Source organism: Manihot esculenta, chromosome 14, assembly GCF_001659605.2.
Source record: "Manihot esculenta cultivar AM560-2 chromosome 14, M.esculenta_v8, whole genome shotgun sequence".
NCBI lineage: Eukaryota > Viridiplantae > Streptophyta > Magnoliopsida > Malpighiales > Euphorbiaceae > Manihot > Manihot esculenta.
This window is the reverse complement of record NC_035174.2, coordinates 12,894,053-12,966,141: the sequence shown is the minus strand read 5'-3', so window position 1 is coordinate 12,966,141 and position 72,089 is coordinate 12,894,053. Positions and strand designations below refer to the sequence as shown.

General features: G+C 30.2%; 6 protein-coding genes across 13 annotated transcripts; 3 read left to right on the top strand and 3 right to left on the bottom strand.

Moving 5' to 3' along the window:
• The first annotated feature begins 23,497 nt into the window (after positions 1-23,497).
• On the top strand, positions 23,498-25,312 carry LOC110599829 (CBL-interacting serine/threonine-protein kinase 6). The gene has a single exon (XM_021736408.2). It carries the CDS (start codon positions 23,863-23,865, stop codon positions 25,177-25,179), a length of 1,317 nt encoding a protein of 438 aa, XP_021592100.1. The 5' UTR covers positions 23,498-23,862; the 3' UTR covers positions 25,180-25,312.
• Positions 25,313-31,841: 6,529 nt separating this feature from the next.
• Positions 31,842-36,116, top strand: LOC110630952 (cytochrome c oxidase assembly factor 6). 4 transcript variants are annotated; one of them, XR_006348371.1, is made up of 5 exons: positions 31,874-31,963; positions 32,053-32,190; positions 32,297-32,417; positions 34,007-35,066; positions 35,224-36,116. XR_006348371.1 is itself a non-coding variant. In XM_021778613.2 (4 exons), exons 1-4 carry the CDS (start codon positions 31,913-31,915, stop codon positions 34,090-34,092), a joined length of 396 nt encoding a protein of 131 aa, XP_021634305.2. In that variant the 5' UTR covers positions 31,842-31,912; the 3' UTR covers positions 34,093-36,110. The 4 variants fall into 4 exon arrangements, 3 of the variants coding, with proteins under 3 accessions (XP_021634305.2, XP_043805938.1, XP_043805939.1); XM_021778613.2 differs by having other exon boundaries at positions 31,842-31,963; positions 34,007-36,110; XM_043950003.1 differs by lacking the exons at positions 34,007-35,066; positions 35,224-36,116 and adding an exon at positions 33,060-33,485 and having other exon boundaries at positions 31,876-31,963.
• A 2,606-nt stretch (positions 36,117-38,722) lies between these two features.
• Positions 38,723-41,958, bottom strand: LOC110599874 (bHLH transcription factor RHL1). 2 transcript variants are annotated; one of them, XM_021736467.2, is made up of 6 exons: positions 41,354-41,958; positions 41,020-41,274; positions 40,713-40,778; positions 40,091-40,156; positions 39,942-40,010; positions 38,723-39,628 (listed from the first exon to the last, which is right to left on the bottom strand). In XM_021736467.2, the coding sequence occupies exons 1-6, from the start codon at positions 41,855-41,857 to the stop codon at positions 39,209-39,211; spliced, it is 1,380 nt and encodes a 459-aa protein (XP_021592159.1). In that variant the 5' UTR covers positions 41,858-41,958; the 3' UTR covers positions 38,723-39,208. The 2 variants fall into 2 exon arrangements, with proteins under 2 accessions (XP_021592159.1, XP_021592158.1); XM_021736466.2 differs by having other exon boundaries at positions 41,020-41,277; positions 41,354-41,957.
• An 8,754-nt stretch (positions 41,959-50,712) lies between these two features.
• On the bottom strand, positions 50,713-59,064 carry LOC110631345. Of its 4 annotated transcripts, none has more exons than XM_021779137.2 (12): positions 58,800-59,064; positions 58,282-58,453; positions 57,868-58,071; positions 57,541-57,722; positions 56,093-56,219; positions 55,539-55,739; positions 52,241-52,323; positions 51,847-51,910; positions 51,670-51,753; positions 51,540-51,583; positions 51,361-51,414; positions 50,713-51,254 (listed from the first exon to the last, which is right to left on the bottom strand). In XM_021779137.2, exons 2-12 carry the CDS (start codon positions 58,420-58,422, stop codon positions 51,035-51,037), a joined length of 1,404 nt encoding a protein of 467 aa, XP_021634829.1. In that variant the 5' UTR covers positions 58,423-58,453; positions 58,800-59,064; the 3' UTR covers positions 50,713-51,034. The 4 variants fall into 4 exon arrangements, with proteins under 4 accessions (XP_021634829.1, XP_021634828.1, XP_021634831.1 ...); XM_021779136.2 differs by lacking the exon at positions 58,800-59,064 and adding an exon at positions 58,632-58,761; XM_021779139.2 differs by lacking the exon at positions 58,800-59,064 and having other exon boundaries at positions 58,239-58,301.
• A 1,232-nt stretch (positions 59,065-60,296) lies between these two features.
• LOC110600093 (transmembrane protein 230) lies at positions 60,297-63,531 on the top strand. The gene is made up of 3 exons (XM_021736815.2): positions 60,297-60,557; positions 61,140-61,464; positions 63,230-63,531. The coding sequence occupies exons 2-3, from the start codon at positions 61,191-61,193 to the stop codon at positions 63,307-63,309; spliced, it is 354 nt and encodes a 117-aa protein (XP_021592507.1). The 5' UTR covers positions 60,297-60,557; positions 61,140-61,190; the 3' UTR covers positions 63,310-63,531.
• Positions 63,532-63,941: 410 nt separating this feature from the next.
• LOC110600092 (NADP-dependent glyceraldehyde-3-phosphate dehydrogenase) lies at positions 63,942-67,346 on the bottom strand. Its single transcript, XM_021736814.2, has 8 exons — positions 67,134-67,346; positions 66,851-67,044; positions 66,637-66,765; positions 65,552-65,671; positions 65,346-65,482; positions 64,723-65,257; positions 64,376-64,492; positions 63,942-64,235 (listed from the first exon to the last, which is right to left on the bottom strand). Exons 1-8 carry the CDS (start codon positions 67,279-67,281, stop codon positions 64,122-64,124), a joined length of 1,494 nt encoding a protein of 497 aa, XP_021592506.1. The 5' UTR covers positions 67,282-67,346; the 3' UTR covers positions 63,942-64,121.
• Positions 67,347-72,089: the final 4,743 nt, after the last annotated feature.

Below are 72,089 nucleotides of genomic sequence, written 5' to 3'. Positions count from 1 at the left end.
GTTTCTGATTTTAAAGACAAAAGAGATAATTTCTTTCCAAGATTTCTCTAATCAAACTTTGGAAATGAAGATTTCATTCACCAAAAGTTTTACAAGCAGAAGAGAGCTTTTCAACCTAAAGGAAACACTCTTAGAAAAATTACACCCTTGCTCTGATATCCTCAGAGTCTATTTATAATACAAAAGAGAATCTTTATTTCGTCACTGCATGCGTCATTCCTTTTGTCCTTATTTCTTTTGTGCTGGCAGGAATCTTTTCTTTTCAGTAGTGGTCTTCACTGTTTTGTCGGCAGAATATTTCTTTTGAGTTGTCCTTTGTCCTTTTATGGCCACGTTGCTTCGTCATAGTCATTCGGATCCTGACTATCTTGATAAACTGACAACAAGTCATCGTCCTCATCCTCATCGCTTTCTTTGTGTCGGTCGAACCTGGGCCAGCTACTTTCTCCCATTTCTTTTATTGGGCTTTTGCCTTTTGTTGAGCCGGTAGAGTCTATTTCTTTTAAGGCCTGGGTCAATTGTTTCTTCAGCTCTTCTTGTGGTATGGCTTGGAATAAGCCTCTTAGTAGATCGGCTACTTGACTGGACTGACTCTCTTGTGACGAGACTGGATCTTTATCCAGTTGAATTATTTTCTGCTTCTGATAAACTGATGCTGGCCCAAAGAAGTCAAACTTATCCCACCATTTTATCATGATTCTCCGAGTTAGCCATTGAACATTTTCAATTAAGAATTCCCCAATTTTTTTGGGTTTTTTAGTGGTGATAATATAATCCCATTTTACTATCCAAGGGACTTTATATAGAATAGTAAATAGTAAGCGGTGATTACCGCCTGGTTTATTAAACTCAGAAAACTGTTCATAAACAGTCCTTACCTTATTAGGTAGAGCAATTGGAAAAATTCCCCAGTTAAAGAACCATTCGTGAAACCAGGGTGGAAAATCATCATATTCTTTCTCCAAGTGAAATTGAAGAAACCAGCTAAATTTCTTTTGTCTATTTTCATAGAGCAGAGATCCTGTCCATGCCTGAATGTAATCAAAGTAGCTGTACCATCTAGGCGTACCATATTTAAGCTCTTTTTGTTTAAAGAGAGAATCTCCCCACTCTTCACTCGTTATGATTCTTTTAATCACGAATTTGCTGTAAGCCCATTGATGTCCCGTTCTCTCAGTGGGATAGATTTCTACAGATCCAGTTTCTGAGAGAATGGCTTGATAGTAGTCGTATGCCTTTGGTACATACGGGACTGCAGAATGATTTTCTGTATAGTATTCTGCCACTTTATAAGGCTTTAAGCCTTCATGTCTTTTTTCAATTGGATTCAACACATAGTAACTGATTGGTATGTAGGGGTAATTTACCTCCTTTTCGCTGACTGGCTTGATGCTTATTTTATAAGCATCTTCTCGCACCTGGTCCGATTCTTTAACCGGCGGTGGCGGCGACTCTTCATGATGTCGCTTTGCTGGAGTCCTTGAACTCATTTCCTGTAAGAAACTCTCTTGTTAGAAAGTCAGGCAAAGAATTAGAGGACCCTTTAATAAACTCGATGTCAAATTCAAATACAGATAATATAGCCTGCCATCTAGCAAATATTTGTTTTGAAGCTATATTTTTAACATCTTTGACTAGGATTTCTTTTGCACTTTTACAATCAATCCTAAGAAGAAATTTCTGATTCAATAAATCAGACTCGAACTTTTGAATGCACAAAACAATAGAGAGGATTTCTTTCTTCACCGTAGAGTAATTTACTCTCGGTCCTGTCCATATTCCACTAGTAAATCTCACTAATGCTTCCTTTTCTTTTTCTCTCTGTTTAAGAATACCTCCGTATCCTTTGTCTGAGGCATCTGTCTCTACTATTTTGAAAGCATCTGGCTTTGGTATAGCCAAGCAAGGAAGGGTCTTTACCCTTTCTTTTATTCTTCTGACGGCAAGAGTGCACTCTTTAGTCCACTCTGGAGGTTGCTTTTTTAACCTCTGAAATAAGGGTTTTGCATCCTGAGCTAAGTTCTTATAAAAGTCTGCCACGTAGTTTAAACTACCTAAAAATCTTTGTAGCTGAGTCTTATCTTTGATCTCATCTGGAAACTTACTGGCAAATTCTATAGCTCTGTTTATTGAAATAACAGTACCCTTAGCTATGTTATGACCCAGAAATCTTATTTCCGTTTGAAACAGTTTCATTTTTTTAGTTGACACGACAAGACCGTTTATTTTAACGATCTTCTCAAATATTTTTAAATGTTTGAAGTGCTGATCTATAGTTTTAGAGAAGATAAGAACATCATCAATATAAACTATAGAGAATGCGGTGTAGGCATTAAAAATCTCATTCATGATCCTCTGAAATTCAGAAGGAGCATTTTTGAGACCGAATGGCATTACATTCCATTCGTAGTGCCCAAAAGGAACAGTGAAGGCAGTTTTATACTTATCTCCTTCAGCTATCTGTATCTGCCAGTATCCGGACTTCATGTCAAACTTGGAGAAGACTGTGGCTTCGAATAGCCTGTTCAATAAGTCTCTCTTGTTGGGCAAAGGATACCTGATCCATCTAAGCGCCTTATTTAAGGGCTTATAGTTGATAACCAACCTCGGAATACCTCTGTCTAGTTCTGCAGCATTTTCCACATAAAAAGCCGGGCAGCTCCATGGGCTTTTACTCTTTCTGATTAGCCCTTTTTGTTCTAAGTCCATAATTTCCTTTTTACATATCTCCAAATGTCTTGGCCCCATCGCTATGGGCCTGGCCTTTGTAGGAATGGACTTTTCATCAAATCCAGGTTCGTATGGTAGACTTACCACATGCCTCTTTCTTTCCCAGAATGCGTCCGGGCTTTCTGCACAGATGTTTTTTAACATTTCTTCTTGGACTTCCTTGACTTTCCGTTGAACTTCTAGATCCTTTGTTCGTTCTTCTGTTCTTTTAAACTCAACTTCTTGCTTTAACGAGTTTATAAACTTCGTCTTGTTCTTAACCGTTTTCTTGAGCACATCAATTTCTCTTTCTTTTGGTTGAGAGGTAAAATGGAAAGTAATTACTTTACCATTTATCTCTGTACTTATTCCTTCTTCAGAGACCTGCCGTATTGGGTAGAGCATATGCAGGAATGGGTTTCCTAAGATTACCGGGTGAGATAACCCTTTAACCATTAAGAAAGGGATTCTGAAACAGATTCCTTCGTTGCAGACGACTATGTTATTTAACTTGAATTTGACTATCATCTTGCTTCCATCTGCCGTATTTAGCTCTTCGACAGTCTTTGCAAAGTATCTTGAAGGAACTAGTCCTTCATTTATGCAATTCAAATCTGCTCCTGAGTCTATTAGAGCAACCGTTTCTATCACATACTCCTTGTGGACCACTATAGTTACCTTTGTATGCCACTTATGGGTTATTACCATGTCCACCATATCTATATAGTGAAGATCTTTACTGCTCCTTTTATCTTCTTCAGAATGCTCTTCTTCAGATTCTTCTTCTAGAACCTGTTGTTGTTCTTTCGTAAGTTCCAGGATATTTGTCCTTTCCTTTATTTCTTTAATCTCGGTCTTTACCAGGTTTAGTTCTGACCTTAGTTCTGCTAAAGTGGGTTCTTTAACCCTCTTAGAGGTTTTGACCTTTTCTAATATTTCTTTTAGGTCATATGGAGATTGTCTACTATCGATTTTTTTATCGATAGGATTCTGTGAGGTCGATTCATCCTTCGTCCTATACATATTAATATAGGCTTCTAGCTTCTTCCTCTTCTTTTCTGGATCTTCAATATTGTCGATTAAGTCCAGAATCAGATTGTCTTCTTTTGTAAGGACCATCAATTCATTCATTGCACATAATGACTTATAGTAGTCACAGTTTCCTTCACATTTTGTCTCCTTAACCTCTTCCTCGCCAGTACTTCCTTCTTCTTCTGAAGTGTAGTCTATGGCGTTTAGTTCCATGGCATCTTGCTCTGAGTCTGTTTCGTTTAAAAGCACTTTCATTAATGCTTCTTTAACATCTTCTCCTATGGTTAGTGCTTGAATCTGCTGTTTGACTCTACACTTATTAGCGTAGTGTCCTGTCTTTCCGCATCTATAACAAACTATTAGTGTTTTCTGCTTTATTTTCCTTATGCTTTGATTTCTTTCTGAACTTATAAGGGCGTTCTGACTTGTGAAACTTCTTCTGCCGAGATGACTGCCGATTGTGATGGTGAGAGCTGCTCTTCTGGCGAAAGTTGCTGCTCTCTCTCCTACCCCCCTTAAATTTCGCGTGCGGAAATATATCAATCAGAATTTATGATAAAATATATATTAACCTTTATTTTGGAGCCTTTAATTTATCAAAAATTATTGACCTTCCTATGCTCATATCATATATCCCCTCTTCTCAATACTATTCGTCCTTCAATCGTTAAGCATAATAGCGTAAATAGATTAGATGCAGAATGAGCAATACACTTGAGATAATTAACATGCTTATTTGCTTGATATATGTAACGACCCCAAGAATCCCCTTAAACTCACTCTAACATCCATGCAAAGCATGCAAAAGAAAGCTGGACAGAACACTTTCGGCGGCAGGTTCGGCGGCCGAAAGTCCTCTCCAGAGACGAATCTCAAGCTTCGGCGGCCGAACCCTTTCGGGGGCAAGTTTCGGGGGCCAAAAGGCACTCCAGAGACGAAAGTCTCTAACCTTCGGCGGCACCTTCGGCGGCTGAATCCCCCAAACAGAGCCGAACATTCAAAACTCGCGGGGGCAAGTTGTGGCAGCCTAAGCCACCATGCAAGAGGTTCGGCGGCCGAATGAACCTTCGGCTGCCGAACCTAAGTTCATCCAGAACTCAGCCCCGACGGCAAACAAGCTCCTCCATCCCTTCAATCTCTCAAAACATGCAAACTTCAACTCCTCAACACACATATACTCATGTATATGTACAAAGGGGTCCAAAACTACCTAAAAACCCCAACAAACACATCAAACATAACACATAATCATGCTTACAAGCTAAACCATCAAAAACACCCTTTGTCACCTAAGCATGCATCTCTACCCAAACCTTCATAAAACTTCTGTAAAACATTAAAACATGTTCAAGATCTTCACTTACCTCCTGTAAACAAGAAGATGACCGATCTGAACAAAGAAAATGGATCAACTTCTCTTCAAACTCATAAACACTCAAAACTAAGCTTTTTCACTTCAAAACCTTCAAAAACTTTTGAAAACCAACAAACACTCTGCATGAGCTGCTAAAAGGTAAAGGCTTGCAAATAAATCATGGGAGACGTGGCCAATCTTCTAGACAGGGTTTGGAGCCAACACCTGTCCAAAATGCTGACTAAGGAAGGCTCAATAGTTGGCTAGCCAACTCAGCTTCGGCTGCCGAATCGCATGCAAAACCATGCAACCTTCGGGGGCCGAATCTGAGCTTCGGAAGCCGAACATTGGGCACTTTCGGCGGCCGAACTTACCTTCGGCGGCCGAACTTGGCAAAAGTCTCCATAGACTTTTCTCTTCCAACCTCAAACCAACTCAAATCAAAAAAACCTTAAAACACATCATCACACTGTAATAAAACATAAATCATACCCTTCTATCGAATTCCGACACCCCGGATTCCATCGGACGACAGGAATTCCGATGCCGGATTCTAGCCGGGTATTACATTCTCCCCCTTTTAAAAAAATTCGTCCTCGAATGATCCTAAAATAAATAACACATGAAACGGAGGAAACTAACCTCAAAACAAATATGGATACTGCTGGAGCATAGACTCCCGCGTCTCCCAGGTGCACTCTTCTAGATTATGGTGGTTCCATAGAACTTTCACCATCGGAATCTCCTTGTTTCTTAGCTGTCTGATCTGCGTGTCCAGAATCCGCACTGGCTGCTCTATATAGGTGAGATCTGTATGAATCTCCACCTCAGACTCACTCAGAACCTGATTCGGATCTGACACAAACTGCCGTAGCATAGAAACATGAAATACCGGGTGAATTCTCTCCATAGAAGTAGGTAAATCCAGCTTATACGACACATTTCCGATCCTCTGCAAAATCTCAAAGGGTCCAATGTACCGTGGAGCTAACTTACCCTTCTTCCCAAAACGAACCACTCCTTTCATTGGAGACACTTTCAGCAATACCCAATTACCTTCCTGGAACTCTAACTGTTTTCTGCGAACGTCTGCATAACTTTTCTGTCTGCTCTGTGCTGTTCTGATTCTCTCTCTGATTATGGGCACCACTCTACTGGTAATCTCTACTAACTCTGGCTCTGCAAGAGCCTTCTCTCCTATCTCTTCTCAACAAACAGGGGATCTGCACTTCCTCCCATACAAAGCGTCATAAGGAGCCATTCCTATGCTAGCATGATGGCTGTTATTGTAGGCAAACTCCACCAAAGGTAGATGCTGCCTCCAAGAACCGCCAAAGTCTAACACACACAATCGAAGCATATCCTCGATGGTCTGGATGGTCCTCTCTGACTGTCCATCAGTCTGTGGGTGGAAAGCAGTGCTAAACTCTAATCTCGTGCCCAATGCACTCTGCAGACTTCGCCAAAAGCGGGAGGTAAATTGAGGTCCTCTATCTGAGACTATCGACACTGGAACACCATGTAATCTCACTATTTCATCCAAATAGACCTGTGCCAACTTATCCACAGAATAGTTACTCCGAACGGGAAGAAAATGAGCAAATTTCGTGAGTATGTCCACAATCACCCATATAGAGTCTATCCTGTTGGATGCTGCTGGTAAACCCACTACAAAATCCATGGCTATGTTGCTGCAAATTCAGCTCTCTCTGACTCAAGATGTACTGTAAACTCTTGTGATCAGTGAAGATCTCGCATTTAACCCCGTAGAGGTAATGCCGCCACATCTTAAGTGCAAAGATAACTGCTGCCATCTCTAGGTCATGGGTAGGGTAATTCAACTCGTGCTTCTTCAACTGTCTAGACGTATAAGCTATCACCCTATCACTCTGCATCAATACACAACCCAATCCCACTCGAGATGCATCACAGAACACTGTGAAATCCTCATTACTAACAGGCAGAGCTAACACTGGTGTTGTGGTCAATCTCCTCTTGAGCTCCTCAAAGCTCTTTTCACACTGGTCTGACCAGACAAATTTCTGGTTCTTCTGAGTTAGTTTGGTCATAGGAGCTGCTATCTTGGAGAAATTCTGAACGAACCTCCTGTAGTAACCTGCCAGTCCCAGAAAGCTTTTAATCTCAGTCACTGTCGTGGGTCTGGGCCAGTTAGCTACAGCCTCTATCTTCTTGGGGTCTACCTCAATACCCTCTGCTGATACCACGTGTCCCAAGAAGGCAATGCTCCTCAACCAAAACTCACACTTCGAGAACTTGGCATACAAACCATGCTCTCTCAGTGTCTGCAGAACTATCCTCAGATGCTGGGCATTGTAACGACCCGGAAATCCGGACCGCTACCGGCGCTAGGATCCAGATCGGCATAAGGCCGCCGGGACCCGTAGCAAGCCTACTATGCATCCTGTACAGCTGGTATAATCCCAAACATGATCCAACATAAGCATAAACTTTAAAACATAAAACTGTAAACTTTTTCTTTAACCCGTTTGACCTGTGTATGCACTATGACTGAACTCATAGAACCTCTAAGGTCAGCATACCCTATGTCAAACTCGGTCCATCACATGAAACAACATAAAATAAAACTCATGTACAAGGGGATTACCCAACTCGGGCCAAGCACAATACTATAACTCTGAACATATAACATAAGGTCATATTACAATACAACTCTTTTTACATCAAAACATAAACTTAGATTACATCATGTCCACAACTATTCTATTACATAAGCATGACCATGGACGTATCCAGCTGATCTCCTGACTATCTCTGAACCTGCAAACCTGGGGATAGGGGAGAGGGGTGAGCTAAAAAGCCCAGTGAGCAGAAACTAAAAACATTTGCTTTAATTCCACACTTTTTAGGTATATTATTATTCATTTTATTTTATCCAATCATTTAACTTTTTCTTTCTCATGCTTTCATGAAATGCAACACATCACAGCTAATCACATAAAGGATGAATTTGTCACCACTAGCCCTCTACATATCATAACATGTCCAACTACACCAGGGGCGATTAGGCCTCACCTAGTGCTCGCTTACATAACTCATATCATAACATGTCCAACTACACCAGGGGCGATTAGGCCTCACCTAGTGCTCGCTTGCATAAACATAGTACCAGGGGCGACCTGGTCTTTTCATCTCATATCATAGCATTATCATCATCATCATATACTATCATGGTGAGGGCTAGAGGATCATTCAACATTCATCCACATCAACAACATAATATGCAATGCATCATATTCGTGAATACTAATGCAATACAACCTACTACATATCATGGCATTTCATGATGCATGAACATGCTTAACATTTGATTTATTTACTTTAAAAAAATAAGAGAGTTGTGTTCCACTCACCTGTGACTAGCTCAGGGCCGACTCTGCAACGGCTGACACTACTAAACACCTCGGTTCCTCGGGTCCGATCCTACACAGGTGGACTCCAGTGAGGTGCCAAACATACTCTAAACAACTCATAAAAGACTACCCAAAAACCCCCTAAAACATCATAGAAGCATGCATAGAAAACACCCAAGAAAAGGCTGGGCAGGGCACTTTCGGCGGCACCTTCGGCGGCCGAAAGTCCCAGACAGAGACGAAAGACAGGCAGGTTCGGGGGCACCTTCGGCGGCCGAACCTTCTCTCCAGAGACGAAAGTCAGGCACTTTCGGCGGCCGAACATTACCTTCGGCGGCCGAAAGTCTGCTTTCAAGCCAAAACTCAACTTTCGGGGGCAAGGTTAGGCGGCCAAACCATGCATCCTTAGGCAGGTTCGGCGGCCGAAACCACCTTCGGCGGCCGAACCTGAGTTCATCCAGAACTCAGCCTTTGTGCATTTCAAGCCTCCCAAACCTTCCATACACCCCAAAACAAGCATCCAACTTCTCAAACACATGCATACATCCTCAACCATGCACAAGGGAGCTCAAACAAGCTTAAACTCCCAAAAACAACATCTAAAGCATACATAGATAGTTTATGACCCACATAGGCCAAAACCATCAAAACAACCCAAACCTCACATACTCTCTCCCAATCATGCATACTCTCTCCCAAATGCTCAAGGGGCTTGAAAACTAACTTAAACCCCAACACAAACATCACATGAACTTACATTATCATACATTGGGCATAAAACCCACATAAACCCTAACATGCATATCTACCCATCAAAACCATCTTAAAACTTCATGAAACGTAAAGAAAAACATAGATCCACACTTACCTCTTGAAGATCGAGGGTTGGTGCGACCCAAAACTTGAGATGTGGAGAACCCAAACTCTTAAAGTCTCCAAGCTCTCCAAACCTTGATCCAAGCTTTAAAACTCTTCAAAACAACCATAAAGCTTATAAAACGTGAAGGATTTGAAGAAAAAGCAAGAAAACGACTAGAGGAGGACATGAACACACCTGAGCTCGAGAATGGGGAGAAAACTCGCCCATTTTCGGTCTGAGGGGCTTTTGTAGGTGGCCAGCCAAACCTCCTTCGGCGGCCTAACGTGCATGCAAAACACCCCCATGTTCGGCGGCCGAACTTGAGGTTCGGCGGCCGAACCTGGTTTGTTCAATCAAGACTTTCGAAGGCCAAAGGCGCTCCCGAAACCAACTCATGTTCGGCGGCCGAACTTCACTTTCGGCGGCCGAACCTGGCAAAAACCTCCTTAGTCTTTTCTTTTCAAAACTCAAATCTTTTTCATTTAAAACCATGAAATCAGTAAAATCATTTTAGAAAATCACATTTTACCCCTCTAGAAGACTCTGGCATCATCAAAATTCCATATTCCAACGGAGATTCCGCCGGAAGATAGGGATTCCGATGCCGGAATCTAGCCGGGTATTACAGGCATGCTCCTCTGCATCTCTGGAATACACTAAAATATCATCGATGAAAACAATGACAAAGTGATCCAGAAACTCACTGAAAACTCTGTTCATGAGATCCATGAATGCTGCAGGGGCGTTAGTCAACCCGAACGGCATCACTAAGAACTCATAATGCCCATATCTGGTCCTGAAAGCTGTCTTAGGCACATCTACCTCTCTGACTCTCAACTGATGATACCCGGATCTCAGATCTATTTTCGAGAAACAACCTGCTCCAACTAGCTGGTCAAATAGATCATCAATCCTAGGTAGAGGATACCTATTCTTGATAGTGACCTTGTTCAACTGTCTGTAGTCGATACAAAGTCTGAGGGATCCATCCTTCTTTCTGACAAAGAGCACTGGAGCACCCCAAGGTGAGGTACTAGGGCGGATGAAACCCTTATCTACCAAGTCCTGCAATTGTTCTTTCAACTCTTTTAACTCTGCTGGCGCCATCTTGTAGGGAGGAATAGAGATAGGTCTGGTACCTGGCAGCAATTCAATTTCAAACCCTATCTCCCTATCAGGTGGTAGTCCTGGAAGTTCGTCTGGGAACACATCGAGAAACTCTCGGACTACTGGTACTGTGGCTGGTTCCCTAACCTGACTGTCTAGCTCTCTCACATGAGCGATAAACCCCTGACAACCCCTCCTAAGCAAACGACGAGCCTGAAGGGCTGAAATCATACCTCTTGGTGTACCTTTCCTGTCTCCTCTGAAGACACACTCTGACCCATCCTGGTCTCTGAGACTCACTAGCTTCTCTCTACAGTCCAAAGTAGCACTATATGTAGATAACCAATCCATCCCTAGAATGACATCAAAATCCGTCAAATCTAGAACCATAAGGTCAGCTGGAAGGTATCTACCCTCTATAAACACTGGAATGAAACGACAGACTGACACTGCCACTGATGGGTCACATTTAGGTCCACTGACCCAGAGAGGATACTCTAACTCAGAACTGATCAAACCCAATCTCTCTATGGCTCTCGAAGCAATAAAGGAATGAGAAGCACCGGGGTCCATCAACGCATACACATCTGAACACCCAATGATGAGATTACCTGACACCACTGTGTTCGACATGTTAGCCTCCTCCTGTGTCACAGTGAAAATCCGTGCTGGGGCTACCGGATTTCCACCTCGGGAACCTGCTGCTGAAGTAGAGGCTGCCCCTCTCCCTCTACCTCTGCCACTACTCTGAGGCATGACTGGAGCTGCTGGCTGTACAACTGGCTGTACCACACTGCCTGAACTCATCTGCTGGGATGGTGCAAATGTCACCTGAGGACAATTCCGAGCAATATGCCCTTCCTGTCCACAACGAAAACAAGCTGTAGATCCCAACTGACAAACTCCTCCATGTGGTTTTCCGCATCGTCTGCAGATTGGAGCTGTGCCAGAGCTTGAGCCACTACCTATTCCCAGACCTGACTTCACTTTACTCCAGAACTTATTCTTTGTTCCTTTTGCTCTGTCCCATCTCTTGCTGCCTGACGTGCCTGCACTGGGGGCCTTAGAACCCGAAGCCTGTGCCTTTGACTGTTTCTGAATATTGGCACTAGCTTCCATTTTCCTGGCTGCGTCCACTATGGTGTGGAAACTCTCCTTTTCTGCTGGAAGAATCAAGGAAGCATACCTGGGATGCAATCTCATAGTATATCTCCTTGCCCTCTTCTGATCAGTATCATAGGCTTGACCCACGTACTGAAGCAAATCCAGGAACTTATCTGTGAATTCATCAACACTCATCTCATCTGTCTGTCTCAACTGTTCGAATTCAATTACTTTCATCTCCCGAGAACTGTCAGGAAAAGCCCACCCTGCAAACTCATTGGCGAACTCTCCCCATGACATGCTGTTCATTCTCGGCTCCACATAATTCTTGAACCATTCTCTGGCTTTCTTGCGTTTTAATGTGAAACCTGCCATCTCAATGGCTTTCCTATCATCTGCTCCCAATTCACTGGTTATCATCCTAACTGCTCTGAGGTAATCAAATGGATCATCTCCCGTGTTGTATTTAGGAGCATCCAATTTCAAGTACTCCGTCATTTGTACTTTACCTCCAAATGAGCTAGGTTGATGTCTGTCAACAACAGGGGCTACTGGTTCTGGTGGTGGTACTGGGTCATTTGGCTCTGGGTGTGCTGCACTTGGATGGGTAGGGGAAGATGGATACATAGGATATGGTGGATAATAAGACGGATAAGGCATATATGGCATGTAAGAAGGATATGGGACAAAACTAGAGTACTTCGACATACCTCCCATCGGATACTCTGGATAGCCAAAACTTGAGGTCTGAGCACCTCCCTGCGACTCTCCCATACCTTCCTCAAATCTGCCTATACCCATGCTGTCATCTCTCGACTGATCAATCTCCATAGCTTCCCTCCTTTCCTCTGATCTTTCTCCCCTAGCTGTTCCTCTTCTGCTCTCGTCGACAGACCGTCTAGGGTCTATTGACGTACCTTCCCTGCTAGATCTCTGCGACCTTGCCCTTGGCAATGCAGGAGGACGAGTAGCTGGTCTCTCATTCTCTGGTGGGACTCCAGTCAATCGAGCTGATCGACGAGTTCCTCTCATCTTTACTCTCTGGAAACACAACATATAAAATCGCACTTTAGCACATAAACAGCACATAGCAATAAGGCACATGCATAACTCATGGCATGAAACAGATAGGACTCAAGACCCTATCCTAGTGGACATGATTTCCTATTGTGCTTGACCACTTTTAACCTCTATGAGCCCGACACTGTCTTTATAGGTCCGATCATATGAACCTAGGGCTCTGATACCAATCTGTAACAACCCCAAGAATCCCCTTAAACTCACTCTAACATCCATGCAAAGCATGCAAAAGAAAGCTGGACAGAACACTTTCGGCGGCAGGTTCGGCGGCCGAAAGTCCTCTCCAGAGATGAAACTCAAGCACCTTTGGCGGCCGAATCTCAAGCTTCGGCGGCCGAACCCTTTCGGGGGCAAGTTTCGGGGGCCAAAAGGCACTCCAGAGACGAAAGTCTCTAACCTTCGGCGGCCGAATCCCCCAAACAGAGCCGAACATTCAAAACTCGCGGGGGCAAGCTGTGGCAGCCTAAGCCACCATGCAAGAGGTTCGGCGGCCGAATGAACCTTCGGCTGCCGAACCTGAGTTCATCGAGAACTCAGCCCCGACGGCAAACAAGCTCCTTCATCCCTTCAATCTCTCAAAACATGCAAACTTCAACTCCTCAACACACATATACTCATGTATATGTACAAAGGGGTCCAAAACTACCTAAAAACCCCAACAAACACATCAAACATAACACATAATCATGCTTACAAGCTAAACCATCAAAAACACCCTTTGTCACCTAAGCATGCATCTCTACCCAAACCTTCATAAAACTTCTGTAAAACATTAAAACATGTTCAAGATCTTCACTTACCTCCTGTAAACAAGAAGATGACCGATCTGAACAAAGAAAATGGATCAACTTCTCTTCAAACTCATAAACACTCAAAACTAAGCTTTTTCACTTCAAAACCTTCAAAAACTTTTGAAAACCAACAAACACTCTGCATGAGCTGCTAAAAGGTAAAGGCTTGCAAATAAATCATGGGAGACGTGGCCAATCTTCTGGACAGGGTTTGGAGCCAACACCTGTCCAAAATGCTGACTAAGGAAGGCTCAATAGTTGGCTAGCCAACTCAGCTTCGGCTGCCGAATCGCATGCAAAACCATGCAACCTTCGGGGGCCGAATCTGAGCTTCGGAAGCCGAACATTGGGTACTTTCGGCGGCCGAACTTACCTTCGGCGGCCGAACTTGGTAAAAGTCTCCATAGACTTTTCTCTTCCAACCTCAAACCAACTCAAATAAAAAAAACCTTAAAACACATCATCACACTGTAATAAAACATAAATCCTACCCTTCTATCGAATTCCGACACCCCGGATTCCACCGGACGACAGGAATTCCGGTGCCGGATTCTAGCCGGGTATTAAAATATACAACTCCTTCGAGGTTAAATATAAGTAAACAATGAAGCACTTTGATCAAGGGCATATTTATGGAGTCCTTTAAGTTCTAATTCCTTCCTCCACATGATAAATGGCAACAAATAAAGGATTAACAAACATGAGAGAATCTTTGCACCCGCTTTCTTTTACAAAAGCTTTAATACAACAACTAGTTGAACATTCAATCAACATGGAATCTTGGTATCTTGATCAAGCTTAGTCTCATTCCTTCCATGAGCAGAGATACCTTCGGCCTCTCCAGCATGGTAGTCTCTCGAATTAGAAATAAGAGCAACATCCTCATTATATATAGGCTCGCCTCCTTCACAATCTTCTCCATTGAATGTAAGCTCAAATTCTTCATTATATTTAAACTTAACATATTCTCAATCAGTAACTTTTCTCAAAATAATTCTCCTTATATATGACTTGTATCTACACATGATCATTATTGATATAACGACTAAGATTGCTTTGTCTATTGCAGTAAAAGCTTCTCTAAGACTTTCGTTTATTCTTAAAATTTCCTTAATTTTGTCTTTATGAGATCACATCCTTAAGGATTTGATAATTTTTTATTGGTCAATTTGATGAAACTCCTTGAATCTTCTCCTATATGCCATATCAGCTTCTTCTTTTTTTTTAACAAATATACCTAATTTTTTTCTTTTTTACACTTTTTGATGAATTATAAAACTCACCATTTTTCTTATTAAATTTCATGATTTTACTATGATTTTGATATAAATAATTAATTTTTACTTGAAATTTGATTTTGGACAGATTTTTAAATAGAAATTAAGAAAATAAACAAAAAAAAGCTGAATTAGAAGATTTTCAGACGGGTGTGTTACAGCCTTGGATAAGGCTGTAGCCCAAGGTGATGGGCAGCTCCAGAATTTAAAATTTCGCCAGCTCATCACGATTTTTCCAGCTGTACAGAGATAAGATCAGTTTCAGATTGGAGCAAATACAATTAGATTAGGTTAGGGATAAGATAGGAGTAGTAGAGTTTATTTTAAATTGAAAATTTTTATCTTTTTATTAGGAGAAAAGCCTATATAAAGGTCGCCCAAGAATTAACCTAGTATCAGATATTTTCTCTTCTTCTTCTCCTTTCCCATATTCACCGCCTCCTTTGCCACCCCATTCTTCTTCTCTTTCCTTTAGTTTTTTTTGTAATTTCATTATGACTCGTAGAAGCTAAACAATTCTTTTCAGTTAAAGGTTAATAAAAAGTGAGGTTTATTCAAGTTGTGAGATTATATTCTTAACTTCTCTTCATTTTATTTCTATTTTCTATTAATTTCTATTTTTGAGGAACACCACCTCCATTGTTGTCTCTTAAGAATTCAAAAGGCCTATTGAATCTCTTGGAAAGACAACATATTGCTAATTAACCCAATTAAATCCATAATTGTTCAATTGAGTTAATAACAAGTAGCAATTAGCATATTCGTTTATGTTAAGGAATTAATAGATTTGATTTAAATAATTCGTGTGTTATTATTGATCAAGTTTTGGTTCTTCTCTCTTAAAGCAGTTAACTAATTAAATCTATACGCATGTTGTGGTTATTAGTTAACTAGAAATTAATTTAAGTACAAAGCAGATTAATTTAATCATAAGAAAGAACTAGTGGGATTCGCATATTTAAATACTATAACCAAATAATAGATAATAAAATGAATTGTTTTTCTAATCAATGGTCAATTGTCAACCTCTTAATTTGATTACCTTCAGCTGAATTTTAATCGAATTATTTGTTTCACTATCTCAATTGCATTGTTTTCTTCTTTAAAGTTTTTGGCTTGCCCAAGACAAAAATTAATTTCTTCAAACAAAAATTCTCTTCTTCTCCCTTTTTATTTTAAACTATTCTTCTTATTCAACTAGTCATCTAAATTAAACAGAGTTAAGATCTCTATGGGATCGACAATCATTTTTCCTATCTACAAATTCTTTTGAATCAAGAAAAGTGAGATAAGTTTTAGTTGACAGATTCAACGCTCATCAAATTTTAGCATTGTTACCGGAGACCTTTAATAGTTTATTTTTATTTTTATGACCAGATTTGAGAATAGCATAATTTAGTTTGATCTAGAAATCAAAAAGACTCCAAAAAGGTTGAGAAAGCAACCAAGTTATAAAAACAGGCCAATTCAGAAGCCTCTCAACCATTTGCCCGATCCATTCTGCCAACCGAAGACACCACGTCTTCAACACCAACTGAGCTTCCAATTGACACCAATCGAAGAGACACTATGGCTGCAGCTGCCGCTGAAGAACAACTCCTTTGTATCACATGTCTAGTGTTGAATGCACTCTTGGAATTGCGAACAATATGATTCACTTGTTATCAAAATTGCAAGATTTGGAGAATGAAGACTCCATCATCATCTAAAAGAATTTTATGTGGTTTGTTCAAGTATGAGACCACAGAGTATAACTAACAAACAAATAAGGTTAGTAACTTTTCCTTTTACTTTGATTGAATCCGCTAAGGATCGGCTCTACTATTTACCTCCAAGTTCAATCACCACTTGAGGGTAAATTAGAGACTTATTCTTAGAAAGGTTTTTTCCAACAACTAAAGCATCATCTATAAGAAAGGAAATAAGTGGAATCAAACAAAGAAAAAAATGAAACTCTACATGAATATTGGGAACGTTATAATAAATTAATTGTAAGTTGTCTAAAACATAGAATCACTCTAAAACAGCTCAACCTTCACTTCTATGAAGGACTTTTGCCATTAGAAAGGAGAATAATAGATGTTGCTAGTTGAGGAGTCATTGAGGAAATAGAACTTGAAGAAGGTAAAACTTTGATCTCGAAATTGACTGCCAATTTTAGACAGTATGACCGAGATGAGGACATTCCTAGGAATAAGAATTAGGTAAGTATTGCATCTTTAGAATCTAAAATTTCATAACTTACCACCGTAATTCAACAATTGGTTGCAGAAAATAATATACAAACTTGTGGTATTTGCAAAAAAGTCAACCATCTTATAGATATGTGTCCTGCCCTTTAGGAAGATGTGCAGTAGGGTAGGGTTATGCCATTAGAGGATTCAATGGACAACAAAAGAAGTATGATCCATTTTCAAGTACTTACAATCCGGAGTAAAGAGATCATCTAAATCTTAGCTATGGGAATAGACAATAGAACTTCCAACCAAGAGCAAACTATCAAGCTGCAAAATCAGGTATGTCTCTAAAAGACATTGTTTAATCCATTCCTAATAGCACTCTTACTTTTCAACAAGAAACGAAATCGAACATACAGAATTTAGAGAATTAAATGAGCCAACTTGCTATATTAGTGAGCAAGCTGGAATCTCAAGAGAAACTGCCCTCCCAAACCGTGCCAAATCTAAAACAGAACGCAAGCGCAATTACGCTGCGAAGCGGAAAAGAGCTAAAATCTACTAGCCTGAAGAGGTTTGCTCAAGGCAGTACGGCAGACCTAATGCCAGAAGCAGAAATAGAAATTCCAACAGAAAATCAGCTTCAAAAATTATAGGTAGAACAACCTCCAATTCGGATAACAAGTCCTCCTTTTCTTGAAAAACTTGCTCAATCAAAAAGAGAAAAGGAAGAAAAAGATATTTTCGCAAAATCTAGGTAAATATACCCCTCTTTGAAACCATAAAAAAAATACTCAGGTATGCGAAATTTCTAAAAGACCTTTGCATTAATAAAATAAAAAATATTGTATGGATACGAAAAGATTAAAATAGGGAAGAATGTGTCAGCTGTACTTTAAAGAAAGTTTTTACAAAAATATAAAGATAAAGGCATGTTTGGCATATCCTGTAAAGCAGAAAGCCTTAAAGTCAAGAAGACAATGTGTGATTTAGGAGATTCCATAAATGTTATGGCTCTGTCTATTTATTTATCTTTGGATGCAGGTCTTTTGAAACAAACCGGAATCACACTCCAACTCGCCGATAAATCAACAGTCTATCCTAAAAGCGTGTTGGAAGATGTTTTGGTCCAAGTGGGCAAATTAATTTTCTCAGCAAATTTCTTTGTCTTGGACATTAAAGATGACAGTTCTTCCAACTCTATAGATTTATTGTTAGAAAGACCATTTCTTAGTACAGCTAGAACAAATATCGACATGATCGAAAAGTTTTATAGTTTAGTGATATTAATGTCATAATCTCTTCATTTTGAAAAATAAAAATAAATCAATTGTGATTTTAAAGTTATAAAGATAATAATTGGAGTTTTATAAATGCACAGACTTAATAATTGTATATTATTTTCGAGACTAACTAAAAATAATACATCACACTAATTTCACATATTATTAATAATTTTAAAAGAAATGATAATCTTATTTAGCTAACGACCTACAAAACATATGTAACGAATAGCATTTGAAAATACATGAATTAAGTTTTGAAGCCAAAGGGATTAAATAACTAATTTTATTAAATTATTGAAGTTAAATAATAATTTTCTTAATTATAAGATATATAAAAAGCTTGAAATTGTAGTACATGCTTTTTCCACAAGGCTTGGTGGACATCCATTTTCGGAGTCCAATTTTAACCATTAAACATGTATATCCCAATTTCTCTCTTCGAATTTTAAAAGAAAAATATTTTTGATAATTTAAATAATTGCATATTAATATTATCAACTTTTTCCCTTTATTCCGAAGCAAATGCATGGGGAGGCGGTGGGACCAGTCTACGAAAAATAGGAGACTCTGCGAAGGGAAAGATAAAATTTTATTATTTATATATTAGTAATATTTATAATGATAAATAAAGAATATTATCTCATATTATTTAATTTATCAAATTTATTATTTAATTTTGAGCCTCCATTAAAAGTGTAATGTGGGACCAGAGAAATTCAGTCAGCATTTGTTTTTTTATCTTTGCTTTTTTTTTTATTTAATATATTATAATTATCATCAATTTTTTAATAATAAAAAGCTACAGGTGATTGAACAGGTGTTAACATAACATGATTACACTACAGCTAATTCTGTCCGCTTGATTGCACCGTCGGATCAATTAGCGGAATATGAAATCTAAGGGCGATAGTCAATAGGTTTAAATTTATTGTTTTATCTTTTTCTCAAAATTGGAAAAAAATAAATTCACAAAAAATTTGGAAAATATGCCTTGGCTCTTCCCTAAAATTGTTTAGATTTGAAATTTAATGTTTCATTTTTTTTTTAATAAACTATCTGATCTCTAAATTCTATTAAAATATTTTATTATAATTTTTAAAATTAAAATATTAATTAATAAATTTCTCTATATATATTAAAGTGGAAGTAATAATCCAAATGAGCGTAATAATGATTAATGAGGAGTTGTTTCCACTAATGATGATTAGTAAATTAAGGGTGGAAATTTTGTGTGATTGCGGCCGCCGAGCACGAGGTGGGCGCTGTATATTATACCATGCATTGCCGACTCATTCATGTGCACCTTCTCGTTTTCCTTCCTAGCAGTCGTTTCATCAGTCAACAGTCTCTCGTTTCCTGTCACTTTCTCGCTTGCCATTTTCAATTTTGCTTCATCTTTCTTAAATTTTATCTAAAATTTACTTTTATATTTTTAAAATATATCAAAATTAATACTAGTTAAGATTTATACTACCAAATTAATAATACTAATTAATAAATTTGGAGCAAAATTTATATATATTAATAAATTTATATATATAAATCTTTAAAAGTATAAAAAATGACTTTAACATTTTGAAATAATAAATTATTTTTAATGAAAATGATTTAATTTTTTATTTAAATAAAAAATATTTTCTTTATTTATTAATTCTTTTGTATATCTTAAATATTAAAAATATAAATAATATTTTTTTAAAAATATTTTCTGTAAAATAAAATGAAAGAATAGTTCTTCTTTGTAAGTGATTGGGAAGTGAGGAACACAAACGTGAATAGCCTGGTTCGCCCACTTGTCGTAATTGTCGATGTAAGAAAATAGGAGCCATCCATTTGAAGCTGTTCTAGATTTCATAGTAAAGCTTTTGAAAAATTTGGACTTCAAAATGCGGCAACTTGTCGTCTCCACTTTTCTATTTCCGTTGCCAATTTCTTTTATCGGCGGCCCATCAATTTCCAGGTTTTTCTAAAATAAAAAATTATAGATGGGAGAGAATACATATATTTTGAAAATTTATTATAGCAATGTTTATTCTATTTATTTTTCTTAACCTTTAGATTATAAAATAATTTATTTATTTTTATAATTACTATATGATAATTACTGGGTTTCTTCTTATAATAATTATTTATATCACTGTAAAATAATTAAGTGGCTTACTTATTTTTTATTTTAATAACACATTTTAATTTTTTAATATTTTTTACTACAAAGTTCTTTTAATGATGAAAGATTTATCAATTTTGTATATGTGTGAGTAAAAAGAATCTTTAAAGCTGTAATTATTATTAATAATAATAAAATAAATACAATTGTCTTGTAGAGCAACATGGACTAGCATTCCAACCTTTTTAGTTGTCTTTTAGTTTTAGCCCATACGACATTACGATTTGCTATAAAATCTCAAATACCTTCTATTTTATAAATGAGTATACCAACCCAATAATAATAATAATAATAATGATTATTCATTAATGTTTTACCTTGTAATATAATCATGTAAAAGTATAGCCAATAGTCTTTAGTTGGGCTGATTAGTGGCATAGCTAACAGTTTCCCAGGCAACTAATCAAGTGAGAAATCCTGCCAAGACAACCCATTCAATCACCTCCTCAATCGCTCGCTGCAGGCGGAAAAAAATCCCTACTGCAAAGAGAGTAATAGCAACATGCAAGCTTCCTTAAAATCCAAATAAAAGTAAAACTTAAAACTTCATGCACTATTGGGGATTTAAAACTCTTCATAAAGTGAAAACTAAATAAGAATGATAAAAAATTAAAATTTGATTTCTTAAAATTTTTTAATCAGAATTAAAATTAAATTTTGGTACGATTTTGATATGATTCTATATATTTTCATTTTAGTTTGATTCGATTTTAATATTAATTCTTTTTTCGATTTCAATTTCCATGTATAAATTTTAATTTTTAAAATAAAATTTAAATTTAAATAAAATAATTAAATATTTTTAATATAATAGTAATATTATTTATTTACATTAATAAATTTTATATTTAAACTTTAAAATAATATCCGGTTAAAAAAAACTTTAAAATAATATAAATATTCATAATACATATAATATTTTTAAGTAATTGAATAACCATTCATAATATAATCTTTTTATTATAATTTTTAAACTCTTAAAAAAAAAAAGTAAAAGAAAACTTTCAATAAAATTTCATGTTGCAATGTTTCGAAATAAATTATAATTAAATAAAATTTTATTATTTTTATAATATGTTATAAATTTATTTAGTTTTATTTATTTTTTATAATAAAATTATGTTATTTTATCTAAAATTCTGTAATATTTAAAATTATATAATATAATTAAATATTATATTTTTAACTAATCACAATTATTTTAATTTAATTTATTTTTAATTTTATCAAATTATATTTTATTAATATATATAATTGATTTTAATAATTTATATTTTATTAGTATAAATTTTATTAATATAGAGATAATATATAATTAAATAATTAAATTAATTAAATTATATTCTTATAAACTTTTAATAATTAACTAGTGAATAAAATATATAATATTTATATATATATATATATATTTATATATAATTATTTTAATAATTTATATTTTATTAATATAATTATATTAATATTGAAATAATATATATACATAATCTACTTAGATGATACGAACTTTAATTAACTAATAAAATTAGTTAAATTACACTATTATAAATATTTAATAATTAATTAGTGATTAAAAAATATAATAATTTTATATTATTATTATATATAAAAATAATAATAACAATTATAAATGCATATACATATATATAATTATTTTAATAATTTATATTCTGATACTATAATTCTAATAATATAATTTAATTACCGTATATTATATATATATATAATTCAATTAGTGTATATTATATATATATATATAATTTATTTAAATAACATAAATTTATAATAATTAATTAAATTGATTAAATAAAATAATAAAAAATATTTAATAATTAAATAATATTATAATTATATATATGTAATTTTATTAAAATTATATAATAGATAAAATATATTATTAAAATGGTATATGAGAATTAGAGTATTACTATAAATTATTTAAAAAATATATATTTATAAATTAATTTTTCAATACAATTTTAATTTAATATAATTTTAATATAATTTCAGTTTAATTTTAATATAATTTTTGAAAAAAATTAAAATTAAAACTCAACATTTAAATAAATTCAATTTAATATAATTCTATTTTTATATTTTTATTTTTATTTTTATTTTTATTTAATTCTATATAATTTTTAAGAGATTCTAGAGAGAAGGAGAAAACTCAAACTAGTGAGAGAAAAAGAATTTTCTTCATGAAAAATTATTTATAAATTTATTTATTAATTAATTTTATAAATTGACGTTGGAGGACCAGTAAGTTTTAGGTGGGATGAACCACATGTGATGTGAGAATGTGAGCCTTTCAGTCTTGATTGGATTTAGCTTCATTATCACTGAACCTCGCCTCTTCATTGTAATAGTAGGGTCCACCTTCTACGTAGGTTTGACGTCCAATTCCCAAATATCCCGTCGTACTATTTTTACTCTACTGTCACGCTCTATGTTGTAGCTTATCACTAAGCCTTATATTTGGAAACTTTGTTAGAGGAAAGAAAATAACGATGCAAAATTAAATTTTAAATATTAAAGATTGATTCATTTCATAATTTTTTTATATTTATAATATTTAAAAATATTATAAACGGTGCTAAAAGTAAAATAAGGAAATACTTGTAAAAATATTATAGTTTTTGTTTATTTTTCTTTAAATAGAAAAAAAATTACTCTTTTTTTAACAGGATATTATTTTCAGTCTATTTTTTAAAATTTTATATAAAATAAGATACATTATTTTTATTTCCTTTTTAAATTCTTAATTTTCGCCAGACCAAACAGTTGCTTAACGCCCTAAACCTTCCCTTCCCTTCCCCCCTAGACCCTACACACACAACCAAACAAATTTCGCATATGCCAAAAAAACCCTATTGAAGGATACAACTGTAATTACCTACTCATCAAATCCCAATAGAAGCCTCGCGCGTGTCCAAATTGATGACCTACAGCCGTAGGATGGTGCCAAGTGCCAACCATGAATTGCCGTCAGATCATGTTACTGATTGTGGCATGAACAAGGTTTTATAGCCGTCAGATCGTGTTTCTCATTGTTCGGGTTTTGTAGCCGTCAGATCATGAATCGGGAAATCATGTTAGGGACAGAAAGGTAATTATACCAGCCACCTTGCTGCTCTATAAATTGCCGCCATGGGGCAGGCCTGAAGAAGTTGTCATTTTTCTGCCTGTGTTTGGGTTAGGGATTGTTTGTGGGATTAATCACTAAATTTCCGATTTCTCTTTTTTGGGGAGAGATTCTCCTGTGGGGAATGCGGAAAGATGATAGGTGCTTTGCTGACAAAGAGTGAACTGTGTGGCCGTGCCAAACGGTGGATCGGCGGCAGAAATTGCCACCGGAAACACGTCGAGGACGGGTGATCCTTTCTCAATCAAGAAAACCGCACAATCTCGCTCGTTTTTAATTTTTTTCTTTCTCAGATTTTTTTTTCCGTTACTCGCACCTCCACATCTCATTTTCTCGTTTGTATATACTAGAATAAAATCTCATCTCTGTAGCGATTCTCTCTGTGGAGATGGCAGAAAGGAGCAGAGATGGTCACCCGACTGTGCTCCATGGGAGATACGAGCTCGGCCGGATGCTCGGACATGGCACCTTCGCTAAGGTATACCACGCTCGGAATTTGCAGACGGGAAAGAGCGTGGCGATGAAGGTGGTCGGCAAAGACAAGGTCATAAAGGTCGGTATGATGGAGCAAATCAAGAGGGAAATCTCTGTTATGAAGATGGTGGAGCATCCGAATATCGTCGAGCTTCACGAGGTCATGGCGAGTAAATCTAAGATCTATTTCTCCATGGAACTTGTTCGAGGCGGTGAGTTGTTTGCTAAGATTGCTAAGGGTCGGTTGAGGGAGGACGTTGCTAGAGTTTACTTCCAGCAGTTGATATCAGCCATCGGTTTTTGTCATAGTCGCGGTGTTTACCACCGTGATTTGAAGCCGGAAAATCTTCTTCTCGATGAAGATGGCAACTTGAAGGTTACTGATTTCGGGCTCAGTGCTTTCACTGATCACTTGAAGCAAGATGGTTTGTTACACACTACCTGCGGCACACCAGCGTATGTTGCACCGGAGGTTATCGGGAAGAAAGGGTACGACGGAGCTAAAGCAGATCTCTGGTCCTGTGGTGTTATTCTATATGTTCTTCTCGCTGGATTCTTGCCATTTCAGGATGATAATATCGTTGCTATGTATAGAAAAATCTACAGAGGTGACTTCAAATGTCCACCGTGGTTCTCCCCTGAAGCTCGCAGACTAATCACAAAGCTTCTCGATCCAAATCCAAGCAGTCGAATTACAATAAGCAAGATAATGGATTCCTCGTGGTTCAAAAAATCAGTACCCAAAACAGTAAGAACTAAAGAGGAAATGGAATTTGATGCCTTCAACGGAGAAGAAGATGGCAACAACGGAGGCAAATCAAAGCAACCGGAAACGCTTAATGCATTTCACATAATATCTTTATCAGAAGGGTTTGATTTATCGCCACTCTTCGAAGAGAAGAAGAGGGACGAGGAGGAGGAGCTGAGGTTCGCCACAACAAGGCCGGCGAGCAGCGTGATTTCAAGACTAGAGGAGGTGGCCAAGGCAGGGAAATTCAGCGTGAAGAAGAGCGAAACAAAAGTGAGGATGCAAGGACAGGAGAGTGGAAGGAAAGGGAAATTGGGCATAGCAGCAGAGATATTCGCAGTAACGCCGTCGTTTTTGGTGGTGGAGGTAAAGAAGGATAACGGTGACACACTAGAGTATAAACAATTCTGTAGCAAAGAGCTGAGACCGGCACTCAAGGACCTAGTGTGGACGTCTCCCGCCGGCACTTCTACGATTGCCTGAGATGAGAAGTGAGATATGGAGGTGGGAGGGAAATTGAAGATGGTTATGTGATTGGATTTGGATGTTGTTGGTAATTGTTATTCTTGATCTTGTTCTTGTTTTTGTTATTAATGTGATTGTCGTTTGAGATTTACATCTTTTAGTTTAATTATATGAATTAAAATTCTATGAAATTTGATTTAGTTTCCAATAAAACTTAATTTTATTGCTAAATTGAAATGAATATATATAATTATACTTGGTTTAATTTTATACTATGAGTAAAATCTTTTTAAAAAAAAGTTGTAATAATTAACGAATGTATACTATAGATATATTAATAAATGTAAAATAACTTCGTAAATTTTATAATATAGGAGATTTATATATGTCAATATAAATAGCATAAAATAAATAATCTATTTTAATTAATCGATAGTAATTGTTAAGTTTTTAATTAATAAATATAAAATCCTTAATAAAATTAATAATTGAGATATAAAATTTTCATATTTAAAAAGTATTGTAAAGTAAGTTTTATAAAATTTATTTTAATATTCACTAATACTTTTAGTTATAATTGATTTTATAAAATAAAATGAATTTTTTTTTATTAAAACATGCATAATTTTAATTTCGTTTAAATTAAAAAATTTTATGCTAAACGGGTTAATAGAAATTTTAAGCCAAAGAATTTAAAAAATTGAAAAATTTATTATTTAATTTTAAAAAATTATATTAAAATATTTATAAAATTATAAAAAAATTTATTAATTAATCATTTCATTCATTCGTTTATTATTTAATTTATGTAATTTAAAAAATTTAATAATTAATTTTTAATTTTATAAAAAATTTAATAATTAATTATTTTATAGAGAATTATTAAAATTAATAGTGGTTAATTAATAAATTTTTTAAAATTTTAAAAATATTTTAATATATTTTTTAAATTAAAAAAATAACTAATTAGTTTATATATATTATAAAACTTAAATAACAATTTTATTTAAAAAAAATTTAGGTGTTTACAGTAACACTAATTTTACAGGTATTAATTGTCTGTTGAGGTAGATAACTTTTTTATTAAATTCACCCATTTAGTACTAATTAATAAATTTACACCTTTTTAGTTTTTATTTAGTTTAAATATATTATTTCTTTTATAAGTGATTTTTAAAATATAATTTAACCATATTAGAGTACATATTTTTTTTAAATATTTTTAATTTTTCAAAAAATAAAAAAAAATAATTAAATAGAAATAATTTTTATATTTTCTCAAAACTTCAAATTTTGTAGTTAGAATTACCCGTCCAAAACAAGTCTTAGTTTCATTCGTTTAACAATGGAAGAGGCGCAGGGAGGGGTAGGGTAATGTGTAGGTTGAAATTAGGCAGAGAAAATGTGTGATTGGGCAGAAATTGAATAATTGTGTAGTGTCAGTGCATTCATAAAGCTGTATAAGGTAAAGGTCCCATCTGTTTTAATGATAAGCAAGTTGTGGTCACTGTCTTCTTGTGAATTCTTGTCAGTCTCCAATTTGCCAAAACTATGCCAGCTTAGGTGGATTTCAGAATACTTCTTCAATTTTTTTATAGAATAATCTCTCTTTTTTTTTCCTATTAGGCATAATTCATAGATAGACATTCAGATGGAAAGGAGTATAAAACAAAGTTCAAGAGCAAGGAAGGATTACATCTAATACAAAGTTCAACTTTCTAGTTAAAAGATGAGCAGTTTGATTATATATTTCCATTTACCCAAGAGAAATAGACAAATGACTTGGCAAGCTCCTTTTGAATCATCAATTATATTCTGAATGCTCAAGAGAGTTATAAATCTTTTACAACTCTCAATAACCGTGGCACAGTTCCTTCGACAATAATTTTAGGTAAAATTGTCTTCTTAATAAGAGCGACATGTTATGATTTTTAAGAGCAAGGAGTCCATAATAAAATTACAAATGATAGTAAACATCTAAAAACTTTACAGGCTAATCTCAAACAATAAATATTAGTAATATACCTTATAGTTAATTTGTTGGCCATAGTTATTTTTTATATTTTTAAATATTTAAATTTATTATATAAAAATTATTATTTATTTTTAGTGTTAATTTAATTGAATTTTAAATAAAAATAAAATTTATGAAAATATATTATAATTGTGATATTTTTATTATATTTAAGTAATATTTCTAAATGTTTATAATCGTTATTCTTATCATTATTGAATAATGATTAAAATTATTAAAATTTATTATATTATTTATTTTTTAGTAAGCAACTGATTTCATAATTTGAAATATATAATATATCTAGAACTAATATGTAGGTATTTATTTTATAAATAAATGCACTGAATTTATTCGCTTAAAAAATTCATATGAAAAATAACTTGTGTCTATAGATTACTCAAGTGATGGTTGTGTAAATGATCATTTAATTTGAAATCAATAAATAATCTTATATAAAAACTTTTATATTTTAATTTATTTTACATGTTACTTAGTTATTAATAATAAATGATGATGATAAATTGAATATATTAAGAACTGTATGAAATTATTTATATAATTGGAATAAAATTCATCTCTTTATGTTAAATTAGAAAATATTGCATTTGTTCTCCGCTAACATTAATCATAAGAGTCTTGCGCAAAATGAAATAAAATTAATAAATGAAATTTAAAATTTTGTTTAATTATTCAATAATTAATAGATGAAATATAAATATTAAATTAAAATATTTATAATGTAAGATATTAATTATATTGATAAATTATACATTAAAAAATTATAAATTGAAAAATTAAATTAAATTAATTTTTAAGCCACCAATATGGAAAAGACACCCAACAAAAATAAACAAACCCAGATCTGTAAATCTCACCTCATATAGCACATTCAAATTCCAAAAAACTATACAAGAATAAAAAACTATGAACAGGAGATCACCAAGGTGAAGCAACGCCGTTCATCAGAGTGAAGCTCGTACTACCACTGTCTCACTCTCTACCGCTTTCGTCTCTAACCTCTAAAAAGATAGCTCAAAAACATTATTATTAAGTATAGGTAGTAGCTGTAAATGATGAATATTTCATTGCATAAATGATTACAATTATAAAAAATAATCAATAAATAAATTAATATTAATAATTGATATACAAACAAATCCTATGCATATATCTGGTGAAGGTATTTAGATTTAGGAAGGGAATATTTAATTATGTAAGGAATAATCACATGTGTTATCATGATAATCAATTTTAACTTCAAGCATAAATTAGGGTTGGTGGGTCACGGAAATGGACAAATGCCCAATGCATATTCATTAACAGTAATTATTATTATTATTATTATTGATTAATAATTTACAAAACCATAATGATTTGATTGCTCCAATCAAACTATCCCATTATAATTTGAAAATAATTAAATTTCTATATTTTTACGCAAGGGTGTGAATATATTTATTTTATTTTTTTATTTTTTAAGGGTTAAATAAGTTTTGATTTAATATAATATTATTATTTAATAATAAATATTATTTTTAATATAATTTTTAAAAAAATTACTATTTCTATATAATTTTTTTGATTTTTATGTTAATTAGAAATTTATCTAATAGTTAATATTATAAAAATAATATTTTATTATGAATATCATATTAAGTTTAAAATTATTTGACCTTATAAAAATTTAATTAATTAAAAAATTGAATTAATTTATTTAGGCGTTGAGTAAAATACACATACTTAATTAGAATTATTTTCAAAAATATTTAATCCACGTTTTTTATTCACTAAACTAAATCTCCTTCCATTCAATTTTTCGTTAATATATGAGAAAGTATTAAAATATTTTTAAGAATATATTATTTATTTATTGTTAGATTAATATTGAAATTACTATTTATATCTGTTTATTTTTATATTTTAATTTAATTAAATTAAAAATAAATAAATTATTTTCAAATATCGAGAGGAGAATTTTTTTAGTTTAGTAGAATCAAAATATATAAACTAAATTATTGAATTTTAAATGTATATATTAATTTTAATATCAGTTAAGAATAAAAAATAATTTAATAAATTATTTTATTATAAAAAATAATAAATAAAATTTGTCTATTCAAACAAGGAATTTGTATTTCAAAAAAAAAAAAAACAAGGAATTTGAAATCGACCCGAGCGGCATATCGGGCCTCTATGTCCAAGAGTACAGAAGGATGCTTTATGAATGGGCCCACAAGAATGATGCCAGATTTAGCCAAGGGGCCCACTGTTCATCATGTGCCCAATTGCTTAGGTACAGTCTTATGGACATTAAATAATCTTATTGGAATTTAAAAAAAAAAAAGAAAGAAAATAAATGAAGTTGCACTCATTGTAGGCATGGGCCTAATACGGTTACCATCAAATCAGTTTTACGGAAAATATTATTTATATTTTTTAATATTTAAAATATTTAAAAATTTTAGTTAATAAAAAATATTTTTTAATAAAACTAAATTATTTTAAAGAAAATAATTTTTTATTTTAAAAGTAAAAAATCATTTTTTATATTTTAAAATTCTTATTAAAATTTATATATGAATTTATTAATATATTTCGTTTTTAAAATTAAAATTAGGCAATATAAAATAAATTATTTTGTTAAAAATATTTTTTCAATATAAATTATTTTGTGCAAAATGGATGGAGAATAAAAGTCTATCCAACTCTTTTTTTTGTTTTTTTAAATCAATGTTAAAAAGTATATCTAGCTCAAGAAAAAGAAATGAATTACAGAAAGAGCATAAGTTAGAATAAACTAAGCCCTAAGAAAAAAAAAAGACTCGGATAATTTTTATTATAAAGTCTAAAGATAAATATATTATACTGAAAAGAGTGAAGAATACAGAAAAAAATATAAGATTTGAAATCTCTCAATTTTACTTTCATATATTTTCTATAACATTTATACTAATAAATTTATTAAATAGTTATATCGAATTAATTTAAATATTTCATCTAATTTATATATGAATAATTTGATTGAAGTAATTAACTAATAAAAAAAATATATGAATGAAGTAAATTTAGTTATAAAACTAACTAATTTATAATGGATAAACATAATTTGAATTTAAATTTGATTAAACACTCCTAAATATAATTCATCCACAAGTTAGGAAGTTCTCAACTTTGAATCCTATTAAGACATATATTTGTATAATATGTTTTATTTTTTATTTCCTGATTATAATATTTATTTATATTTATAAAAATTTAAAATATAAATAATATGTTTTATTTGCAAAGTCCCTACAATAATAGATATTTGAAAATAATAATTAAGGCGTTCAAAAATAACTTGTATTTAAAAAATATTTTTCAACAAGATATTTTATTTTTTATTATTTAAATTTAATTTAAAAAATAAAATTTATTAATAAATTTATATAAAATGTTTTTAATAAAAATCTATATATATATATTTTTTAAAGAAGAAATAATATTTCTTAAAATGGCTTAATTTTTCATTAAAAAAATATTTTTTATTAATTAATTTTTTAAGAAATGTTTTCTTAAAAATTAGCAAATGAAGCCTAAATAATTAAAATTAAACCTTCATTTATTTGTAAAAATAGCTTATATTTTTTATAAAATATTTTATGAAAAATGATTTTCATAAAAAATATTTTTTAACAAAATAACTTATTTTTTATTATTTAATTTTAATTTAAAAAATAAAAAATATTAACAAATTTATATATAAGTCTTAATTCTTAATAAAAATTTTAAAGGGTAAAAAATAGCTTATTATTTTTAAATTACTTATTTTTTTATTTAAAAAATATTTTTTATTAACTAAATTTTTTATATATCTTAAATATTAAAAAATATAAAAAATACAGTTAAAAATTAAAACTATTAATAAATATAAATATATCAAATATGCACCTTAAAAATCCATTATTCTTGACAACGTTAATATTAATTAATTTATTTAAATTTTAAACGAACCACGTTAATAATTTATTGAGTCAATTCAATGGGTATGCAAAAACAAAGTTCATTTAATTTGTTTCATTTGATTTTTTTAAATTTATTTCGATTTAATTTAGACGTTATTTATTTTTAATATATATATAATTTATTTTTTATGTAAAAAATATTTTGTTCAAGAAAATAACTTAATTTGTATATTTAATTATAATTTTAAAAAATAAAGATATTAATAAATTTATATAGTGGGTTGATAAAATGTTGAAATTCTATAAAATGACTTATTTTTTAAAAATTAACTTAAAATTTTTATTAAGAAAATATTTTTTATTATCAATATTTTTAGATATTTTAATATAAAAAATATATTTTTTAAAAAATATTTTTCATAAAAGAAACAAAAGTTTAAGCCCAAATATTTTTTTAATTTTTTTTATCTTTAAAATATTTAAAAAATTAATAAAAAAATATTTTTTTAAAAGAAAAAATTAAATTATTTTTAAAAATGATATTTTCATAACTGCATGTATAAATTGTATTATTTATAAAAACATTTTATTGGTAGTTTTCAATTTGAACTTAGAATTTAGTTCGGCCCATCATGATTCCGGGCCCAGACAATGGTGGGCTTAATCACGCAAATGGGCCCTACGTAGCCCAATTCATATATTTTTCTCCGGAAGAGAAACTGAGCTTAGAAGAAGAAATCGAGCAGTAGAGACGAGACTCTGGCTAGCTACTAGCTGGAGCTCCAGAGCCATGGCCGTGGACGCCGATGTCCTCTCTAAATCCAGAGAAGCTTGCTATAAAGTACTCTTTCTTTTTGGCTCTTTTATCTTTAGCTCTTTATAGCGTTCTGAATGGGGATCTAATCTTGCAAAATTTATCTATTTCATCAGGCTCGTGATGCTTTTTACGCCTGCCTGGAGAAGGAATCCGGCAAGAAACCAACGGAAATTGGGTCGGTGGGACTTCTCTACCCATTGGAATGTAAAAGCTGGAGAGCGGAATTTGAGAAGAATTGTCGAGCTTCTTGGGTAAACTGACACGAGGCAATCTCATTTTAATTGATTTTTTTGCTGTTGTATTATTGGTTCTTTGATTTTTTTTTTTTTCAAATTCCGCTTTGATTTTGAACTGTAGGTGAAGCATTTTGATCGGTTGTACTGCAAGAACAAGAGGGTGGAGAGGCTATTGGATGACAAAGACTCCAGGCCAGGCTCATTGTCGCTTCCACAGCCTTATGCATTCAAGCCCACCAACAGTTAAAATTAACCTTTCTTTTTTAAGGTTTTTGGTTATCTGGGTTGTCTTTGAAGTGTTGTTCTCTCTGTAGTTGATGAATTTGGACTTTGTACAGTGATAATATTTTGTTTTACTTGCGATTGAGCTTGACTATACAATAGTCTGTTGAAGTTTTAAAGCTGGATGTATGATAAACTTTGACATTGATTTCTGATTTTTGAGGCTGATTGTTGCGTTCTTTTTTTTTTTTTTTTCATGCTGTTTTGATACCATCAAGTGATTATGTGCAGCAAGCTTGCAAATTGGAAGTAGATGAACAAATTACATTAACGGTTTTAAAGCTCATTCCCCTTTAGACAGATGAAAGTTACCATAATGGTTAAGTTGTCAATTAAGACTAAGGAATGATAGAACAAACTTGAATGCTTGCTGTAATGATACTGAGTCTGTCGCTAGCATTAGAAACTAAATTACAAGTGGGTGTGTTGTTGCCGTGGATTACAGGCTTAAAGAACCTGCAGTAAAATCAAGTGTTGAGGTTGATGGTCTAATGGCAGCTGTTCAGTAAAGTGTCTTTTGAAAGATGTATGATGGCTATTGAATGAGTCCTGAGTTGTAATGATTGCGTACTTAGCTTGTTGATGTTGAATCCTTCAAATAGGGCTTCCAGGCAAGCCGTTGGTGAGTCTGAGTCTGTCCAATTGGACAAGCTATCTAAACGGATGATCCCAAGCAGAGAAACTCTTGCTGTTTCAGTAGTCAACTTGTCGTCAATCAGATGCTCTGCTCGCCCAGTAATTGAGGAGTGTGCTATATCAAGGTGTATTTGGACCTGCAAGTGATGCTGCCTACTGAACTATGGAAGTAGGATAAAATTAGTACTTAAGGATGTTGTTTTTGCTTGAATGCTCAGTTAGTATATATATTTTTTTTCCATATTTTCCATTTCACTTGATGCCTAATTTTACAAATGGAGGTAATTGAAACACACAAGGGGAAAGTTCTGATACTTGCGGTTTCAGCTTCTCAGTTGTAACCATTAATCTCTGATGGCTATATGTTAATTTTTCTGAGCACTTGCATAATCAATGATGTTGTCCCCCTACTCCCTGGTCATGTAAAATCAAAATATTACCTTAATATGCTTTTAGCATTCGATTTTTCTTTTGTGTCACTTTGTGGTTGTGATTTTAGACCCCATTAAACAATTTTTTTCAGTCAATATCAGTGGTAATGTTGATGTAGACAAAAAAGATTGATCCCTTATATCTTCCCCCTCAAGAATAACAGGGTGTTTTAGAATATTTTTCCCCCCTTTTTTTTCAGAGTGGTGGGGGTGGGGTGTTAAGGTGAAATTTGCTAGTGTGGAATAAGCTGATAATATCTAGCTTAGTGATGGAGAGGTTGTTGAATTGTTTCAGTTACATATTCTCCTTCCAACTTCCAAATCCAGGCCTTTTCAAGTGATCTGGGGGAGTAATGAAAATTGTTGCCTGTTGGTGTCAAAACTTGTTGAGTTGTACTAAATTGTTGGCCTCTTTTCATGAGATCGTTTTTCTTGTTTGCCAGATTAAATATTTGACGATTAAGATGATATTTCTTTATCAGGTTCTTCAATAAAATGGATGCTTTGCAGAGGAAATTTTGGAATCAAGGAACCAGAAATATTTGTCATGTTTGTTGCCATTGGATGATAAACCTTTGGTCAAATACTATGAAAGGTTTAGGTAACCATTATAATTACCTATTTCATGCACAGATCTTATTATCTTGCAGTTTGATTATTCACTCAAAGTCTCTGGGTTCCTAACTTTTCGCATATTTGGTCATTATTTTTGAATCCTTAGAGAAAGCTTACTACATTTTTGGAAATTGGCAATGATGAAGACTATTTATAAATGTCTCCAAATGATGCAGTTGGGGGAACCAATTAGTCAAATGAATAACTAGGGCTTCATCTAATGAGTTAACAAAAGGATATACAATAATGGCATTGAATAAAAAATCCTGTGGCTAATTATATGCTTATTCAACTTGCTCTTTTTTCTATTTTAAAATTATCTACATTTTAATAGATAAAGCATGCTTAATTTGCAGCAGAAAATAATTATAGAACCCTACTAATCAGTCAAGCAAATGGCATGTTGCATCTTGTAGTATTGGAGAATTAGTGTATGTTGCTTCTGCAAAGCTCATGTCTGTAGCTGAAATTCTTGTTCAAAGCTTGCCCAGGAAAATTTATTGAACTAAGATGGCTGAAATAAGTAGACAGTAACCTGTACACAATGTTGACTTGGAATCTGTGTTTCTGCTATGTTACAAGCTAGTGATAGAGAGTAATGAAATGAAATTCCGAAGCATTATGGCCACCAACCATGTAAGCATTTAAAAATTGGTCGAAATACTTTTTGTTAATGAAATTGTTATAAATAAAACAAACTAGAACTCTGCAACATGTTGCCTGTTATGGGCAGTGAAAACTTTTGTTTGAGGAACTGGTTTGAGTTTAGATTTCTACCGAGTATTGTTAAAACTTTGAGCATTTATTGAGGATGGTCATGCCATATGAGCAATGCCTTGAGCATGACGTGGAGCAGGAAGTTTCAAATGTGATGAATTATGGAATGAAATCAGAATGCATATCATTATGAGGCTGGCAACAAATCAGGTACTTTTGAGTATTCAGTCCAACTGAATCCTATATCCGTGATGTGGACGAGTTTAGATAGTATATGAACGGATTTATTATGGGTTCAGATTTAGAAAATAATTCAGATGTTGGGTGGTATATAAATCTGTTTAGCTGGTTTACTCATGCTTTGCAGATTGTATCTGGGAGACTCCTTGGCCTGAATGGTGATAAGAGTAAGAAGCAATAGCATCCACAAAATCTTACAGAATTCTTTTTTTGCATCAACACGTGTGGACTAGTGAGAAAAGAAAATGTCATCATTCATAGTGTTGGCTTGAAGTCTAGCATGCACCACTGGCAGGTAATAGTTGCATCAATTTTTTATTGAGTGGATGGTATTTATCTTCTTTCTTGAGCTTCATTGTATTTGAAGCAGTTATGAAATAAAAAAAAATCAATAAACAGTTTAAAGGAAAGTATGAGTAAAAGGGTAGATTTTAATGCAAGATTTATCACAAAATACTTAAAAGAATGCAAGATGAGATTAAGTTGTTATTCTAATTCTCTCTGATAATGTAGTTTAAGTGGTTTGCAAACTGTCTCTGTAGTCTGAACTCAACAGCATGCTTTAATTAATTATTTTCAGAAAAAAATTGCTTTGACTGACTTATATTTGCAAATGTATGGGGAAAACTATTGTTTAAAGATTTTTAATAATAATTAAACAGAGGGGTAGGTGTTGCATTGACAATAAGTAGTGGGATACAAGTATGTTGATACTCCCATGTGCCTTTATGTTGGCCTTAGCAAATAAATCTGATATTTGTAAGATCTGCTGAAACTCTGTTTTCATATTCATCTATATTTCAGTTTCGATTCATTGTGTCAGTCAGGTCAGCCAGAGGCTTTGGATCTCACTTTCTCTCTTTCAGCATCCTGTTATGGTATTTTTTAACTAGGGGTTTGCGGTTTTGATTTTGAGTCTGTTTAAAACTAGAATCAAACCGATTTTGAGTTGACATTTTAGAGTGTAGGCAATAATATTATAGTAGAAATGGTAAAAGATTTAAAATTTTACGGCAGTAATTTAAAATTATTAAAAAAATTAATTTTTTATTATATATAATAATATATTAAAATATTTATTATTTAATTCTTGAATATTTTTATTATTAACAAGTTATTCCGTATATTTTTAGAAATCTATTAAAACATTTTTATCTTTTTTCTTCGTCAAAAAATTATTCTTTTCATTTTTTTTTTCGTTAAAAGTAAATAAAGTATGAGTGTGAGAAAATCTAATTTTGCCCTTTTTTAGGTATTATTATTATTAACAAGTCAGTTTTTAAATTTTTAAAAATTTATTAAAATTTTAAATTAAAAAATTATAAAAAAATATGAGTATAGAATTAATTCCTAATTTGGCTTGAATGCTTGAATGAATGGTTTCACTTTAATTTTTAGTGAAGAGCCGGAACTGAATTAAAACAGTAAAATAAACTTGGTTTGTGTTTCTTTAATTATGGGGTCTACATGTAATTAATGATTTAATTTTTATAAATATACTCATAAGTGAATTAGTATTTTTACAACTAAAGTTATTAAACAAAACTGGGTAAATAAAAGAGAATAAGGATTTATAAATTATTTATATATCATATATTTAAAAAATTATTAAAAAATATAAATATAAAATTACTTTCTTATTTAGTTTTGGTATGACTCTGAAACTAGGGTATTATTTGGGTTGTAAAAGAAATTGTTAATTCACAATATATCATATAATATATTTATTTATTTTTTAATTATATAATATGTTCAGTCCCACATTAGTCTTATTTATTTAAAGGTAATTTAATATATTTATTAAAAAAAACTGTATTTTCATTTTTAATCCAAAAGTCTAAATTGAATTTAGGCTCAAAAAATTTAAATTAGGTATAATTTTAGCTTAATTTTAAAATTAATATTTAAATTGAATTCTAGCATAACACAAATTTAACTATTCAATCTACTAGACTTGGCATTCAATATTCTACCTAATCTCATATTCAATATGTTATCTAATTGAATTTACGTGTACAAATATATTTATATCGAATAAAAATTTACTTAATTTATATAATACGTGGAAATTTATTAATTAAATTTTTAGTTTTGAGATATATATTATAATATTTTTAAAATTTTAAAATTAATTTTATTAATTTTAACGTTAAATATTTTATTATTTAATTTATGTAATATAAGAAAATTTATTAATTGATTTTTATTAAAAGTATTTTAAATTTTTTATAATATTTAATTTTTATGTGTATTTATAAATTGAAATTTTTATAAAATTTTAAATAAAATTGATGAAATCATAAAATGAAATTGAAATGAAAGATGATGTCGAAATCCCAGAATTGTGAGTCAATAAGCAATGCTGAGCATAGTTATGGAAGAGAGATAAAAAGAAGGTAGGCATTGCCAAACGTCAGCTTTCCAAATGATCTCTTAGTCGCAGCCCACTTCTTCCCTCCCTGTTTGGAATTTCGTATGCTTTTCTCCGCTTGTGTTTCTTTACCTAACAATTTTTATTATTATTATTACTCTATTTCATTTCATAATTTTTATTTTTTTTAATTATTTCAATTGTTTTTAAATTATAATAATATAAAAATTGACCCATTTAATTTTATTTTATTTTTAATAAATCTCTCAAAATAATACTTAATATTTAATAAAATTTAATTTATTTAAATAAATATAATTAAAAAACATATTTATTAATATCTATAAAAATTATGAAATGAAAATAATATTATTTTTATTGTTAATAAATACATCCTCTTATCTCTTAGACTTTTATATAAAAAGTATAATTAATATCTTTATATCTTTTTATAATTAATATTTAATATTTAAATTTTACAAAAATCAACGATTAGAACTTCTAAATTTTATGATCGTTTTGAATAGTAATCACCAAAAAATCAAGTGTAAATTTACTTTTTCAAAGCGCAGAACATCGAATTTATTTTTATTATTATTAGATAAAAAGCTGATCGGCATCTTTATTTTTTTATGATCAATTTATTATTTTTAAATTTTATAAAAATTAATTATTTTAATGAAAAACAACCAAAATAATCAGAAAAAGAAAAATATTTTGTACTTTTTGACCCAAAATAATGTTTGATATAATTAACATTGGAATTTGAAGAGGATAGCTAGAAATTTTGAAAATAAAATTATAATTAGATGTAATTTGACCTATTTTAATATTCACGATGTAAAAAACAATTAAAAAAAGAATCATTTTAACTAGATGTGTGTAAATTAAATATTTTAATCTAATTCTGTAATTTCAAAATAAAATTAGTTTAAAAATTTTTAAAAAAAATATAATGATCGAGTTATATAACAGAGAGATAATATTCTCCTCTTTCGTTAGAAATTTTAATATTTTAAAATAGATAAATATGAAAATTAAATTTGTGAAATTTAAAAATTTCAATAAAATGCCATAAACTGGACCGTTTTAATAAAACAAATTGCGTATTAAATTAATCACATGCGAAAAAAGCGAGAGGCCGTTGACTTGAAATATAATCCACTTGTTGCCTTGTTTTTTATTATTAATTTTTTTTTTCTTCTTTGGATTAATTTAAACAAAAAAGTATCGAATAAAGCTGAAACAAAACCCATTAAAAAATTATTCACAATAATAATTCCGTAATTATTAAAGCTAATCAAATTCTAATAATACTGCTAAACATCACCACAGAGAACACGACAGACACTAAATTCAAATTACCAAAGCAAAATACTAATGAAATAAAATTTCAAAAAAAATAATTAAATTAAAAAAAAAAAAGAAGTTATTATCCTTGTCATGGAGATTTTGTGGATCTTGTTGGTTTGTTTGTTGTCTTCTTGTTGGTACTGGTAGTGGTGTTGCTGGAAGTTGTTAGCTAAAGCTTTCAGCCAAAGTCAACAACAATACGGCGTCGTGTTAAAGACTACTAGATATATTTAATGACCCGTATTTTCGTAGACTTTGAAACCGCCGTTGAATCCTACACGTCACCTTCTCTATCTCTTTCTTCTTCTTTTTCTTCTTATTTACTTGATGAGGATTTTAAAAAAGTAAAGGAACATCCAAAAAGTCAGTGAGTCAGCCAACGTCGTTATCACGGCTTTGAAACGGAGGCAGCATCTTTGACAGAAGCGTCACCACCACCGTTACCCATAGTGGCTGACTGGACAGTCAACACTGACATGCTAGGCGAAGAGGGTCCTTCACCGTTGGATTGGAGCAAATTGTGGTGGTGATTGGAGTTGTTGGCGTTGAGGACGGGATTCCGGGAGTGGGAGGTAGCGGTTGAAATGGCGGTAGCGAGGGAAATAGGCATGAGGCAGAGACCTTTGCCTTGTAAATATTGCATGGCGGAACCCATATCTTCTTCCATGAGTTTAGCGACTTGGTGTTCGGTTACCGTTAAGGTATTGTCGTTGGAAGACGGAGTTTGGGAAGCGTTAGTAGAGGTGCGAGGAAGGGACCCACCATTAGCAGTGGCCTGAATACAGTCACCACCTCCGCGTCCTCCTCCCTGCGCAAGGACAGAAAAAAGAAAAAGAAAAAAAAACATCATCGTCATCGTTGAATATGATTGTAAGCGAGAGGAATCTGGGAAAGTGGGCACGCGTGCTGCTTTTAGTTTGTCGTTTTGTGGTGATTGGGAAGATGATTTTTTGGGTGCACTATGATTTCGGAGAGGAGAGGAGTGCTGGAGTGGATAGTCTTTCTCTGCTTTCTTTGCTTTTCTTTTTTTTTTTTGCTTTTTATGGAATGTTTCACATGTTTTTTTTTCCGATCTCATCAAATTTTAGTCTAATTGAAATTATGTAAGAATATTTGATTACCTCCGAGGACATATCAGCAACGAGTGGAGCCACCGCCGCTGCACCGCCCAACCTGCTCATACTCAGCACCTGAAATTTTCAATTTTTTTCAGTATTATAATTATTATTTAAAAAGTTGTAGAAAAATGAGAGAGAAACGGAAAGAGAACCTTCACTTGAAGCTGGAGGAATTTGACATAGTCGATGATCTCATCTAGCATTGAAGCCTTGTCCGTCTGTCATTCGACAAACACTCTTTAATTACAATTCATTATAGAATCTTATTATTTACATTTAATTATAATACACTCTTAATAATATAAAATTGTTAAAAAAGTTAAATAATTTAAATTAATTTTTAACCCAAACCGAATAATAATTACAATGAAGTTATTTTGTTTATAAATCCCGATTTGTTCGGCAGCGATTGCGGACCTAATGACAGTACGGATCTCACTCGACCCAACTTAGTTTTCACAGCTCCATTTTTCAAGTACGCACGGAACTGGGAATCACTAACTACACCCGATTGTTTATCCAATAAAAGAAACCACCGTGCATTCTACTATGGAAACGTATCTTTCCCAACCAATATTACACGGACACGTATTCCACCACGGAATGTAACTGGTTACTTTAACTAGGCTAATATATAAAAATTAAAGAGATAGATAGATAATTCTCTCCCCAAAATAACCCTTGAAGTTTTCGATAATTGCATTGACAGGAGCTGAGAATTTCTAAATATTAAAAAAAGTAAATAATAAAATTTATAAAAAAAAAATTGGTTACCTTATTGGCATTGGGAACCAGTTCCTGAAGCGCTTTCATTCTCTCTGCAATTCTCTCCCTGCGTAACTGTCCAAAGGAACAAAAAAAAAAAAAGAAGAAATTAATAAAGGAATCAAAATGGAACCCACTGGTCTGTTTGGCTGCCCGGAAAACGCGAGAGAGAACAAACAAACAAACAAACAGGGAAACAAAGTACAAAGGAAGGAAAGAGATTTTAATTAAAGAAAACCTACAACTCTAGCTTATGCTTAAAAGCCGAACCAGTTAAGCAACAATTACCAATCAAATTTTGGAGTTAGAAGCTTACCCTTTCAGCTATGCTATGTGGGTCAGTGGCTTGACCCCTCCTAGCCCTCACCCTCTGTTTAGGCTGCGCCGGTGCACCACCGGTTGACCCGCTTGCCTGAGATTGGTTCATCGCTGCAGCACCTCCAGGGGTACTAAAGTTCTGCGCCTGAGGATGGTGGAAATGCTGCTGAGAGTGGTTCGATGCCTGCCCAGTTCCATGCATAGATCCAGCACCAAACCCATTACTATAGAGCGCCTGAACTGAACCATCTCCTCCCTGAGAAGCTTCCGATTAGTCAAAAAAATAAATAAATAACTACCACTATTGATTGGGGAAAAGAGACAACGCTCACCTGAGTAGGAGACTTGAAAGACGACCCATCAACGACGTCGTTCTGAGGCATCGCACCTCCTCTGGTGGCCATCATAAACTGTTGCTGAAGCATGAGCTTAGCAGCAGCAGCAGCAGCAGCTGCAGGTGAGGGACCTCCACTGATCTGATGCTGTCTGAGCTTGGAGGCCAAAATCGCAGACTCATCAAAGTTATGGAAGGCAACATTCTCAGGAATAGAAGGCGGCGTTTCATCGGATAAATCACCGGGGGGGTTAGCAGAGGAATTATTAATGGGGATATTGAGATTAGTAGTGGGGTTAAGATCCCAAGGAGACTTGAGGTCAGTCCAGGAACAGGAAGGCAAAGTAGAAAGCATTTGTTCAAGAAAATCATCGTTGGAAGAGGAAGAAGGATCGAAATGAGGAGTTTGGATCTGTTGATTTTGAAGGTCTTGAAGAGGGATTTGAGAAGATGGGTTTAGGAGAGAATTTATTCCTTGCATTTCTCTGCTACAGGGTTGCATCTCTTTTCCGAGAAAATCAGTGTAAGAGGGAGAGAAAAAAGAGAGAAGATATTTGGGTTTCTCTTCTATGGGGGTAAGAGAAGCAAAGGCATTTGGGTTGAGATTGTTAAATACTTAAATAGCTAAGCTAATAATAATAATTATAATGATAATAATAATAATTTGGTTTGGTTTGTTTTGTGTGTGTGTCTCTTTCTCTTTCCGCTGGGATACTAGGGTTACTGGTTAGCAGGATATCTTCTCTCTCTCCATAGTCAATATTGGCGCGTAACCTCCACTCACTCTCTCTTTTTTTTTTTCTTTTCCAAAGAGATGAAAGGTGATTAATTGATAATGCTGAAAATACAGGCAAGCCCAAATACAGTCCAACAAAAACCCTTATAAAATATAGAAACAGGAGAGCCCAAATCTTAAAAAAAATAAATAAATAAATTACATTTTAATTTTTAAATTATTATTATTAATAAATTAATTTCTAAATTTTTAAAATTCATCACTTTAAGTTCTTTTATAATCAAATCATTCAAATTTTAACCCTTTCATCAATTTTTTACTGTTAAAAGTATTTTATTATTTTTTCATTTAATTAAAAATATTAAAAAATTAAGATTTCAATCCATTTTCTTTATTCTATTAAATTTAAACATTTTCATTTTTCATTTTTCATTTTTCATTTTTCATTTAATTTTTTTTCAAATTATCATATTAAACTAATTTTTAATATTTTTATCCTTTAATTTTTTTTATTAAAATATTTTAGTCCTAATAATTTCAAAATTTTTTTAAATAACTTTTTTTTATTAATTTATAAAAAAAAATTTATAATTTAAAAGTGGTATCAAATAGTTTTAAATAGTTTATAAATATTTAAAAAAAATATTTTAAGAATAAAATTATATTTTTAAAAGTTTAACTATCCTCTAAATTGAATTAATATATATAATAAATGAAAAAATTATGATTTTTGACGGATTAAATACTAATGGATTAAATGTTGAATTTTAAAAATATAATAACTGATTTATTATTATAAAATTGAAAGATTAAAGTGTAATTTATTCAAAATGAAATGTTTTGCTTAGCAAGAATTTAAGATATTACTTAATAAAATTATGATGAAGAGCTTTTAATTTAAATGGATTGATTATAGAAAAATTTAAATATTTAATTTTAAAATATAAAAATTAATTTGTTAATTATATTAAAATTAAAAATTAAAGTAAAATTTACACTCAAAGAGATAGGTCAAACCTGACCCAACTAAAATAACTCGACATCAGTTTTTACCGTTTCACTATGAATTTTGTTTGTAGTGTCGCATCAAGGATACCACCATTATTGATAGAAACCAGACCTTAGAACAAAGGATACTAAACACCAAAAAAAAAAAAAAAAAAAAATTCCAAATGAGAAAACCACATATAAAAGCAAACATAGAAGGTGGAGATGACAGTTTTTTTCAGCGTCTCTTGCACCTTCTGCGACTTTTTATCTAATAAGATGTCACTGGCTTTAGCTTTCTTCATCCTAAGAGCCATACTAGAGAAGCTGCAGCATAACAACCGTTATAGATCATAGCTATCAGATAAGGCAACTGTTCAACACATGTAAAGCTAAAAGGCATGTATGTTCTCTTCTTGAAACACAATGTTCTACAACCCAATATGAAAACACAAAAAAGAGAGTTTGCTAAAACGGCTTCCCTTAGCTAGAGGGATAGAGAAATCTATAGAGAGCAAGATGAAATTCAGTTCAGTACAGAGAGATCAGAGAAAATAGAGATAAACTATATTAAGATTAAATCTGGTATCTAAAATTTTATTTTATTTTCTTCTCTTTTTTTAAACTATTATCATTAGCCTATTGGTTTATATAAAATATATTTTTTTTTAAAATACGCTACTTAAATTCTACATTATTAATATAATAATTTTTTATTTAAATTTTATATTTAATTATTTTCATATTTAAACAACTGTGTTCCTAATTAATATAGTTATGTAAAAAATATTTATTAACTCCTTAAAATATACAATTATTTAAATATAATATCAATATAAAGTCTATTTTTATTAAATGTAAAATAATTTATTTATTGATGGAGAACTTAATTATAATACACACACGTAAATTTATTTATATATTTACATAGAAAAGGATAATTAAATTAAACTATAATTTTCTACAAATTATTAAAATTATAAATAGATTATGACCTTACATAATTATATATATATATATATTTACATTAAATTATACACGAATTAATTTTCTTAAAAATTTGTACTAACAGAAAATTATAATTATTTTTATTTATTAAAAGAGAATTTTACTATATAATTTCTATATTATAAAAAAATTATTATTTAGTCTTTCTATCTAAAAAAAAAAGGTTAAAATATCTATAAGATTTTTAAAATTTTACTCATTAATTCATTCATTAATTCTAGCTATTAACTAATTTATTATTTAATCCATATAATTTTGAAAAATTTAATACTGGTTCTCTTAATTTTGTAAAATTAATAATTCCATATTTAAAATATTTTAATTTTTTTATAATATTTAAAAGCTAAATTAATGAATGAAATAATTAATTAGTAGATTTTTTTAAAATAGTAGGAATTTTTATATAGTTATTATATATTATTTGATTATAGTTATTGTAAAATATATTTAAAAATAAATAAATACTTAAAAGTATAATTTAAAATTAGATATTATTTTATATATAATATGTATAAATTATTTAAATTGACGATAATTTATGTGTGGTTATCATTTTACTTGTCACAAATAAAATTATTTTTATGCAATATACAGAATCTATGTATAACTTTAATATATTTAAAAAAACTAATTTGTAATATAAATAAATTATGCAATTGAGGAAATAAATTATTAAAAATTTTTAAAAAAAATTTAAAAAATGAGAGTTAAAATAAGAATGTGAATGGGGTAAGTGAAGTGTACGCAACCATATTCGCGTGGACTGGCGAATGCAATATGACATAAGTTTGAATTGCTAAGTGTCGAGTGGTCGGCCAAAACCAATGACGGGGCAAGCTGAAATGTCAAGAATACCCTTGGACAGTGTAATCACTAATGACAGGAGATTAAATAAAACGCGTCTTAATTAGTTGTAATCAATAGCCTAATGACAGCAAAACAAGTGATATTTATCATTTTCAACACAGAGCTGTACCCATGATGCGAGGATCCGAGACCAACCATTAAAAAAAAAAAATACCATTTAGAAATATATTAATTAATCACTCAATTTTAAAAAATAGATTAAAATTTTTATAAAAATATAATTTAATTATTTTTTATAATATTTTTATTTAAAATATAATAATTTATTTTTTAATTTAAAAATATTTTTATTTTAAAATAAATTAAATTCATATATAGATTTATAGAAATTTATTTATTTATTTTTAAATAAATCGAAGTTATTAAAAAAGCAATAAAAATTAGTTACGATCTACGTCAACTTCTAATTTGGAATGGAGTCCCAATGGAATAAAAATTAAATTTATATGTTAAGTTTAGCAATAAATTAAAATTTGAAAAGCAACAAAATTTATAAATGAATAACATTCTGTTGTTGATTTCAGCTGGACAAAATTGACGCTAAATTTAGAAATTAACAAAATTCTTTTGCTAATTTTGATGAGAAATATATTTATTTTCGTTTTAATCGATTTTTAAATTTAGAAATAGATGGAGTCTATTTCTAATCTGTTCAGAAATTATAAGGCCTTGAAAAAATCTTTAACATTTATATTTAACTTTAAAATATATTTTTAAATTAAGAAATACAATATTAATTATTTTTATAAAAAATATTTTTCATAAAATAAACCAAGAATATGAAGTTAATTTCTAAATTTCCGATTTCCTTCCCAATGTTGAATCTGAAAATTGTGAAGGAAAAAATCGATTTTCACTTTCAAAAAAATATAATCAGACTCGGAAGTCTATTTCAGTATTAGAAACGGATTATGACATCATTTTATTAAAAATATTTTAGACATTATAGATTGTAGGAAAATATTCTTTTTTATAAAAAAATAAATGAAAATGAAAATTATTTATTTATTTATTTATTATTTCGAATGAAAATTCCCGCCGATTTTCGTTTAGTAATGAATTTTGCAATTGTGCTCTAATAATTCACAATCGCATATATATTAGAAAAACTATTTCTCCTCCATCATTTTATGCCGTTTTCTCATTTCATTTTTTCCTTATTTTATATTTTTATTATGTTTCATTCCATTTTTCTCTTTTTCTATTTTTTTATTGATCTTTTTATTTTTTATATTTTTCAATTATTTTTACTCTTTTTTATATCTTATTATTACTTCAACATTCAAATTAGTAAATATTTAAATATATAAGAGAAATAAAATTCCATAATAATACAAATTCTGGTGATTGCTTTGTAACAAAGCTTATCCATAAAAATAAATTAAAAAAAAGTGAATCTTCTTGAAATTTGATATTTTTGTGAACATTAAAAGACATCAGATTTCAAATTTTCTAATTATCACCATATTATTATTTGAACCATTAGAAAATTACCGTCATACAATATATTTAAACGAGTATTGAGCCATATTATTTAGTAATTTTAAATGATGTTGTTGCGGTTTTAGTAAAATTTTTTTATATTGTCAATGAATATTTTAGTGATAATTTTTATTAATAAATTTTAAATGGTGTTGTTAGTAAAATTTTTTTAATATTATTAATTAATATTTTAGTATAATTTTTTATTAATAAATTTATTTTTAATATTTTATTTAAATGAAAATCAGAAATTAAGAAAATAGAATCTAAACTTCTCAAATTTATCCAGATATATTTATTATCAGATTAAATTTAGAGTATTTATTTTTAATAACAATAGTGTTAATACTATTAATTATTTTTATTTGTAATTTATTATTTATTCCAAATTTTTGTTTTTGTTGCTATTATTAGTTAGTACAGGAAAAAAAAAGCTTTTAAACATAATTAGATTAAGAGATCTAATTGAATACATTTTGATTGCAATCTTAGTTGTTCAAAACCCATATTCATTGTATCATATCTCTTAAAATTATTTTATAATTTAATTTACCCAAAGTTTATTAATTAAATTAATTTCATGGTCTGCCAACTATTGATAGGAATTTTCAAGTATAATCTTCCTACAAATCCTTAAGGCTTGATTGGCTGATTGAGTAGGGGATATTATTCCCTATATATTATTTATTGAAGATTTTAATTCTTCTTCATTTGATAAGGGTGGAATTGGTCCAATTAACATTTAATGCTCAGTTTATTTTTAATCACTAAATTACTATCTATAATTAATAAACCCACGTGCAGTATGATTAAATTAAAAATTATCTTATAACAATAAATTTAGTTTTCATAAAATAATTTATATTTAAAAATATTTTTTAAGGAAATAATTTATTTTTATTGATTAATTTTAATTTAACACAATATTCTTGTATAATGTTTTTTTTAATAAATTTTTTAAACATTTGAGGAATTAAATATTTATTTTAATTCGAAAGAAATATTTTAAATTAATAAGAGAATTTGAGAAATAGAAGGGAAGTAAAATTTGATAATGATGTCCAAATTGAGATGATGAAATAAAAAAGAATAAAATATAAAATAAAAAAAAGGTGGATGATTATTAAAGAGAGGAAAATGATTTAAAGGAGTTGGAGAGAAATGAATTGAAGAAGATAAGCAGAGAAGAGAAGGTTTTATTAAAGCAAAGTAAGCAAAATTCAAAACAAAAACATTAATTCTAGGTATATGTCCTTGTCTTGTACCTATCACAATTCCAACTTTTTTTCTTTTTTTTATTTTTTTATTTTTTATATTTAAATGATAGCTTTCTCTTTACACCTCAACCCACCCATGAAACCACACATATCCTTTCCCAATCCATTATCTATATATATATGTTTCTTTTAAAATAATTAAAAGCTCTTTATTTATAGAGATAGCTATTCAATTAGGCCTTTATTAGAACATAATCCTAAGCTTTCCCATGCTTAGATCATAAATTAATTAAATATAAATTAAAATTGTAACTCATTCAACTTATAAAAATTATAATAATTAAATATAAATTAATAATTTATTTAAAACAATAAAAAATTAATTACACATTGTATTTTAAATTTTTCTAATTATATTAAGGATATGGTTATTTTGTATTTAACTAAAGATGGAGAAATATCCGATGAAGGATTAAAAAATAAAAAAATTAAATTCATGTGTACAAATTGTATAACATAAGCTACTAATCTAAATTTCTGATCATGCTCGAATCTTCATTCATAAAGTAATGAAATTCCACATTTCTAATCATTAGATTTGTTAACACACTTTTTGTTACACAACAAAATTATTATTTAGTTTTTATAATACGAAAAAATTATTAATTTATTTTTTAATTTTTAAAATTAAAGAAATAGTCTTAAAAATTAAGAGGAGAATTATTAAATTTAACGTTCTTCTTATAAAAAAAATTAAATATTTATTTAATTATATGATTAGAGTTTGAATTTTATATATAGAACTCCTTTAAATTTAATAAAAAAAATTTACTCATCATAAATCAGACAGTATATACTAAAAAATATTTTGATACTTAAATTAAAATTTCAATTCCAAATTAATCAATCAATCATTCAAAAACAATTCTATGCCAACTCCAAAAATTTGGAAGAGATAGAATAAGAATTAGAGCATCCATTTTTCATTTCTTGTCCTACAAATTACGCCCTTCCCCCAAATTCCATATGTTTGCAAAGGACCTTACATTCTCCATCATAAACACATGTCTCTGCTTTTTTAAATTCTACGGAAATTTTTATTCACTTTTCTAAATTAAAAATAAATAAATAATCGTATTCCAAATTTAGAACATTACTAATATTGATATTCAATTTTAAATTGTACCAAATTCAATTATATAATATAGAAATTGTGTTGATGAGATTCAATGGAATGTCACAAATCGTCTCAGTGATATGATTGCAGTATTGCCCTAAATATTAAACTGTAGGATTGCTGCAATATTCGATTCAAATAGAGAAAATTGATCAACTAAATTAATTTATAATTTTAATTTAATTTTTTATTCATTTTGATTCGATTTAGTTTTTAATTTTAAAATTTTCAGTTATTTTGATTTGATTCGATTTTAATAAAAAAAAATCAAAAAAATCAAACCGAACTGATTAGTAATAATAGTATATTATTTTCAATAATATAAAAAATTAGATCATATTAAAATTAAAATATTCTAATTAAATTTTAAAATACTTTTAAAAAATAAAAAATTTATTAAAAATTCAAACCGATCAAATCGAATCGAATTGAACTGAATTAAACCGATTCAGTTCGATTCGATTCCTGACTAAAATCAATTCAATTTGATTTTTATAAATATTAAAATTTTAATTTTTAATTTATTTCATTCAATTACATTTTAAATCAAACCATCCAATTTTAAACCTAAACGTCCCTAATTATTTGGCATTAAACAAATTACATAAAAAAAGTAAATAGTCAACTCTGGCAATTTAAAAAGAGGATGAAGGGAGGAGAATTTGATGTGGGCCTCTTTGTAGAGCAGCAGCTAATTACGTAAAGTGCAACAACCTGGAAGCCCCACTTAATAATTATAAAGAGATTAGAGATCATCTTAATCTTTTTATAATATGCTCAAAATCAATTGGAATTTGGAAATCTCTTGCATTATATACTAAAAGAAAGAATAGATTAGGTGGAAAGGAAAAGAAGATTGACAAGTTCATTTGATAAACCCTAAAAATATTAAAATTATTCCAATAATTTGAAGATGACTTTTGAAAACAAAGAAAGACAGATGGGTTTTGCAATTGGGATGGATAAGAATCAAAACAACTCTTATGGTTTTATGTTTTACATAGAAAACTAAATGGGTTCCACAGATTGACTTCTTATGTATAAGAGCATATGTGCAACTTTAGAGATTACAAAAGACTATGCTTTCGACCTAAAACCAAGACTTGAGGTTAAAAAATAAGCATAATAATAATATATTATAATAAAAACAAGTTGGGATCTGAGAAAGCATGGAAAAATGATGAGAGTTAGGCATGTATTAGAATATATTAAACCCTTTATAATAATATTATTATTTTTTATCTATTAAATATAAAATATAAATGGATAAAATAGTCATAAAAATTAAATTATTTTAATTTAAATTCGATTTATATTAGTAATATTCGAATTTATTTTAAATTCAATTAAAAATTAATTTAAATTATTTGAATCTATTATAAATTCAATTATTATTATTCAAATAAAATTTGAATTCGTTTAATCTTATATATTTTAATTAATAATTTATATAAAAAATAGTTTTTATTAATAATTTTCATTTAAAAAATTTAATATTTTTAAAAAATATTTAAATTTAAATTTTAAATAAAATTATATAAATATTATTATAAAATATATATTTTTATATTAAATTAATTATTTATATAAACGAATTCAAAAATTTATTACCATATCAATAAAATTCAAACTATTAGATATTATATTTTAAATTCAAATTCGTCTCAAATCAATTATACTTTCTAAATTCATTCGAATGAATTAAAATTTTATCTAAAAATTTTAAAATATCCTATCCGTTATCCTGAACGAAGGATAATTTGGTTGGTCTTATGGCCAACCAAATGGCCTGCTATTTACCTATTCCGAGATGGGCTTGAAACTATCAAAATTTGAATCTCGAACATCCTGCACTAGGAGACAGATACAGAGGTAGGCTTGAAACATGAGAGTTGTAATGAGTTGTTAATGCTCTAAAATCACTGGGCCAAAAGCCTGATAAGTTTAAGCCTATCTAGAAGTTCATATGGGCTCCAAACAAGCTTGGACTTTAAGCATCAAAGTTGATCCAACTAAATAGGATATACAAATTTACTTTAAGATTGGCATTACATTCAATTAGTTGGTCACTAACCCTTGGCTGCAGTTTTCCACTTCATGGCCTGGATTTGTGAGACCATTTAGTCTGACGATTTCCCCATCTCGGTGATTTCTTCAACTTTCCAGGAACTAGAACTTTCAGTGTTAGTTCCCCTTGGAAGATGCTTAAACTCTCATTTTTATCTTGAGCTTCATACATGGCCTGGCAAAATCGGCAGCAGACTGTTTTGATTCACAGCAACTTTGATAACTTCCATCATTTGACTCAACAGCACTTTCACTTCTCATGTTTTCAGCATCTGTTGATGTTTTAGCTTTCCAGTTGAAGATGTTTTCACCATCCTTTGGGTGGCAACTAACAGATTTCGTTGAGGTCCCTTCTCCCCTGTCAAGTACATTGAGATTCAAACTCATGAACTCTATAACAACAAATGCAGAACATATTAAAAATAAGTATCAGCTCTGTTTGAAGGCATAAATTATTAACTTACATCATTTCCTCAGTTAGGGAATTAGAATTGAGTTTTGGTTTCTTGTTTTGATGTCTAGCCAAAACCAACAGTAAGAACTTGTTAGTAAGGATTCAAACAGCCCATAAACGACAATACTAGTCTAGTATGCAGGCAAGAACATCAAGGCTTTGGCATCAGAACTGTACGGAAGCACTTACTTATCACAAAAAGTATCAAGAATTGGAACATTAGTTAACTTCCCCTGTCATAAAATTTATTGTTATTTTCTACACTAAACTCGTATCGAAGTTGAAAAGTACAAGAGTCTAGTAACTGATTATCACCCACCATATACGCAGGATCTTCATAATCAAACTCAGACTCTTTGTTTTCGAGAAGCAGTATTTTTTCATCACGATCATTGCCCTGAACCTACAGATGCTATATATTCAGTACAGTTCCAGAATTAATGGCATATGAATCCATATTAACCAAAAAAAACATAAGCACATTAAAGCTTCTTACATTCATCATTGTCAACATATCATTCTTCTTGGGATCATAAGGAACTATAGCACCTTCATAGGCGCTGCAAATAAGGTAGACAATAAGCGAGAAGAGAACAAAAACAAAAGAAACCTCTAACTCTGAAAATTAAAGCAATGGCTCAAGTTTTGGAAAGCTAATCCAGCTGATGCTCTCAACAAGCATAACAGAATTGGAATTGAAACTACGACCCCTTTTATTTATTCAGGATTCTAACATAATATATTTTGATTGCTACTGTAAAGGAAGGAAGATATGAATGTAGATATAAAATCAGATTCAACAACTTGATACAAAAGCCCAAAACAAAAAAGCCAGGGAAAATATGCTCCAACAGCATGTTAGATGGGGATTTTGGAGATCAAGTACTTACATATGTTCTTTTGAACAAAGGACTCTGATCCTGGAACCAATCAAATCCTCACCAAATTGCATAGTATCTGGAGCTAAACAAGTCTGAGATGTAACAAGGGAACCTTTAAAACAAATGCTGAATACATTATGTATTAATCTTCAGCAACAACTCTCCTTCATGGGATTTTTGAAAGAAAAGGCACAATAAAATTCAAGTTACACATCTCCACCAAAACATTGTTTCTCATCGAATGATTTCTGAATTTGAGTTTTTCCGCTGTAGTAAAACTAGAAGCATGCATTTTCCAAGTCAATATTTTTACGTAAAAAAACGGGCTTTTTGCAAAATTAGGGTCGGGGCTATTTTTATTTCCGGATTTGGAGTTAAGAAAATTTTATTTGCGATTTTGGGGTTTGACTGCCATGTGGCAGTCGAAAAGGACGTCTGGCGCCTCTTTGACAGGCGCCAGAGCCTGGCGCCACTTTAAGTGGCGCCAGACTCTTTTTTTTTTTTTTTTAAATGTCTGGCGCCACTTAAAGTGGCGCCAGACAATTGTTTTTTTTTTTTAATTGTTTTTATTATTATTTTTAATTATTAATATATTATAATAAAATATTTATATTATATTTTTATAATAATAAATATTTTTTATAATTTTAATATATTAATATTTAAAAATTTTTATTATTAATATTTAAATAAAAAATTATTGAAATTATATTTCAGGATTATAAAATTGATATTATGTTGCGATGAGATGTATAAAAATAATTCAATCATATCGTATAAAGTGATAAATTTTTTTATTATTTTAATATATTAATACATTAATTCTGTAATTAAATAGTACAAATATTTTATATACGGTTAATGTTATTTTATAACTTTACAAAATACTAAGCGTAGTTATAAATAATTATTATAGTTATAAATAATTATTATATTATCTTACTATTAGATATTATACGAGAATTGAGTTATTTATAATTTATTAAAAAAATAATTAATTAATCTAATTCAAAGTAAATTAATTAAATTTATTATATTTGATAAATTATAAACAATCAGGTGATCGCATGCAACATTTAAGTAGCCTATAATAATATTCTATAATTTTAACTATAATTTTTATAATTTTAAATATTAATATTTATTTATTTATTTTTATAATTATAAACAATAATGTAATTTAAATAATTAATAAAAAATAATAATTAAATATTATATACGATCACTTGATTATTTATAATTTATTAAATAAAATAATATAATAATTTTAAATATTTTATACGAATTGTTTATAATTTATTAAAAATAAAAAATAACTAAATTAAATAATTAATTCAATAAAGCTATTTTATACAGATTTAATAGTAGTATAATTCTAAATATTTTTATAATATTATTACATATTGAAAATATTTTTCTAAAATATAATAATTATTTATAACTAATCTTAGTATTTTGTAAAATTATGAAATAATATTAAACGTATATAAAAATATTGATACTATTTAATTACAGAATTACTGTATTAATATATTAAAATAATAAAAAAATTTATTCATCTAATCGCAATATAATATCAATTTTATAATTCTGAAATATAATTTCAGTAATTTTTTATTTAAATATTAATAATAAAATTTTTTAAATATTAATATATTAAAATTATAAAAAAATATTTATTATTATAAAAATATAATATAAATAAAAAAATAATATAATATAAATATTTTATTATAATATATTAATAATTAAAAATAATAATAAAAACAATTAAAAAAAAAACAATTGTCTGGCGCCACTTAAAGTGGCGCCAGACATTTAAAAAAAAAAAAACAAAACAAGAGCCTGGCGCCACTTAAAGTGGCTGGCGCCTGTCAAAGAGGCGCCAGGCGTCCTTTTCCACTGCCACGTGGCAGTCAAACCCCAAAATCGCAAATAAAATTTTCTCAACCCTAAATCCGAAAATAAAAATAGCCCCGACCCTAATTTTGTAAAAAGCCCTAAAAAAACATCATCCTCACTCACTTGCCTGAGGCTGAAGTCTCATGCAAAAAGTGTGATTAGGGATGAACGAATAGAATATTTTTGGATATCTGATCTAATAAAACGAATTTAATTAAATATAAACGAGTTTAGGATGGATTCAGATTTAAAAAATAATATTCGTGACGAATTCAGATCGAGTTTTATTTATAGGTTAGATTATCCGGATTCGTTTATATAAATAATTAATTTAATATAAAATATATTTTTTATAATAATATTTATAAAATTTTTTATATGTTTTTATTTAAAAAAAATTAAATTTTTTTTAGAAATATTAAAATTTTTAAATAAAAATTATAAATGAAAAATATTTTTTTTATATAAATTATCAATTAACATATATAACACGAAACGGATCAAATTTTATTCGGATAATAATTGAATTTGGAACAGATTCAAATACAATATGAATTTTTAATAGAGTTTAGGATGGATTCAGATATTATTAATATGAATTGGGGTATTTTAATTTTTGGAGATACTCTACCCGTTTACATCTCAGTGGATAACAAATATATATCAAGTATTATAACACACAATAACAAAAGAATAATTACATTTTCTTTTCTGGAAGCACCATTTCTTGCAGATTTTTCTATGTGAATTCCTCAAAAGCATTGGTCTCATTTACTGTGGAATCAGCTGATGGAATTATTTTCTACAAGTTCATTACAGAGTGAACTTATAATGGTCATTCAAAATAGCAAATGACAACTAAAATTTCAATTAGCAAAGTCAACATTTATTGAAAGTTTCCATTTAAATCCTCTCTACATTTGATTATGCCTCTTCCGGGAACCTTTTTCCTATTCTGCTGTACTGCTGATGAGGTTCTACCATTTTCCTGACATGTTTGAGAAGAAATTTCCATCATATCATTATCTTTGAGAACAAGTATGACCAAACTTGTGAGATTGGTCTAAGGAAGATGAATTACCAATCTCTTGATTGCAACTCTCCTCAGGCTAAGACTTATATGCGATTTGACATTGTTACTCTAATATCTTGTTACTATATTGCTCTTTGAACTGATAATTTACTTTTTCAATGCACATTAAATTGGAGTATGTTAATAAACTAATAAATAAAATGGTTTATAATTTGGGACGAATGAGAAAAGAAAGTATGTCCAGACGGGGGAGTATATGGTTTAAAATGCTCTAGAATTTTTCAAAATAGAACTATTGCAAGGCCATTGTAAACTCACAAGTGTCAATCATAAAAGAAATAGTTGGGAAAATTTTCCAATCGAGATGCATACCACATGTCTACCAGTGTTGTTGTATCGAGAATTTTGCTGCACAGGCTCAGATTTTCCATCGCATATATGCGCAACGATTTTAGCATAATTGTCTACAGGAAGGCCTGTATGCTGCACTGCTTGGTGCATGTAAAGTTCTAGCTTTGAAGCACAATTTTCAATTACTCTCTCACTCAACCTTCGAGCAATAGGCAGAACATGCTGGAGAGTAAAAAGCAGACAAAAATGTGCTACCAAATCATTAACACGTAATTAATACTTAACATAATTTTTATCTATTTTTTTATTATTTTAAAAATTTTTATTTATTTCTTTTTTATATATTATAATAACATATAAATTGAATATTATAATTCTATTTAATTTTATTATCAAAAAATCTCTTAAAACATTCTTTGGTATTTAATAAAATTTAATATTTTGAGAGAGATATAATTCAAAAATTAATAAAAAAATTATTTTTTTTAATTAGTGTAAAAAATTAAAATGAACATAAATTATAAAATGGAGGGAGTATGAGACTAAAAATACTGGTTATGGAAATATGAACTCACCTTGTTTCCATTTCTCACACTGTCCAAAAGTGAGGACAGAAGCTCTGATGGAATCACTTCAATTTCCCCCAACACCATGATCATAATGAAGCCCATATACATAAAGACAACCTCAGGATGAGATTCCCTGAAATTGGTGCACATTCATTTCACCATTAGCTTTCACTCAATTTAAAGACGTTTTGTACAACCAAATTACTTGACATAGAAAAAAAATTCCACAACCAAAGGGCATTCAACACTTTCTAGGTAACCATTATAAGAAAGTATCATCGTATATCAAAAGAATATAAAGGATAGTAATATAATTACCTAAATCATAGTCCTCTCAAATCGCTATATGGATATGGTATATATTATAATAATAAATAAATATAGAATATATAAAAATAGTCTTCATAAATAAGCTAATTCGACTAATGATACCTTTAGTTAATGAATCAATTTAATTTGAAACATGTAAATTATGTTTATATAATATAATATTATATTTACATATGATTGATAATATTTATATTTTTTAAAAATAATTTATTCTCAAGTTAACATCACAACCTATTTCACCAATATTTAAATCTATTATTTATATTTCACTTAAAATATTTTAAAATATATTTTATTCTTTCTATTTTTCCTTCATTACGGTTCTTCCATCTTTTTATTTTTTATTGAATCTCTATTTTGATGAATCAAATTGAGTTTCTAATGATTAGTATGAAATAAAACTAAAAAAAAAAATGAGCTGTTAATTTTACAAGACGCCACGTTTAAGTGATCTATGATGATGAACCTTGTAGTTGTGAAACTGCTGTCCCCTTTACTTATTGTCAATCAAGCATTCCTGTGATTATGAAGACGAGCATTAATGAAACAGGTCTCATAATGTAAAACGGCAGGGGAAGGATGATAAATAATTCTTCTATTATAATATTTGCGAAGTGAGGGGCCTTGTACGCTGGAGAAGCCGTTTAATAAACTATAAACCAAAGACGGGAAATATTCAACCCATCCCAGAGTTCAGCACCTAACTGTAATAGGTTAAAGACATAGCTAAGCTGCTTTCTTGGCAAACTACGGCTTGGAGATAGAAATTTACATCAGACAAATGCATTAAGCTTCATGCAGAAGCATGTAAGGAATATATGTCTTTCAGGAGTTTAACCAAATCATATACTAAAAGCTTCCTGATAACTAAATAAACCAAGATAGAAATCTGAAGTAGCATAATCAAATAAGAAAAGCATTGACCGAAAATTTAATCGCTTAATGTAAGCCATAGACCATAGTAAATAAACTAGAAACCACGAAGGCCATATACTTCAACATGAGCAAATTGATTCATCAAATAATGAACTTCTACAAGGAAAAATTATGTATATTCTGAAAAAATACATCATTGTTAATAGAGAATTGCTTCAAAAAGAAAGAGTTCTTGTATAGTCTCTCACCTAATGTTTCTTAGAAAATGATTGAACATCTCCAAAATCAAGGAACCACATCCAAGGTCCAGCAGCAGAACCCATAACCTGATCCTTACAAAGTTTTGAAGGATGGAAACTCTTTTAAGGTATGAACGGCTTGAGATATCAGATATATTATCGAACGCAGCTACTATCAGCTTAAAGACTTCCTATGGAACAATTACATTGTAAAGAGAGGACAATTGATTAGCATTATTAGCAACACATCATGTTAAAGTTTTAGCATTTTGAAAAGTAATAGTCTTGATTGGAACATTTTTCAAAAGATTAGACAGTAAAGATGGTCGAACATACCTTCAGCTGTTCATCACCGAAAGGAGAATCCGGTGCTGTTATTTTCATAATCTCGCAGATGGATGATGCAACAGAAACTTTCACATCCGTATCCAAATGGTTAAAAAGTTCATTGCTTGTCAACGCCTTCATTACAGGGTTCAGTGCCCTTTGCACGGGTTTAGATGGTGACTGCTTCACTCTCATTAAAAGATCCTCAAGTTTCTAAAGAATGAACAAACAAACAGAAAGATAACTAAAGGGTATTTCACAATGCATTAAAATCCAACATCCAAAAGGTTCAGAGACGAAGAAGAACAACTTAACTTTGACAAGACAAATGCCATTGAAAGAGAGAGAGAGAGAGAGAGTTTTTACGCATCAACACGTACAGACTTGCAATAATCAAAATGTAGGAGAGAGGATACACTTTACATCAAGGAGCGGAAGAAGCTCTGCAGCAGAAGACGAAGGTGAACGAAGCGCATCTGCAGCCGCCTCAATATCCTCAGCTAGCTGTTTATCCATTTTTTGCATCTCTTCCATTTGCAGCTCATGTTTATAATCCATGGCCATTTATAGCAAAATAATGCAACAAAGCAAAACCCTAACACATCGCATCACACTCTAAGCAAACCCAATAAATAAATAAAACTCTCTTAGAGGAGAATTATATATATATATAAATAAAGAATTAGTGTAACCTCTTTCTTCTTCTCCAAGTAATAAAAAATAAATCAAAATCCCTAATTTTTTAAAATATTTAAGATTTATTTTCCACAAACAAATTTTATTTCCTCTTCACCACTCTATTGTAATACAAGCAACCAAACACATTGAAATATACAGATAAAGAAATCATTCATATAAGCAGAAAGTAGAACAAAAGGGAAAGGAAAAGAAAATAACGAAGAAAATTAATTCATCATTACAGATTATTTTGTACAGAGAACCTGAGCTCTGAGTTTTGAGAATATCTAAGCGACGTGACTCTTTAAATTGCAATGAGGCGACTCGAAGGGACGAGAAGAAGAAAGAAAATAGATAATGAGAGACAGCGGTGAGCAAAGGAGCGAAATAAAGTCGGATCCCACCCAGCGTACCTGAGAAAAGTTAAAAAAGGATTTGGAATCCGTGGCAGGCTTGATGAGCTTGCGATTTTAAATTACCTTTTGTACGTAAGGTAGGCCACTAGAGTCTAGGGTGAAGTAGGGTCTGGCTTCAGCTATGCAACAGCGGGTTCCGGTTCATGGTTACCTTCTCTGATCTAAAGCTGTATATTCGAGATCCGAGACAGTTTCAGATGAAAGATGATTTCAAAAGATAAAGAGGATCGTTTCATTTACCTAATTTTTATTGTAATTCAAAATAAAATATTATAAAAAAAATTAACTCCGTCTTTTTTTAAAATGCCGCATAAGAATCTAGTATTTAGAAATTCAATAATTATTAGGTTTGTTTTTAAAATTTTGTTTATTTCACAGAAATGGAATAAAAAATTAAATTATTTTCTATATTTTAAAAATTCTATTAACACATTTTTATATATAAATTTATTAATATAATTTATTTTTTAAATTAAAATATAAGAAAAATTTCAATTATTAAGTTATTTTTTAAAAATAAATGGAATCTATATATATAATAATCTTTAATTGTGCTATAATTTTGTTATTTAAATTTTAATTTAAATTTAGTTTTATGAAAATTTTAATTTTTTTATTAAAAAATACAATAAGGTTAAATTTTTTAGTATAATAATTAATATACAAATTTATTAATTTTTAAAAATCATCAATTTTTTTTCATTATATCGCTTTCTATTTAAAATTAATTTTAAATTCTATTACATTTTCTTTAAAATTTGTGAATTATAACGGTAATACATGTATTAGAATCACATTATAACTTGTAAAAGGAAAGTGCATTTTGATATATTAAATAAATTTTATAGATTTTTTGAGAGTTTGAGATTCCGATGATCTCTATTAATTAATAGTTTTGAATTTAAATTTTTAATAAATTTAAGAAAGAGTGTTTGCATTTATTAGTAATTATTCATGCGAATCTAAATTAGTCTGCTAAATAAATTTTCATATGAAATGATATAAAAATAAATTTAATAAAAATTAATTGTGTATTTTTATTGATTTTTTCTATTTACTCATTTGGACTTCTCTTGTTCTCCCAACTATCATTCAAAAAGCATAACTAATCCTTTTTTCCATCTAATTGCCTTGTTAAAATTATATAAACACCATAATTAATTTAAACAATAAAATTTAAAATAATCTCATTCCAGAAAAGGCTATAGCAGTGATATTAGTAGACGAATTAAAAGCAGGGGACTAAAAATAAATTAAATTATGGGGTTAAACATTAATTATGCCTTAATACAGGGAGTAAATAATAAAATATTAATATCAAAATAAATGGACTGCCTGATCAGTAATGGCAAACCTAGTAGCCAAGGATGAAGTTCGCCCTTTTCTTCTCCCTGTAACAAATTCACAAGTTTTTATCAGCAGAAAGAAAAATCAAAGCTTGTAGTCAAGCCGCCTCTGTCGAGCATACGATTTTCTAGCCTTCATCCTTCTGATTATAATTCCATCAAAGCCCTCATCTTTTATCAAATCCGACTGTCCAAACTATTGCTGCTATGCGATCTAAGTCACAGAGAAGTTCCACTATTGTATAATTGTCGGAGATAGGTCAGTCTTACTTGCTTTCGTCATTATTTATTTCTCTACTACATTGCTTGAATTTGAGTTTCTATATTGGAACCTTTACAATTGGAGGATCTATATCACATTTGATGATTTTCTTTTGTTCCTTTTCAATTTGATTATACCCTGATTATATATTTACTTTTAGTTTATGTGGTTAGATTTAAGTTTGGTGTGAATAAATTCGTATATCTGTTCTTGGTATTTTATTTTGAGAAACTATATTGAAATGTGTAGTAGTTTGCTCATTTATAGATGCCTCTGCAATGCACATGCCCATATCTGAGAAATGGTTTCACATATCTATATGAATTCCAAAGCATAGCGCTTTCACGTTTCCAGTTCATATGTTCTTCTTCTATTTGTATTTATAGCTTAACCAGTTCTCCAAATCTGCAGATGGATGGGTTTGTTGTACTCTTTCTTTTCTTTTTCTAATATTGCGTTTTTGCTTGTCAATGCTAATGGGATTGTGCATCAATATGCATTAGATATGGCTTTTCTTTTGTTTTTACATGTATTTTTGTTCTTTGCATGATGTGTGAAGTAATTTTGTTGTGTTTTCAGCCATCGGTCTCTATACCCACTAAGGATATCTAGGAGTTCTCCAAAGTAAATATGGCGTCTAGGCGCCAAGTTCGGTACTCTCCACTTCCTGATGATGAAAAAGATGATTATGATGGTGTTGGGGAAACACATGACCCTCGTTTTGAGTATAGACCTGGAGCCTTTGATCAAATCCCTTGGAAATCCGTAGCCCTTGCACTTTTTTTGCTCTTTCTTGGATCGTTGCTTCTCTTTCTTTCATTCTTCATCTTGACTGGCCACATGGGTGGAGAGAAATCCCAGGGCTATGGTCTCTTGGCTCTTGGAATCCTTGCCTTCCTGCCAGGTGCGTAGAAACATAATGGATAATTGATTGCTTAAAAATCTTATTGGGATCTTCAGTAACAATTTCTTGCACTTATATGCATGATCTGGCCCTTAAGTTGGAACTTGAATTCTTAAAATTGAGGAAGGAATGCCTAGGCCAGATTTTCTTGTAAATTGTCATTTAGTTTTAAAAGGGTGAGGTCTAAAACTTGAAGTATAAATTGCAATGGAATTTATCTAGGAACTGTTATTTTTTTAAGCAACCTTAAGATGCAAGAAAAGCATAGATAAGAATTGGTTTGCTAGACATTTCAATCAAATGAACCTCTTCCGCCTTCTATGCTTATGCAATTCTTTCATGTATAAAGGACATTTAATTAGAAAAGCAAAATGTATTTCCGAAATTCAGATTGTTGCTGGTTAAATATATGAGGTGAAAGTTTGATTACTCATCAATGTTGTAAGTTGGATAAGTCTGGATGCCTACCATTATATGGAATTTGTAGTGAGGCTCTAAAACCTTATTACTCCATGAGTTCAAGAATTAGCACTATGGTTTTTAAATTTCCAGATGTCAATTGTCAATTAATAGGACTTAGCATTATGACTTTGCCGTTTCTTTGGTCTTGTGGAGCATTATTTGATTGCTTTTATGTTTTGCCCTTTTTAAATGGTAGATGAATACAAAATTCTCTTTAATTTCTTGTTTCCATTTCCCCCCATTTCTTTTGCATTAAGGTCCATAATCTTTGGCTTCATTAGGATTCACTTCTCTATTTCTCCCTTTATACCACATTTAACCTTTATGACTTGACTAATTTGTAGTTTCACCTTGCTAGAGATGAAGAGAAAAGAGTCCATGCTATATTCTTTAATAGCACTAATTCCTATTCTTTAGTGATTGAAATCTATAGACACTTTTGTACATATGTAGAAATAGATTTAAAAAAGATCATAGTTAGATAGTTACATTTTATCTCGTGAATTGGTAATTACAGGGCTTGGTGTTTAACTTGGTGCTTTTTTTTTTTTTTAAATATTTTTTTTTTATTTTTTTAGAAGTTATTTGCTTCCCCTCATTATCCATTATTCTGTCTAATGTTATCAGTTTAATCGTTCTGCAATAGTGGATATTTTATTTTAAATTTTACTCATGAACTTTACCTTTAACATTTGTTGATTAACAAAAACTACCTTCTGATTCTTTTTTTCTGTTCAGTAATTCTTTTCCGTTCAGTATTCTATGTGCTATCTGCTTTATATTTTATGTAATAATGCTAGAAATTAATTAATAATAATGATTAAAAGAGCAGGGATCTTGGGATGGGCCATCGTGCATGCTAGAGCCTAGTAATGTTATTTGGGAATATTTTTTGGGGATTTGTGGAACATAAAGTAGTAGATTTTTGTGATGCAATTTCCCATTGTTTAATAGATTTTTGTGATGCAATTTCCCATTTTAATAGATTTGTATGATGCAATTTCCCATTGTTTGGTTTAGTGGTTAATTATAATCTGATAGCATTTTGGATAACTATAACATGACTGGTGTACCATCAAAAGCGATAATTGTGATGTAGTTGGTGTGGATAGGCTTCTAGCTCTTGATGCTCTCAGTTACAAGTGGTGTCCTTTGTGTATGTTTTCAGTTTCTTTTGCATTGCCTTTTCTTTAACTTCAGTCAGTTTTTGGTCATTTGCACAATTTTCAAGATATAATGACACATTACTTAACTACTTTTATGTGAGGTCCTCTAACACTTTGTTCTCTACTTATGGCTGCAGGCTTTTATGAAACTCGGATAGCATATTATGCATGGAGGGGTGCTAAAGGTTACCGCTTTGCTTCTATTCCAAGTTATTAACGATGTTTGTCTTTGAGGATTGGTGGTAAAGTTCCTAAGTACCACTTATGCTTGCCGTTTTATGATTCAGATGCTCTCTCTCTCTCTTCCCCCTTCTCTCCCTCCCCTTTTCCTGTAGGCTTTGGCTGCAATCCACCTGTGTTGTCTCACTGTATTTGATTATTTATAATTTGTAATTATATAATTGTACTTCACAAATAAAAGTAGTTGGGATTGTATCCAGTAGCGTTCTATTGACTCAAAAAGAAAAAGGAAAACGAAAGATAACAAGTGTGCCTTAAAGACCTTTGCTATTGCAACGTTACAATTCTTTGAATTCTTTTTTTGCAAGATTATAATTCTAATAAGCAACGTACCTAACAAAAACTCCATAGTCAACTTGTGAATATACTACTCAATTAACAAATTTAGGGATTTGAATAAAGAAATCCATGCTTTCTAAACAGAGAGGCTATTCTTTTTAAAAATCCTCATCCACCATTTTCTCTTTACATTTGTTTCTTAATTTACCTTGGGTTTAGTTTCTTTCTATCATAGGAAACTATATCCTTGGGAGCTTATTTTTCAACTGATGTGCTTCAAAATGATTACAACTCATAATTTGGCAGTCTCCATATACCTGATATATGTCATTTGCTGGGACATAATTACGTAGTTTATTATAAACTTGATTAATTTATTACACTGAAACTACTGGTAAATGAAGAAAATGCATAATAAAAGTTTAAACACAAAATTTTTGTCTTCATATCTTACTAATAATCAGCTCAAGATACTTGTAATTATTGATTCTCTAATTCTAATAGATGATTCTAACCCATAGTGTAAGAAGGGCTTGGTAAATTGATAACAGTGGTCTTAACTTTGGTCATCATGTTAATGCTGTTGGTGATGCCTTGTGATCCAATTCCACTATCCTTCAAACCCTGTCATCAAACCATTTGTTACTTCTTAATTGCAACGATTGCAAATCAAAACACTCCAAATTTCCCTTTAATTAGGTAAATATTAAGAAAACTTTGATAGTATTTTAGCGTGTAATATTCATAAACTACTAGTTATTCACCTGGAAAGGAAAATGATCCGGTCCACGAGCAGGTGCAGAGTTGATTTGAACAGTTCCTGTTTCCATTGCATCACTGATCAACACAGCTTTGTTGATGTCCTTTGTGAACACACAACCCTGCATTTTATTAGCAAGGAGTTAGTATCAAATATGCAGCAGGATCTGAACCTCTGATCCCTTGATGGAATTCAAGTTTTCATCACAGGAATGTAAAGATCCAGGAGGATAATTGTTCCACATCGATGGGTTTAAGGCAAAAGTATTTAATACAAGAATCGGGCAATTCATGACTTTTAGGGTGGAGTTAAGCCCGGTTTATTTTATGAATGAGGACAATGGCTAAATACCTGGAGTCCGAAATTGCTAGCATTGCAATGGTGGATTCCTTCTTCAACAGAATTGATCCTTATAACTGGAAGAACAGGCCCAAACGGCTCTTCCCATGCAATTCTCATATCAGGCCTCACATTATCTAACAACAAAGGCCAGATGAGATTGCCTTCTCTCTTGTACTCCTGGCAAAATGTTGCTCCTTTCTCTTTAGCATCCATAACAAGTCCTTCAATGAAATTGGCAGATGATTCTGTAACCACTGGAGTGATGTCACAATCATCCTCTGGAGGCCCAACTCTCAGTTTTGCAACTCTAGCTTTCACCTTCTCTACAAGAGCATCAGCCACAGACTCCATCACCAGGACAACCTTAATTGCAGTACATCTTTGTCCACTGTATGAAAAGCCTCCTTTGATAATGTTTGCTGCAACCAAATCAAGATCAGCATCTTCCAGGACAATGCATGCATCTTTTCCTCCTAATTCCATCTGAAGAGGGAGCATTCCTGCTTTCTTCGAGATCGCTATACCAGTGTCTCCACCAGTGAAGCTGACAAGCATTGAACACGAGTAAGATCAAGAGTTCGAACCCAAGTTGCAGCCGGTCGATGAAATAAAGAAAAAGAAGAAGCATGTACCTTATGCAGTTGACCCCAGGATGCATAGTAAGGAAGTCACCTATCTCGGAGCCTTTTCCGGTGACACAGCTGATTAGGCCTTTGGGAAAGCCAGCCAAGTGAAAGCATTGTACCATATGCAGGCAAGAGACAGCTCCCTGGAAGAAAGCTAGTTAATTAGCTAATGATTGAAAGTGAAATGAAAAGTTTTTGTATGAGAGTGGTACCTGAGTTGGAGGCTTGAGGACAAGGGAGTTTCCAGCAATCAATGCAGGAGCTATCTTTGAGACAGCTAAGTTGACAGGATAGTTAAATGGTGGAATGGCTAATATCACTCCTAGAGGGATCTGCATTTGCAATACATAAGCAAAAATGCCACGTTGCAGAAGTTAATTTGCAGGAATAGAAAACTCTTTGGAGTTTTTGAAAGAATTATTATTTTTTTTAGTATATTCTATTTGATACGTGAAATTTATTAATTCGATTAATTCAGATTCACGTCGTATAAATCTATTAAGAAAATAAAGTTCTCCCATTTAATTTTAAATTGGAAATGTTTGATAAAAGTCTATTTTATTGGACAAACATCGTGAAATTACTTTGAAAATTAAAATGGATAGATTAATTATTTGGATAAATGATTAGTTAGTGCTTAAGATATGTAAAAATTCAAAGGTCAGACTTTGCATTTGTTATGGTAGATATTTTAGTCATTGAGGTTTAATCCCTCAGTCTAGATTGCTATTAATTTGAAATAGTTACATCTTTTAAATTTTTTATTAATTATTAATAAAATAATCAATCTGTTAAATTTTATAATAAGTAAAATATATATTTTTTAATAAGTTACTTTTAATGTTTTATATTTAAATAATTAAATAATTATTTAATTATAATTATTCTAAGGTTTTAAATTTAAAAGTAAATAATTTGAATTTTTTTTTTTTGAGAAAACCAGACATTTGCCCATACTCTTATTGCAACAAACTCCCTAGTCGTTACATGGGCTGAAATGAATATATGAGCTCAGCATTTTTTTTTTCCTTTATTTATTTGTTTCTTAGCCTTCTTTTGAGAAAATTCATTTAAAAAAAAATCACATGACAAAATCTTATTACAAAATTTTTATTTTTCAATTTTTTTTTTAAATTACAAGAGTAGAATTCTTTGATTATTGAATTTTTAAACATGAAAATTCACACAAATAATGAATTAAAATTTATCTTTGCAAAATTCTGATTCCCAAACATTCTTTTTTAGATCATAATTATTATTTAAAAAAAAAAAAGAGCTGTAAGGAAGAGGACTATACCTTAGAAGTGAGACAATATTTTGTCCTCTCATTTCCAGGAAAACTATCAGAGACCAAGAACTTGCCTTCTCCTAGAATCCTCACTCCCTCTTCAGCAGTGTATGAAACAAGATCCCCAGACCTCACAACCTTCACCAATTCACAAAAATTTCCATTTTTTCATCACCATGAATTCCAAAAAGCTCAGCAACTATAACTAAGTTGAAACACATACCTCAGAGACTGCATCTTTGGCAGGTTTTGCAATTTCTTTCACCAGGCACTCTGCAATTGGAGCCTTATGCTCTTTCAGAATAGCAGCAGCCTTGTGAAGAAGCTCTGCTCTCTTCCAAAGTGGAGTTCTAGCCCAAGCTTTCTGTGCACTTTTGGCTGATTCCATCACCTTGTTAACCTCTGCTTGGCTGCAAGCTGTGTCAAAAAACAATGCAAAGTTTCCGATTTATCGATACTGGAATCGTCTTCAGGGCTACCAGAAATATATAATAAACGAAACTTACCCTGAACTTTGTACTGAGTCTTTCTTGTTGTGGGATTGATAATGGCAACAGCTTTCCCAGAAGAACACTTCTTCCATTCTCCATCAGAGTAGTACTTGTACACAGAATCTTCATCCAAAATCTCTGCAAAAACTCCAGTGCCAGCCATGGCGAGAGAGACGAGAATTGCCAAGCTAAGGAAGAAAGAGAGAGTGTGAATGTGTGGTTGTGGTCTGTTTTTGGTGTATATATAAGGTGAAGGTGAGCCACGCTCAGCTACTCGGTTGGTTAGGTGGTTTAAAGCTTGCCATGTGAGCGTTTCATTGTCATTGCTTCTGTCGTTTTACGCATTTCTATTTCTTTATATATTTACTTAATTGTCCCTCTGGTTGGGGAAGTTGGACTCGTTTTCAATATGCTGACACGTGGGAACTTCTTAATTTGTCCAACAACTCTCTTTTTCTTTTATATATTATTACATTAAGAAAATAGTTTTTGTTTGCTTTATTTTTATAAATATGTAAAAGATTTTTTTTTAAAAAAAATTACCATTAACATTGAACTGTAATATATAGGCTAAGTAAGATTGTATTAAAAGTTCCTAGAACCATATATATTCAGAGACCTCTATATTATTTAATTATAATAAATTAAATAAATATTTTTTTTGAAATGTAAATAAGATTATATTAAAAGTTCTTAGGACCAAATAAAAGGAAATACAAGCCCAAAGGTAATGACTGACCCGGCAGTCCAAACCCACAAGAAATCCACATGCTAAGGAGTTGACTTGTTATGTAAAAATATAATAGTCTAAAAACAAATTAACTTCTATCGTCGCTCACTGCATCGATCAGAGTGACGATCGGTAAATCGAGCAGTAATTAAAATCACCAAAATTTATCGTGCTCTCGTCACAGTAAACAAAGAAAACAAAAATGAAAAGTATCAACGAGCAACACTCAACAAAGTTGCGTGATTTTCATTGCAAGTAGTTCACTGTCACTGTTTCAACCACATTTGATACTCGAGAAGAAGAAGTAGGCAGTCAAACCAAATGACTAAGGATGCCCAAAAAAAAATCACATATGACCAACATACAAATCCAAACATTTAAACTCAATAAACAGATGATCAAGTAATAAAAATAAAAAGAAGTAGACACCAAACTCTTAGTTACGGTCGCCAAACCAAATTCAACATCTATTAAAAAGGTATGAGCCTACAATCGAAATCTAAATCCTCACACAAAATAAATCATCACACCAAAAAAGAGAATGCAACAGAATTCACTGAGAGTGCTGATTGCCGAACACAGCGGTGCGGTCCCAAGTTATCAATGTTAATAATCGATCATTCCAAATAGAAAAAATCATTATTAAATTCAAAAAGTATGAAATTAAAAAATTAAAACCATAAAAAATAAGATCTATATATAATAAAACTCATTCAAACGAGATTAAAGTCTTCTCCTATCGACAAATAAAATTAGACCCTTTTTCTTTGCACTCTTTTTTTTTTTTCGTTCTCATCAAAAATTTTCCTTATAAATTAGATAAGGTATCTAAAATAATTTGGTAGATTGTGTATTTAAATAATAATAATAATATTTTTTTTTTAAATTTACATAAAACTTAGATGTCATAGTGGCAATAATTGATGCAGGCATGGCACAACTCCCAAACTCTAAAAGTGGATTGAAATTGCAACAGCCACCTGCTGTAGAAAGAAAGAGAGAATTTGGATAATTTCCAACCCCACATTTCTTGGGACTTCCAAGTTCCAATCTTCATGCATCTTTATAATCTTGTGTTTGAATTTCAGTTATATTATATAATATTATATAGTTGTGCACATTAATTTATGAGATACACCATCAGATTATATACTTTTTCTTTATGGTCATCTCAAATAAAATTCTTATCTCCTATCTTCTAGTGCTCAGACCATACCTTACTATTGTTATGTTGTGCCTTCCCCAGTTGCATATTGGAATTTCTTCTTCTCTGTCATCTGAAATTTCCCATTTGAAAAAACAAAAATTATTTGCATTCTGCAAATGGGTGAGCATGGATTTGGAGTTCAACTCTTAATTTAGATAAACTTTAGAAAATAATTGTTATATATACGATGGTTTTATGCTTTAATAATTGATTATATTAGGTTTTATAACTGTTAATTGAAATAATTAAGGCAGATGGAGTATGAGAGTTTTGAAAAATTGTACTTTCTGTACGTTGTAGAAATATTATGAGAATTTTGAAAAATACAGTTACATTAGAATTAAGAGAGTTCAATTGATCTTGCCATTAACACAAAACTCACGGTTAAATTATATGAATTTTGGATACATCGTTTTTTCCCTATCTTATATATATATCGTTCAGAAAATACAGTTAAAGAGTTCTAAAAAATTATATTTTATTTTTTTATTACCGCTAAATTTTTATTGAATACAAAATTAATAATCAAATCACATGAATTTTAGGTTCTATTTATTTTACGAAAAAAAAAATATTTTTCATATTTTATAATGTTTAAAATGTTTAAAAAATTTAATTAACAAAAAATACAGTTCTAATAAAAAAAATCATTTTAAAAAAAATAATTTTTTTAAAAGAAAATTATTTTTCACACCTTTATATTTTTATCAAAACTTTTATATATAAATTTGTCAATAAATTTTATTTTTTAAATTAAAATTAAATAATATAAAATAAATTATCTTGCTATAAAATATTTTTTGCAAAAAATATTTTTTAAATATAAATTTTTTTCTACAGAACCTTATATTATATTTGTGTAACTGCATATACAGAGATCTATGTGCATGTTGTAACACTTGCCTTGTGAGAATTTGTTGTTTTTCTCTTTAAAAATTATATTTTTTAAAATATTTTATTTTTTATTAAAAAAATATTTTTTATTAATTAAATTTTTAAATAATTTAATCTAAAATATATATAAAAAAATATTTTCAATCAAAGAAATGGAGTCTAAATACAGTGATATTTTATTTGGACAGAGGTACAGTCATGAATTACAAAATTTTGGATATCAAAGTTTGATAGCTTTCATATCCGGCTTATAAAAAGAGATTGGAGTCTAATAGTGTTATATTATCGCTTTAGTGGACCCATTGACTAGTCAACTCAAGATAATTAATATCTTTTTTTTTTTTTTATAGGTGATATATCTTAAGTTTTGGTTTATATAAATATGGTAGTATATATATATATATATATATACATTTAAAATATTATACTCTCTATTTTATAATATTTATTTATTTTATTATTTTATATATATTAAAAAATATAATTTTTTATTAATTTTTTAATTATATTTATATTAAATTTTATTAAATATTCAAAAATATTTTAACTGATTTCTTGAAAATAAAATAAAATAAAATAAAATTATAATAATTAATTTATATATTATAATTTTAAAATAATAAAAAAATATACGGATAAAAATTATAGAATAGAAATTAGTTAAATTTTTGAAAAAATTATTACTTAATCCCTATGCAGAAATTTACTAATTAGTTTTTCAATTTTAAAAAATATATTAAAATATTTTTGACATTTTAAAAAAATTTATGAATTAGTTTTTTCTTTAATTTTCACTATTATATATTGCAGAAAAATATAAAATATCTCTGATATAGAGAAATTGATTAGTAAAATTTTTTAAAATTTGAGGAATTAAATTTTTTAAAAATTTGAAAGACTAACTAATAAATTTTTTAAAATTATAAAAATTAAATAGTAAAATATCTAATAATAAAATTATCGAAAAGACTAGTTAGTAAACTTTCTAAAATGTCATGAACGTTTTCATGTATTTTTTCATAACCGAGAAATTAATTATTGAGTTTCTCTGTACTATTGAGACTAAATAGTAAATTTTTTAATTTTTATTTTTTTCATTTAATGACTGCTGTTTTGTTTTCTTAAAAAATATTCAATCTGAAATCACATTTTTAATTTAAAAAATTAAAAAAAAATTAATAGTTTCTTTATTTTTTTAATTTAAAATTTATAATTTAATTTATATCAAAATAATATTTTATGGTATTATATCATTAACAAACAAGGGTAATTCTTGACATTTTAAAAAAATTATTAAAGTGAAAAATAAAATATAATTATTAATTAATGATAAAATATATATTTATGCTTTAGTATTTTTTATTATTAGATATTTATTTTTAATTGTAATTTAATAAATATTTAAATTTTTATAAAATATTATTTTTAAACACTTAAATTTTAAAAAATATTATTTTAAATACTTAAAATAAAAAAAAAATTTAAATACAACTTTTAAAATCATAAATTTAAAATTTTTTTTTAAATTCAACTTTAAAATCATAAATTTAATTATAAATTTAAAAAATTATTTTTAAATACAAAATTAAAATCATAAATTTAATAAAATGTGTTTAAAAGTAATATTTTTTTGAAAATTTAAATACTTACTAAGTTACTATTAAAATTAAAGTATTTAATAGATAAAAAAATTAAAAGACAGATATTCAAATATGTATTTAGTTATTAATTAATAGTTTTTCATATTTTTAAGAAAAAAAATGTAAAAAAAAGTATACTCTCACTTATTTTTCACTTTAACATTTATATTTAATTATTTAACTATCACGTTAATATTTTTTAATAATATTTAAAAATTATTACTATTTTAATAATATTTAAAAATTATTATCTATAACTAATATGTTAGATAATTTAATAAAAATATAAATAAATTTTATAGTAAATTTTATATTAAATAGTTATGTTACTTCAACCGTATTATTTTTTTCATAAATTTACATATTACAATTATAATAGAAAGAGTTTTTTCTATAATAAATATTATAAAAATTTAGTTTCATAATAGAATAAAAAATAAGTTATTTATCAGTTTATTTTTTATTTATATTAAAAAATAAAGGCATTATGAATATATTTT

Excerpts from the sequence above, each read along its gene's own strand:
- LOC110599829 (XM_021736408.2), top strand. The coding sequence starts at position 23,863 with ATGGCAGAAAGGAGCAGAGATGGTCACCCGACTGTGCTCCATGGGAGA.
- LOC110630952 (XM_021778613.2), top strand. The coding sequence starts at position 31,913 with ATGGCCGTGGACGCCGATGTCCTCTCTAAATCCAGAGAAGCTTGCTAT. Across the intron at positions 31,964-32,052 it reads CCAGAGAAGCTTGCTATAAA|GCTCGTGATGCTTTTTACGC; the intron begins GTACTCTTTCTT and ends CTATTTCATCAG. Across the intron at positions 32,191-32,296 it reads AGAATTGTCGAGCTTCTTGG|GTGAAGCATTTTGATCGGTT; the intron begins GTAAACTGACAC and ends TTTGAACTGTAG.
- LOC110600092 (XM_021736814.2), bottom strand. The coding sequence starts at position 67,281 with ATGGCTGGCACTGGAGTTTTTGCAGAGATTTTGGATGAAGATTCTGTG. Across the intron at positions 65,258-65,345 it reads CCTGGGGTCAACTGCATAAG|CTTCACTGGTGGAGACACTG; the intron begins GTACATGCTTCT and ends AATGCTTGTCAG. Across the intron at positions 64,493-64,722 it reads CTAGCAATTTCGGACTCCAG|GGTTGTGTGTTCACAAAGGA; the intron begins GTATTTAGCCAT and ends AATAAAATGCAG.
- LOC110631345 (XM_021779137.2), bottom strand. The coding sequence starts at position 58,422 with ATGGCCATGGATTATAAACATGAGCTGCAAATGGAAGAGATGCAAAAA. Across the intron at positions 51,911-52,240 it reads CTTTGTTCAAAAGAACATAT|CGCCTATGAAGGTGCTATAG; the intron begins GTAAGTACTTGA and ends CCTTATTTGCAG. Across the intron at positions 51,255-51,360 it reads TCCCTAACTGAGGAAATGAT|GGGAGAAGGGACCTCAACGA; the intron begins GTAAGTTAATAA and ends TGTACTTGACAG.
- LOC110600093 (XM_021736815.2), top strand. The coding sequence starts at position 61,191 with ATGGCGTCTAGGCGCCAAGTTCGGTACTCTCCACTTCCTGATGATGAA. Across the intron at positions 61,465-63,229 it reads AATCCTTGCCTTCCTGCCAG|GCTTTTATGAAACTCGGATA; the intron begins GTGCGTAGAAAC and ends TTATGGCTGCAG.
- LOC110599874 (XM_021736466.2), bottom strand. The coding sequence starts at position 41,857 with ATGCAACCCTGTAGCAGAGAAATGCAAGGAATAAATTCTCTCCTAAAC. Across the intron at positions 41,278-41,353 it reads CTTTCAAGTCTCCTACTCAG|GGAGGAGATGGTTCAGTTCA; the intron begins GTGAGCGTTGTC and ends GAAGCTTCTCAG. Across the intron at positions 40,779-41,019 it reads CACATAGCATAGCTGAAAGG|TTACGCAGGGAGAGAATTGC; the intron begins GTAAGCTTCTAA and ends TCCTTTGGACAG.